This window comes from Amblyomma americanum, chromosome 1, assembly GCF_052857255.1.
Source record: "Amblyomma americanum isolate KBUSLIRL-KWMA chromosome 1, ASM5285725v1, whole genome shotgun sequence".
Taxonomy (NCBI): domain Eukaryota; kingdom Metazoa; phylum Arthropoda; class Arachnida; order Ixodida; family Ixodidae; genus Amblyomma; species Amblyomma americanum.
This window is the reverse complement of record NC_135497.1, coordinates 349,161,741-349,233,829: the sequence shown is the minus strand read 5'-3', so window position 1 is coordinate 349,233,829 and position 72,089 is coordinate 349,161,741. Positions and strand designations below refer to the sequence as shown.

At 48.1% G+C, this 72,089-nt stretch overlaps 2 pseudogenes; one reads left to right on the top strand and one right to left on the bottom strand.

Moving 5' to 3' along the window:
• Window positions 1-26,814: 26,814 nt before the first annotated feature.
• On the bottom strand, window positions 26,815-27,019 carry LOC144116658 (U2 spliceosomal RNA; annotated as a pseudogene).
• A 4,424-nt stretch (window positions 27,020-31,443) lies between these two features.
• LOC144121565 (uncharacterized) lies at window positions 31,444-46,613 on the top strand (annotated as a pseudogene).
• Window positions 46,614-72,089: the final 25,476 nt, after the last annotated feature.

Here is a 72,089-nt window from a genome sequence, read left to right as displayed (position 1 = left end):
TACACAATAAGCCATGACCATATCTTGACATTAGCCCCACGGGCTGGCGTACCCGAGTATGGCAATATATTCGGGCATTTCTTCAGGGACGCACGGCAGAACTCCACCTTGGGGATATTGCCGCCCTGCCTTTCCCCCTGCCTAACCGGGGTACCCCACAAGGGGCATTCCAATCACCTTTAATTCTTAACATTGCCCTTTTGCCACTGGCAAAGGCCCTTGCTTCTATGCCAAGGCTCCACACAGCCATTACGCCGATGATATATACCTCTGGACAACGGGAGGATCCTTTGAAACAGCCCAGGATATCGTGCAATCTACCACAGACATCACCACCACCCATTTAGCAAACACAGGCCTTGCAGCTGAATCCGCTCCCCAGTGACCCCCCCCCCCCCCCCCATTGAACTGCACGAGTACGGGAATCCAGTGCAGTGCCCATGTGTCTCAGGTGAAGATTCTCGGCCTTCTCATTAGCAACACACTCGAATCAACCGCCACCCTTATGCTCTTGCAAAGACAGACCAAACAGGTCGCTTCACTATTCAGGTGGGCGGCAGCACGCAATCATAGGCTCTTCTAACGCGAGACCCTCAATACGAAAAATGCATTAACCATTAGCCGCATTACAAACCACCACCCCATACCACATTCTCACTCAGAACCAAACACAAAAGGCAGACGCTCTAATACGCATGGCTGTCACCTCCGCCCTACGTATTCCACGGACGGAGAGCACGGAAGGTCTCCTGGCCACTGGTACCCACAATACCATGAGCGAATTAATATAGGTCAGTTAGTCCGCCTGACTTGCACGGAAACAGGACAACGCCTACTGCGACAGCTACGTCTCAATCCTCCCGTTCCCACCACAACAAGGCCTACACCTTACATGATTTCTCTGAGCACGCAGGATCACATATATCAAAAGTCCCGACCGCGCAATATGAGCGCTAGCCTCCATCAGAATAGATGGCCGGCTGGAGCGAGCTATTACAACAAAACATACAGCGACCGCTCCGATATCCTTTATGTCGACGTGGCAGAAAATTCTAAAGTAGGATGTTCACTGCAGCCGCAGCCTCTGAAGACGGCACAGTGAGGGCCGCTGCCACTATCCGAACTAATTCGCCTGCAGAGGCGGAAGGAGCCGCCATCGCACTTGCACTGGCCTACTCCAGCATTGACAAAAACGTAACTGAAATTTGCACAGATCCCCAGGCCGCATACCGCCACTACCTAAAGAGCGTGGCGACGCCGGCCACAACCGTATTCTTGCCACAGCGATCTCTCTCGACCGAATGAGCAGTCGCGGTCTGGTTCGAACCCAGGTACTCCGGATCAGTAGCTGCTGCTGCTGCTGCTGACAGGAAGAATGAACAGGAAAGTACACAGGCCTGCCCACTGGCTCAAGCCGAGCCACAATCACTACCCCGTGCAGAATGTAGGATAGTTGAAAAAGGGGAGAGCAAATAGTGAATCAATCAATCAATCAATCAATCAATCAATCAATCAATCAATCAATCAATCAATCAATCAATCAATCAGTATTTTATTTATTTCTCAGAAAAAGGTTAACGGAGGAGGAGGGCTCGAAGAAAAAAGTGGAAGTTTCCATTTGACGAGCTTCGAGCCCCCTAATTTCAAGGCATATACAGTGGAAGATTTAGAAATATACATCTTTAAACATTAGAAAGTGTAACAGTCAGTACGTATAATATGCAATACAAAATAATATACACTCATCCTCGAGCCACAATTAAAAGTCAATATATACAAGGCAGCCATTATATAACACCAATTTTACAATGGGAAGAGAATTTCTAAGTACATGAAACAATTTCATACACGCTCACTCTCGCGTTACAAAGAAGGACTTAAGTATATTCTTTTTAATGGTGCCTATGTTTATTCCCTGACAATAAAGGTTGTTTAGTAGGGTCGGTAGGTCATGACAGAGCATTTGCTCAGAAAGTTTTAAACGGGAGTAAGGAATTTTCCAAATTTGATTAGTGCGTGTATTGTACGGTCAGGTTTGAGGGGCAAGTTTGCAAGTGTACGGAGAATTTCATGCGAGTCATACTTATATCGCTTTGCAAGGTAGAATGAGTTCATATGATGGATGGAAAGAATGTCAAATTTAATGAAAAGTTCGGGCGTGTGTTCACGATAATGAACATTTGCTATGCTGCCGATCGCTCTTTTCTGTAGGACATGTATGCGATTTGAATTAGCAATTGTTGTTTGCCCCACACTAAGAGACAGTAGTGAACATGTGAAAGGAAAAGTGAATTGTAAATGTGTAATTTAACAGCCGTCGGTAAGTACGATTTATATTTAGTTATGACGCCAGCACCTTTTGCAATCTGTGTGGTCACGTGGTCAACGTGCGTGTCCCAGGACATATTTTTGTGAAAGTGGACAAGACATTTGACAGAATCTACGATTTCTATATCTGCGTCGCCTAAGGTGGACGTCATCTTTGGAGCGCTGGCTGCTTGTCTGGTAGTGAAAATATTTGCCTTTGTTTTATTAACATTAATCTGTAAAAATTTATTGCACTCCAGGTGGCCAGTTATTCAAGAGTGTTGTTTATTTGGGATTGAAGAGAATGATAGGAACGACTGCGAAAAATATTGTCGTGTCATCTGCATATGTTACGTATTCTGCGTTGCAACTAATACTCGTAATATCATTTATGTAAAAAAAATATTAGTGGGCCAAGTATGCTCCCTTGGGGGACACCTGCTTTTATTGGTTGGCAAGTGGATAAAATTTCCTGCATGGAAACAAACTGCATTCTGTTTTCGAGGTAAGACTACGAGTTCGAGAGTTATTTCACGTATTCCATATACTTCCAGTTTTTTTTTTAACAAAGTTACATAGTTTATGCTATCGAATGCCTTCGAGAAGTCTTTATAAACACTGTCACAAAGTTCATGCCTGCCCTGTCCAGCTTTGACTTTTGTTTCCCAGAAACATGTCGCGGAGCGGCGTCGACGACTTTTTCCCCATTCCTTAGGGCTGTTATAGACTTTAATCTATAGATAATCTATTGACTGAAAATAGACAAAGGAAAATTATCTCTGTTATGGACTTTAGTATATAGATGATCTATAGACAGTCTATGGACAAAAGGAAATAAGGCGGTTATAGACTTTAGTCTAAAGATAATCTATTGACCGTCAGTAGACAAAGGGAAATTATGTTTGTTATAGACATTAGTCTATAGCTAATCTATTGACCGTCTATAGACAAAAAGCTTTTGTCTGTTACAGACTAGTCTGCAGATATTCTATGAACCATCTATAGACAGAAGAAAATTAAGGCGGTTATAGACTTTAGTGTATAGATAGTCTATGGACCACCTATAGACGGAAAGAAATTAGGGCTGTTATAGACTTTAATCTATAGATAATCTATTGACTGAATATAGACAAAGGAAAATTATTTCTGTTATGGACTTTAGTATATAGATGATCTATAGACAGTCTATGGACAAAAAGAAATATGGCGGTTATAGACTTTAGTCTATAGATAATCTATTGACCGCCTGTAGACAAAGGAAAATTATGTGTTATAGACAATAGTCTATAGATAGTCTATGGACCATCTATAGAAAGAAGGAAATTGATGCGGTTATAGACTTCAGTCTATAGGTAGTCTATGGACCATCTATAGGCAAAAGGAAATTAGAGTGGTTATAAACTTTAGTCTACAGATTCTCTATAGACTGTTTATTGAAAAATTCATTCTAAAGGGCGTCTATAGAGTCTATAAAAAGTCTATAGACAGTCTATAGACCATTTTCATAAGGGTCGTGTGCGATCTCGATGAGATTCCGCAGACCACCCCCTAAGCTACCCATGTGTGCAGGGACCCATACAATAGAGTGAAGTAAAACTCTAGTTTGGGCGAGTTGGTTCATGTTGAAAGAAAAACTGGTAATGGCGCAAGAAACGGGGACACAGAAGGCACACAAAAGACAGGACTGACGCCAAATTACAACTGGGGTTTATTGCACCTAGCCTGCCTTTTATACCACAGCCAAGCCATATCAACAAATGCGTAAACGTTGTACATATCAAACGGCAATTCATGCGAACACTGGCAAAAAAGTAACGCTGATCACTACAGAATCTAATCTACACAGAGCTTGGGAAGCCAACTTCTTTTCTGGCCAGCAGAAATAATAACATCATCATCCAAGGGGCAAGACAAGTCCACACTATCAATTTATGAAACGCGTGAAGAAGGCAAAAAAGAGCACGAATTGAACGACAATGAGATAAAACCACGTGAAAAAAGATGACAATAATGAGGGATGAAGTCTGAAGATACAGCGCCTAGCGTCAAGTGATAAAAACTGAATATCATTCCTGTAAAAAACAGTCGTCTTAGCGTCTAAAAAACTAAAAATTCTAAAACACCGAAAGAAAGGACGAAACAAGAGCACAAAACCAAGGGAAATCTGCGAACTACAAAAAACCTTCTATAAAAGACGTTTCGGCACTGCTAAGAATAATGGAAGGCCTGCTAACGCATTTGCTTCCAGCTTTTTTGATGAAATATGCCTCAACAATCTCTCTTTCAGTTTTATCTTTTCTAATCTTCAAAAATCTAGTTTTGTCGAATTCGGGACGGCAATTAGAACAGCTATTGCAGTGGTCAACGAGGAAGCTCCTTTCGTTGTTGCGCAAGTTTCGGGAAAGTTCACTTCCACGCTCATTAAAACAACTACCTGTTTGCTCGATGTAAACGAGGCCACAGCTAAGCGGTATCTCATAAACCACTTGTGTCCTGCATTGCGTGAACTTTTTTGATGTTTTATAGTGCAAGCCGGCCGCTTTTCTCTGTTGGTCATGACACAAAGTCTTGAAAGCTTACAAGGCGCGGTGAATACAACCTGAACATTGTGTCTGCTCGCTATTTTCTTAATATTATGCGACACCTTGTGAATATACGGTATTACTTATTAAGGAACTTGGCAACGTCTCGTTAGCCGCTACCTCCAGACAAACCTTGGCACCCTGGTAACCGATGACCCTTTCCTTGTGCGCAGTTCATCGGACGTTATTAAGCATTTAGAGGCTTTGCCCGCCCACAAGTACACCGCGTTCTCCATTGACATAGAGGAACTGTACTACTCGGTTCCTCACCAAGGACTCCTAAGAGCGGTCAGGGATAAAACCCTATCTACAGAAGTTCGATTCCAAAATGCCGCTGGAATAAGCACTGATAATTTCATTACGCTATTAGAATTCTACTTAAAATCCACCGAATTTCCTACGAGGGAAAGTTCTACGTCCAGAAGAAAGGAATCTGCATCGGCTCTTCTGTTGCACCCATCCTTTGCGACATCTTCCTTTCAGTGGTAGGAGCGGACATCAGCAGACATATCAGTGACCCTCATGTAGTTTCCATACACAGGTATGTCGACGATTTCTTGGTCATTATGAAGGACAATCCGGAACAGGATTTAGACGCTGCCGTCACGAGGATTGTGTCCGTTTTCTCAAGCAACGGCCAGGGTCTCACGTCTAACAAGGAGGTCCCTACGGACGGCCAACTCCAGTTTTTAGATATCAAGTTATTGTTTCCGGAAAAAGGTCTCTGTTGGATGTACAACCCGCGTTCTAAGAAAGGCTTGCTACCATTTGACAGCGCTCATTCAAAGCTTGTGAAACGCGCAATTGTTTCTAACTCCCTGCAATCTTCCTTAAACAAATACTGCCCCCACAAGTTGTCAACAAGCTTTCGCACTCAAGTTGAAAGGCAAAAACAGGCAGGTTAACCGCTTTGTTTAATTTCGGCGGTTTGCGAAATGCTTTTGCAGAAACTTAAGCAACTCACTCGCATCAGTGAGCCGGTTTCGCATTCATCAGTAACAGTAATACCGTATATTCAAAAGGTGTCGCATAATATTAAGAAAATGGCGAGCAGACACAATGTTCAGGTTGTATTCTCCGCGCCTTGTAAGCTTTCAAGACTTTATGCCATGACCAACAGAGAAAAGCGGCCGGCTTGCAGTATAAAATACCAAAAAAAGTTCACGCAATGCAGGACACAAGTGGTTTATGAGATACCGCTTAGCTGTGGCCTCGTTTACATCGGGCAAACAGGTCGTTGTTTTAATGAGCGTGCAAGTGAACATTCCCGAAACTTGCGCAACAACGAAAGGAGCTTCCTCGTTGACCACTGCAATAGCTGTTCTAAGTGCCGTCCCGAATTCGACAAAACTAGATTTTTGAAGAGTGGAAAAGATAAAACTGAGAGAGAGATTGTTGAGGCATATTTCATCAAAAAAGCTGGAAACAAATGCGTTAGCAGGCCTTCCATTATTCTTAGCAGTGCCGAGACGTCTTTTATAGAATGTTTTTTGTAGTTCGCAGATTTCCCTTGGTTTTGTGCTCTTGTTTCGTCCTTTCCTTCGGTGTTTCACAATTTTTAGTTTTTTAGACACTAAGACGACTGTTTTTTACAGGAATGATATTCAGTTTGTATCACTTGACGCTAGGCGCTGTATCTTCAGACTTCATCCCTCATTATTGTCATCTTTTTCACGTGGTTTTATCTCATTGTCGTTCAATTCGTGCTCTTTTTTGCCTTCTTCACGCGTTTCATAAATTGATAGTGTGGACTTGTCTTGCCCCTTGGATGATGTTGTTATTATTTCTGCTGGCCAGAAAAGAAGTTGGCTTCCCAAGCTCTGTGTAGATTAGATTCTGTAGTGATCAGCGTTACTTTGTTGACAGTGTTCGCATGAATTGCCGTTTGATATGTACAACGTTTACGCATTTGTTGATATGGCCTGGTTGTGGTATAAAAGGCAGGCTAGGTGCAATAAACCCCAGTTGTAAGTTGGCGTCAGTCCTGTCTTTTGTGTGCCTTCTGTGTCCCCGTTTCTTGCGCCATTACCAGTTTTTCTTTCAACATGAACCAACTAGCCCAAACAAGAGTTTTACTTGACCATATTTCTCCTACAATGGGCCCTTTCCTCTTTCGAAGCTTCCGCACCGAACCTGCCATTACGTGTCTCAACCTGATTGCCGTCTCAACGTGCCAGTCTCGAGTGGTCTCCTACTGCTTGAAACGCAAAAAAGGTTCCTTTGGAGGTTCAGTTATTATTCGGTGTTCTGCAGCCATCTTGGGGGCACGTCAGGCGCGTCTGCAAGATACTCAAGTCTGAGTATTGGAGGCAAGTACGAATGTACCAAGACTGGCTTCGTGTCCTCGTCGTGTTAGGAAGTAAACCTGCCAAGGAAAACCGGCGTTTTCAAGAGATGAAGTGTAGGGCGGCAAGTTCTACAGAGTTTCTCTGGCAGCGTGCTCTTTTGAGCCTTATTCCCCGTGAAAAGAGGCAGCCTGCTGAAAGCCCCATGCAGCTAACCATGCTAGGAAATGCAGTTCTGCCTGAAAAAGTCCAACGGATTTTGGAAAAAGGCCCAATGTTCAGCCTGGCTCCTTGTGCTCAGCGTCAAGAGCTACTTGCCATGGTAAGAAGGGTGGCTAACAATGCCCCAGACCAGGAAAAAGGAAGAATCATAAGCGACTGCGTTGCTTGCCTGAAGGCCACAGCACATGGCTGTCGTTCGAAAAAGCCGCCATTGCAGAAGCTTTCAACTGCACTAAAGGAGAATGATCTCGTACCGCTACAGGCTGATAAGGAGGGTTGCTTTGCTCTCCTGTCCGCTGGTGTATTCCGTAAAAAGGCATTGGCTGCAATTCACAAAAACTTCAAACAGGTCCCGTTTAAAGTTCGAAAACAAAAAGGAGAAGCTCTTCAAATCCTAGAAGAGTTGCATCTAGAAGGCATTAAGGAATTGGCAAAGGGTGAAAAGGGAGGATTTCTTGAAGTGTTCTTCACTGTAAAGACCCACAAGCCTGGATTTTCGCTGCGCACCATCGTGTCAGAAAAAGCAACTTGGCAACGTCTCGTTAGCCGCTACCTCCAGACAAACCTTGGCACCCTGGTAACCGATGACCCTTTCCTTGTGCGCAGTTCATCGGACGTTATTAAGCATTTAGAGGCTTTGCCCGCCCACAAGTACACCGCGTTCTCTATTGACATAGAGGAACTGTACTATTCGGTTCCTCACCAAGGACTCCTAAGAGCGGTCCGGGATAAAACCCTATCTACAGGAGAAGTTCGCTTCCAAAATGCCGCTGGAATGAGCACTGATAATTTCATTACGCTATTAGAATTCTACTTTAAATCCACCGCAATTTCCTACGAGGGAAAGTTCTACGTCCAGAAGAAAGGAATCTGCATCGGCTCTTCTGTTGCACCCGTCCTTTGCGACATCTTCCTTTCAGTGGTAGGAGCGGACATCAGCAGACATATCAGTGACCCTCATGTATTCCATACACCGGTATGTCGACGATTTCTTGGTCATTATGAAGGACAATCCGGAACAAGATTTAGACGCTGCCGTCACGAGGATTGTGTCCGTTTTCTCAAGCAACGGCCAGGGTCTCACGTTTACCAAGGAGGTCCCTACGGACGGCCAACTCCAGTTTTTAGATATCAAGTTATTGTTTCCGAAAAAAGGTCTCTGTTGGATGTACAACCCGCGTTCTAAGAAAGGCTTGCTACCATTTGACAGCGCTCATTCAAAGCTTGTGAAACGCGCGATTGTTTCTAACTCCCTGCAATCTTCCTTAAACAAATCCTGCCCCCATATGCTGTTGTGAACAAGCTTTCGCACTCAAGTTGAAAGGCAAAAACAGGCAGGTTATCCGCTTTGTCTAATTTCAGCGGTTTGCGAAATGCTTTTGCAGATACTTAAGCAACTCACTCGCATCAGGGAGCCGGTTTCGCATTCATCAGTAACAGTAATACCGTATATTCACAAGGTGTCGTATAATAAGAAAATAGCGAGCGGACACAATGTTCAGGTTGTATTCACCGCGCCTTGTAAGCTTTCAAGACTTTGTGCCATGACCAACAGTGAAAAGCGGCCGGCTTGCACTATAAAACACCAAAAAAAGTTCACGCAATGCAGGACACAAGTGGTTTATGAGATACCGCTTAGCTGTGGCCTCGTTTACATCGGGCAAACAGGTCGTTGTTTTAATGAGCGTGCAAGTGAACATTCCCGAAACTTGCGCAACAACGAAAGGAGCTTCCTCGTTGACCACTGCAATAACTGTTCTAAGTGCCGTCCCGAATTCGACAAAACTAGATTTTTGAAGAGTGGAAAAGATAAAACTGAGAGATTGTTGAGGCATATTTCATCAAAAAAGCTGGAAACAAATGCGTTAGCAGGCCTTCAATTATTCTTAGCAGTGCCGAGAAGTCTTTTATAGAAGGTTTTTTGTAGTTCCCAGATTTCCCTTGGTTTTGTGCTCTTGTTTCGTCCTTTCTTTCGGTGTTTTACAATTTTTAGTTTTTTAGACGCTAAGACGACTGTTTTTTACAGGAATGATATTCAGTTTTTATCACTTGATGCTAGGCGCTGTATCTTCAGACTTCATCTCTCATTATTGTCACCTTTTTTCACGTGGTTTTATCTCTTTGTCGTTCAATTCGTGCTCTTTTTCGCCTTCTTCACGCGTTTCATAAATTGATAGAGTGGACTTGTCTTGCCCCTTGGATGATGTTGTTATTATTTCTGCTGGTCAGAAAAGAAGTTCGCTTCCCAAGCTCTCTGTAGATTAGATTCCGTAGTGATCAGCGTTCCTTTGTTGCCAGTGTTCGCATGAATTGCCGTTTGATATGTACAACGTTTACGCATTTGTTGATATGGCCTGGTTGTGGTATAAAAGGCAGGCTAGGTGCAATAAACCCCAGTTGTAAGTTGGCGTCAGTCCTGTCTTTTGTGTGCCTTCTGTGTCCCCGTTCCTTGCGCCATTACCAGTTTATCTTTCAACAATAGAGTGATCGGTGATGTTACTTCCGCCTAAGATTCGTAGCGTCGTCTTCTCTATTCCGCCCTTCGCGAAAGTTTGTGTGGCTGCTCTAGAGTTGCTGTACACTGTTGTGAAGCTCGAGTCTGAGAGCTAGTGCTATCGCTGCTTGTTCGGCTACCTCTGGCTTCTTGGTGTAAAACGCGAGTTGCGCGTTCGCCCGTGCCCATCGATTACTGCTACCGAGTAGGCATGCTTTCCCGGTATGTAGGCTGCATCCTCGAAAGCTGTCTATTCGGGAAACCTTCCAGGATCCACAGCGAGGGCTTTGGCACGGGCAAGTCTTCACCCTTGATTGTGGACCGGGTGTACATTTCTTGGGAAGGGGAGCACTTTAATTGCTTCTCACATGACTTAGCGAACTGCAGGACGTTGTCCTTTTCTGTTATGGTGTTCAGGCCGAGCTTGACGAGAATCTCTCGGCCCGCTTTTATGCTTGATAACCGTGTGATTTGTGCCGTGTGCTGAGCCTCGATGAATTCGTGAAGGGTATTGTGGACTCCTAGCTGTAAGAGTAGATCAGTGGAGGCATTATCGGGGATCCCCAGCTCTGTCTTGAAATTTCGGCGTATGTGTACTTCGAGCCTTTTACGATACTCTTTTTTTCCAGTTAAGCATCGCAGCCACGTATGTGATATGACAGAGTGCAAAAGCGTGGACCATTCTAATCGCGTTGTCCTCGCTCATTCCCCTGTTTCTATTCATGATGCGCCCAAACATTCGGATAGCGTTCGCAATCTTCGTCGTGATGCTGTCCAGCATCGCCCAGTTGGAGCCATTCCATTGGATGGTTAGTCCTAGAATTCGTATTTTGTCAATCGTAGGTATGCGATTTCCGTCCATGTCGTGTAACTCTATGCACGGAGTGTGGTGTTTGCGCCAGTCGTTGGACGGGCGCCCTGGTCATGAGGCGTGGTAGATGAGCAGCTCGGATCTTCTAGAAGAGCTGCGAAGTCCCATTGGGGTGAGATGGGCCTCGGTAACTGAGTTGGCTTCTTGCATGCGTGCTTCCAATTCCGCATCGCTGCCACCGGTGCTCCAGATGGTGACATCGTCTGCGTATATGGTGTGCTCCACATCGGCGATTTCACCCAGTGCGCAAGAGAGCTTTGTCATCGCCAAGTTAAATTATAATGGCGAAAGCACGGAGCCTTGTGGTGTTCCCTTATCGCCCAGATAAAAGCTCTCCGAGACGTGCTCGCCTATCCGGAGAGTGGCCGCTCGATCGTCCAGAAAAGTCTTGACATAGTGGTAGAAGCATGTTCCAAGATTGTGGTCAGATATGGCTTTGAGAATGATTTGATGGTGGATGTTGTCAAAATCATGCTCCTCCTCGAGTCCGAGTATCGTCTTGGTGTCTAGTGCGGGGCGATCCAGCAGACTTTTCTTGATTCGTAGCATAGCGTCTTGCGTAGAGAGGCCCGGCCTAAAGCCGATCATATTGTAGGGGAAGTACTCCTTTTCTTCTACGTATTCTGATAGTCTATTCAGGATGACGGGTTCCGCTAGCTTTTCTAGGCAGGACGTTAGTGAGATTGGCTTTAAGTTTGGTAGGCCCTGCGGCTTGCCCGGTTTTGGGATGATGACCATGTTGGCATGTTTCCACTCTGCAGGTAAATGGCCAGTTTTCCAGCCTTCGTTGATTTTTTTTTGCGTTAGGAATGTTACCGAGTTGTCCTCTAAATTTCGGAGAGCCCGATTTGTGACACCATCGGGGCCTGCCGCAGAGTTACTGTTGAGATCGTGAATTGCGAAGCGTACTTCGCTGTCTGTGAACTCCTTGTCTAGCTCTTAGTTTGGGGCACCGTCATAGTTCGTCTTTTGTAAGTTACTAGGTTGCCCCAATTTATGCGGTAAGTACCGTTTCGCAAGGTCATCCGGAAGTGCTTCGGCAGTACTGCTTTGAATCGCACGGTGCACTTATTTCCTTAGCCTGATCCGTTGCATAGTCTTGGACTTTGTTCCGTTTTCATGGAGGAGGAGTTTTATGAGCACCTACCTACTCCCTCTGCGTATTTGCCCGTTGAGGGAGTTACACACTTCGTCCCATTATTGTCGGTTGAGAATCACGCAGTATTCTTCAATGGTCTTGTTTAGTTCGCCAAGTTATCTTCGTAGTCTTGTTCTAAAACGTTGACCCTTCCACCTGGCTGGAATGGAATGTTTGGTTTCGAGAAGATTCGCTAGCCGACTGTCCATTCTCTCTACCTTAACATCCGTAGCAATCGTTCGTTCCGAGGCTATGATGTCTGCTTTGAGCTACTGGGTCCAGCTCGTTATCGTGTGCTTTGTGTTTGCCCCTGATGAGTAGGATGGCTGCGTCCGTATTGAACGAAATTTGTCCCAGTCGATGAGTTTGTACTCCCTTTGCTTCTTTCCCGGTATCTGTATCAATTCGGAGAATATAGCGGTCACTGCCAAGGTCTATGCCCGAATTGTGCCAGGCACATTTCTCAAGGCCTCGGACGAATGTGAGGTCTGGTGTGGTGTCTCGACATGTGGAAGTTCCACATCTAGTTGGAGTTTCCGGGTCTGTGATCAGCGTGAAGTTGAGATCAGAGGTTGTCGTTTGAAGACGATCGCCCTTACTTGAGGGATACGCGTAGCCTCATGCCTGGTGTGGGGCGTTAAAATCTCCACCTACAATCAGCGGACTATCTTTGGCGATGTGCGCAATCTTGCCCAGAATGCCTCTGAACCCTTGCCTGGTATCCTTAGGGCTACTGTACAGATTTGTGAGGAAGATGCTTTGTTGTTCCCCACGTGGTTGTTCGGTCTGATCTCGATCATGAGGTGTTCTAGATAGGAGGCGGTGTGGCGGATGTCATGCCGAATGTACGGGATCTTCTTTCCAATCAGTAACGCGACGCCTCTGCCTTGCTCGTTTCTGTGGCCTTCGGCCTTATAGCCCGGAGGGGCCAGCTCGGTTGTGAGTGTTTCTTGTAGCATAATGACGTGTGGCTTCTCGGTTTCTGGTTTGACGAGCTGCAGGAGAACCGCCTTTTTTGAGGAGATCCCACTGCAGTTCCATTGCCAGACGCGGAGATTTCGTGTCTTATTTGTCACTGCATGTTGACTATTGTAGCCCCCTTCGCTTGCAGTGAGACCGTCGCGAGGTGGGCCTTGCGCAGCGATGTGTTGTGAAAAAATCCTCTCCATTGCCGGTACTAATGTGTTGTTTAGATACATTTCCATTTTCTGTACTCGTGTGCTCAATATGTCCAACTTCTCTTTCATGCGCGCCATGTTCTCGTGCATTAGCCTCATATTATGCCAATGAGTGATTTCTCCATCATTACGCGGTAACGTATGCAGCTCGTTCGGAAGAAAAGCCGTCGGCGTATTAATAATAGTTGACACCGCTTCGCGGAAATAATCCTAGGCTGCGTAAAAAAAAATCGCGTCATGATAATTTGTGGTGTGATGGATGACTGACTGATATGTGATAGGGGATGACGAGTTAGTAGAATTATTTAATATTTGATTCACTGAATATTTCGAGAAATGTAACACATAAAAATTTGAAATAAAGGGGGTTCAAAAGTGTCCAAATTCTCGGAATGAAAAGCCGTTGCTTAATGACACTAACGAGGAATATATATAGCGTGTATTTGATCAACTCAACAATTGAAACGATTAAAAAATGTGTTATAACGTGTCGAACTGCTTAGTATGGAAAGCTGATCTCATCATGCTATCGCGCAATGCCCTTAAGATCGAGCCTAAGTGTCCGCTCCAAATTTTAACGCTACAGCGATAAGGAGCTCGTGTCGCAGAAAAGCCGGGGCCGTCGGCGTCGGCGGCGTTGGCCGTTAGCGAGAAATGGCGCATCTCGGTGGACACCTGAACCTGCACCGAAAGGGAAGAGATTTTCCTTCCCTTAAGGTGCAGTACGGGTGTACAGCGATAATTGTGTGACATTTGTCCTTTCCTTAAATTGTCCAACAAGCCACGTGTCGCGGCGAACGGGCGATGGCGTTCCGTGCATTCCTTGGCAACGCTTCAACACGCTTTCCCGTCTCACTCTTACAGACGAAGCTTAAGCGTCTTCCAAATTTTTTTATCAGTCCGTTCCCTTAGCTGCGTGCTGTGCTGTTTTGTGTGCTACACACCAGAGTCAGCGGAATGTGCAGAATTAACTGTGCTTTGCGGATTGTTTTGCGGACGCCTGTTTATCACGGACACGTTAAGCGTTGAAGGCGCTGAAAAATTATAACCCTACCGCGGCGGCTGTGTTTCGATGCAGACGAAACGCCAATGCGCCCGTGCGCTGTGGGGTGTCAGTGCTATCATGCGATTTATATCCAAACCAGGAAAAACTCTCACCCTTCAAAATGTTCGCCCCATCGCCTTAACGAACTGTGTCGGCAAGCTCTTCGAGCATGTCATTCTCGATCGCCTGCAACCGTTCCTAGAAACAACAGGCTTTCTCTACAACGTTCAATTTGGTTTCCGTTCAAAACATACTAGCCATACTGGCCGTGGATATTCATAAGACTTTCTACACAATAAGCCATGACAATATCTTGACATTAGCCCCACGGGCTGGCGCACCCGCGTATGGCAATATATTCGGGCCTTTCTTCAGGGACGCACGGCAGAACTCCACCTTGGGGATATTGCCGCCCTGCCTTTCCCCCTGCCTAACCGGGGTACCCCACAAGTGGCATTCCAATCACCTTTAATTCTTAACATTGCCCTTTTGCCACTGGCAAAGGCCCTTGCTGCTATCCCAAGCCTCCACACAGCCATTACGCCGTAGATATAAACCTCTGGACAACGGGAGGATCCTTTGAAACAACCCAGGATATCGTGCAATCTACCACAGACATCACCAACACCCATTTAGCAAACACAGGCCTCATTTTCTCTCCAAATAAATCGAAACTCTTGCAGCTGAATCCGCTCCCCCCCCCCCCCCCTCATTGAACTGCACATGTACGGGAATCCAGTGCCCATGTGTCTCAGGTGAGGATTCTCGGCCTTCTCATTAGCAACACACTCGATTCAACCGCCACCCTTATTTTCTTGCAAAGACAGACCAAACAGGTCGCTTCACTAATCAGGTGGGTGGCAGCACGCAATCATAGGCTGCCATAACGCGAGACCCTCAATATGTAAAATGCACTAACCATTAGCCGCAGTACATACCACCACCCCATACCACATTCTCACTCAGAACCAAACACAAAAGGCAGACGCTCTAATACGCATGGCTGTTACCTCCGCCCTACGTATTCCACGGACGGTGAGCACAGAACGTCTCCTGGCCACTGGTACCCACAATATCATGAGCGAATTAATATAGGTCAGTTTGTGCGCCTGACTTGCACGGAAACAGGACAACGCCTACTGCGACAGCTACGTCTCAATCCTCCCGTTCCCACCACAACAAGTCCTACACCTTACATGATTTCTCTGCGCACGCAGAATCACATATATCAAAAGTCCCGACCGCGCAATATGAGCGCTAGCCTCCATCAGAATAGACGGCCGGCTGGAGCGAGCTATTACGACAAAACATACAGCGACCGCTCGGATATCCTTTGTCGACGTGGCAGAAAATTCTAAAGTAGGATTTTCAGTGCAGCCGCAGCCTCTGAAGACGGCACAGTGAGGGCCGCTGCCACTATACGAACTAATTCGCCTGCAGAGGCGGAAGGAGCCGCCATCGCACTTGCGTTGGCCTACTCCACCATTGACAAAAACGTAACTGAAATTTGCACAGATTCCCAGGCTCCATACCGCCACTACCTAAAGTGCGTGGCGACGCCGGCCACACACCGTATTCTTGCCACAGCGACCTCTCTCGACCGAATGAGCCGCCGCGGTCTGGTTCGAACCAAGGTACTCCGGATCAGTAGCTGGTGCTGCTGCTGTTGCTGACAGGAAGAATGAAGAGGAAAGTACACAGGCCTGCCCACTGGCTGAAGCCGAGCCACACTCGCTACCCCGTGCAGAATGTAGAATAGTTGAAAAAGGGGAGAGCAAAGAGTGAATCAATCAATCAATCAATCAATCAATCAATCAATCAATCAATCAATCAATCAATCAATCAATCAATCAATCAATCAATCGATCAATCAATCAATCAATCAATATTTTACTTCTTTCTCAGAAAAAGGTTAACGGAGGACGAGGGCTCGAAGAAAAAAGTGGAAGTTTCCACTTGACGAGCTTCGAGCCCCCTATTTACAAGGCATATACAGTGGAAGATTTAGAAATATACATCTTTAAACATTAGAAAGTGTAACAGTCAGTACGTATAATATGCAATACTAAATAATATACACTCATCCTCGAGCCACAATTAAAGGTCAATATATACAAGGCAGCCATTGTGAGTAAGGAATTTTCCAAATTTGATTAGTGCGTGTATTGTACGGTCATGTTTGAGGGGCAAGTTTGCAAGTGTACGGAGAATTTCATGCGAGTCATACTTATATCGCTTTGCAAGGTAGAATGAGTACATATGATGGATGGAAAGAATGTCAAATTTAATGAAACGTTCGGGCGTGTGTTCACGATAATGAACATTTGCTATGCTGCCGATCGCTCTTTTCTGTAGGACATGTATGCGATTTAAATTAGCAATTTTTGTTTGCCCCACACTAAGAGGCAGTAGTGAACATGTGAAAGGAAAAGTGAATTGTAAATGTGTAATTTAACAGCCGTCGGTAAGTACGATTTATATTTAGTTATGACTCCAGCACCTTTTGCAATCTGTGTGGTCACGTGGTAAACGTGCGTGTCCCAGGACATTTTTGTGAAAGTGGACAACAAGACATTTGACAGAATCTACGCTTTCTATATCTGCGTCGCCTAAGGTGGACGTCATCTCTGGAGCGCTGGCTGCTTGTCTGGTAGTGAAAATAATTGCCTTTGTTTTATTAACATTAATCTGTAAAAATTTATTGCACTCCAGGTGGCCAGTTTTCAAGAGTGTTGTTTATTTGGGATTGAAGAGAATGATAGGAGCGACTGCGAAAAATATTCTCGTGTCGTCTGCATATGTTATGTATTCTGCGTTGCAACTAATACTCGTAATATCATTTATGTAAAAATTAAATAATAGTGGGCCAAGTATGCTCCCGTGGGGGACACCTGCTTTTATTGGTTGGCAAGTGGATAAAATTTCCTGCATGGAAACAAACTGCATTCTGTTTTCGAGGTAAGACTACGAGTTCGAGAGGTATTCCACGTATTCCATATACTTCCAGTTTTTTTTAACAAAGTAACATGGTTTATGCTATCGAATGCCTTCGAGAAGTCTATATAAACACTGTCGCAAAGTTCATGCCTGCCCTGTCCAGCTTTGTCCTTTGTTTCCCCGAAACATGTCGCGGAGCGGTGCCGACTTTTTCCCCCTTCCCCTCGGGGAACGGCATTCTCACCATAGCGTTGGAGGGGTCACTCAAAACTACTCCCACCCGCCCTCCTAGCATTGTTTTTATACAGGTGGCAAGCGATTGCACATGTTGGGAACAGCAGAAGCGGATTGATGTCCCGCACTGCTCGCGGCCCCAAGGACTCCTCGTGGGATTAAGGCATTGTGCAAGAATTCTTTCGACATTTTTTCGTGTGTTCTTTTTTTTCTTTTTGCGAGCTGCATTCCTGTGTGCGTGGCTCCTGAAGAGTCTTTTTTTCCCTGTGTTTTTTTTCTCATTCATTTCCATGCGAAGCGGGCGACGGGAACGCCGCGCGCTGGCAGTTGTTCTGGAGATTTCGGTGCGTGCAGTCGTGAGTGAGGTCAGCCAGGGAAGTGGTCGGCAAGGAGCCTAGGCGGATATCTGACGCGTAGCGCGCGCGACGGTGGTCCCGATGACGCGAGGCCCAAGTTCGCCCGTATTCGCAAGCCCCCATCAGTCCCGCGACGAGCCACCGCAGCTCGACGCTCCCTGCGACCGGACCTTGCCACTCCGCAGCTAAGCCATCGTTTCTCACCACTCACTTCAACTCTTATCTTTGTATTTTTGCTTTCTGTGTTTCTCGTTGTAATCCTTGTTACTGTATTTCCGTATCGTAACATTTTTGTATAGCAATGACCCTGATGTTTCTTTCTTTGTGTTAATTGTTGTGTTAACGTGTTCAATTGGTGCTTGTGTTATTTGCGTCACGTCAGTGTACGGTGCTACCTTGTCGGGCATATCGTAATACTTGGTTGTTGTTTGCCTAATTAAATTAATTCGCTACGGAACTTGCCTACGCCTCATGCCTCCGGTCAACGACTTATTAGGCGTGGCCCCTAACGCCGGTCAGCAGTCGAATCACAATCTTTCGCACGCGAGGTGGAGAAGTTTGTCGCTCCTCCCCCTCCGACCTTACGGAGAGTGCAGTGGTGGGCAGGTTGGCCCGATTAATTGTAACTTCGGCGCCAACCAACACCACAGCCGCCCACGATATCTTGACTAACTGGCGTCCGCGACAGGACTTGGTGACCACGATTGGCCGTGACCGCGAGGCATAGCGTTCAAGTAATATCTCACGTACTGTCAGAACTGAGAACAAAGAACCGTTGGTGCAATGGCAGAGTTAGAAAAAATAATTGCGCTCGGGAAGCAGCTAGGCTTCGATGGGGTCACCCTCCAGGAATTCCTCAGAGATGAGAGTGCGAAACAGCGCGAGCGCTTTAAAGAAGAAGAGCAGCGGCTGCTCGAGGAGGAAGAAAGGGACAAGGCGCGCTCCGCTCGTCGAATGCTCGAGCTGAGCGCTGAACTACAAATTCTCCACGCGAGAGGCGAGGGTGGCGGGAGCGCTGGTTCAGATTCCGCTTTGGTTCAAAGCGAACCTACATCGCGTTTCACGGTCGTCAGTCCATATGAGCTAATGGCGCCGTTTAACGATAAAACGGACGACTTGGACGCCTACCTGACACGGTTCGAATGAGTTGCACGGGCGTAGAAGTCGCCGCGAGACCAGTGGGCTACTGCCCTTAGCACGTGCCTTGCGGGAGAGGCGTTGAGCGTTTTTGGCCGCATGCCGGGAGCGGATGCGGTAGACTATGGCAAGGTCAAGCGAGCTCTTCTGCTTCGTTTCCGCTTGACGGAGGAGGGATTTCGACAGAAGTTCCGGACAGAAGTCCCCCACGAGCACAAAACCCCGTCCCAGTTCTTCTCCCGATTAGAGAATTACTGGGAGCGGTGGGTACAGCTCTCTTCGTGCGAGCAGACCTACGAGGGTTTCAAGAGCCTCCTTTTGAGGGAGCAGTTTCTAGAGAACTGCACGCCGTCGATGGCTACCTTCCTGAAGGAGAGAACGGCGGGCGATCAGAATGAGTTGCTACAAAGGGCAGACAACTATGTCACCGCTAGGGGGTCCACATACTTTGGCCGGCGTGAACTGAAACGTTAGGACCGGCCCGTAGACAATTCCTCCGACGCTGGCCGCAAGGGCCACCAGGGAAAACCGCCACCCGCGGCAGTATCAACCACACCAAGCTGCTACATTTGCGCGCGACCGGGGCACGTAGCGGCGCATTGCAAGGAGAGCCGGAGAAATCCTGAGCAGGGCAACCGGGCACGCCCTGGAGCAAAAGACGTGTCGGCCTGCATTCAAAACGGCTATCTAGAGCTGAAAGATGGCCAGTTCCTGCCAGTGGTGAACCTCGGCAGGGCCCAAGAGTCCGGGGTCCTTCGCGTCGTTGAAGGCCTCATTGCTGGGCTGAGGATAAAGGTGTTGAGAGATACGGGGTGTAACATTGTTATTGTCAACCGAGACCTTGTAACAAAGTCCCAACTTACTGGCCGACACCGAGCCGTTTACCTGGTGGACCGCTCGGTCAAAACGCTACCCTAGGCGCGAATTCAAGTTGACACACCTTACTATAGGGGAGAGGTGCTGGCCGGCTGTATGGAATCGCCACTGTTCGACCTAATTCTCGGGAATATCGACGGCGCCAGGCATCCGCCCGAGCCCGACGCGACTTAGAGGGGAATAGCCCTGAGTATCGAAGGGACCGAAGCGGGTGCATCGGATCCCGTACAGGGACAGCCAAGTACCACGGACGAGCCCGCACCCACGGCGGCCGTGACCACCCGTCAACAGTCCAGGCAGCAATTGTCGGAGACGTTCCGCAAGTTACGAGTACCAACCGCGATGACAGAAGTCACCCCGACGCAGATTAGCCGAGCCAAACAAGCGGACGAGACCCTCCGGCGTTGTTTTCAGATGAAGAAGGAAGAGGGAAAGGTCCGGTGCAAGGGAGGGGGCTCGTACACCTTTCTGCTAAGAGATGACATGCTCTATCGCCAGTTCCTACCAGAGTCAGGCTCGGGTACTTTACAGCTGGTTGTCCCCTTTCAGCACCGAAACAAGGTTCTCCGCCTCGCGCACTGCGGACTGATGGCAGGTCATTTGGGGCACAAAAAGACTTGTGACCGCATTCTGGCTAATTTATTCTGGCCCGGCGTGCATGGTGACGCTAGTCGGGTTGTGGCGCCGTGCGACAGCTGCCAGAAGACAGCCTCACGGGAATCAGTCAAAAAGGTGCCCCTTGAGAAAATGCCTCTGGATGACACGCCGTTTCGCCGGGTGGCTATAGATATTATTGGGCCCCTCAAGCCCACAACTCGGAAGGGGACCCTTGGCCCGATGGAATCAACACTGGGCAGGTTCCGCCAAGCCCTACGACCGATAGCCAAACGCCAAATCCGAGCCTTTTTGGGCCTAGCGGGATACTATCGTGAATTCATCCCGAGTTACGCAACTGTTACCGCACCTCTGACAGACCTGACCAAAAAACTCGCACCAAATAGCGTTAGGTGGGGGATAACGAAGAACAAGCCTTTGACAGCCTGAAACAACTGCTCTCAGAGGCCCCCATCCTACAGGTTGCGGATTTCAGCAAGCCATTTGTGCTTCGTACCGACGCCTAAGATCAAGGGGTTGGGGCAGTACTGTTGCAGGAAAAAGACGAACTTCTGCATCCCGTCGCGTACGCGAGTCGCAAGCTACTTCCCAGAGAGAAGGCGTACGCAGCAGTTTAGAAGGAGTGCTTGGCCATTGTATAGGAGGTATTCACTGAGGCCGCGCTACCAGACGGCGAAAGCGTCGCCGCGGCAAACGCGCATGTTTGTGGTCGTTTCGCGAAAGATCGCGCAGTGTCACGGTGCGCCGTGAGGTATCCGGCCTGAATTGTTGGTGATCCGTAACACCTTTGCACGTTGTTAAATGCGACAACGTTCAATTTTCTTTTTAGAATGCTTATTGTGCATAAAGTTTGCAGCGGAATTCTGTGCCGTGATTTAACTGAGCTGCGTGCCGCAACTCGGCAGCAAAACTGGCCGGCTGCATTGCACGCAAGAATGTAAACGACTTGCAGCTTTTAATATCAGTTCATAACTGTCAGCTACTCATGCAGCACACATAGTGGATAACACAGCACATGATTAATTACCCATATTCCTAAGCGGACGCTGCTGAAACTCATATTTCCAGCGGCTGTAGTCCGCGAACCGCCGAATACTCATTGTTTCAGCAAAAAAGCATATTGTGTCATAGCTGCTTTGTTTACGCGACAAAATGGTCGAGCAAATACTGTCATGCACTCGCAGCACGAATGGCAGACAGCAAGAATGTTTTGCAGGTTTGAAGAAACGTAACGTTGCTTCCAGTACACAAGACCTGGAATCTGTAGGCCGGTTCGCAGCAACGCGATGTGCAGCAATTCCGCTACATTCAGTAGTAACACGTCACTTTCAGCAGACAGAGATGACAAGTTAAGCTAGGTAAACGAACATACACGTTTAACTACTCACCTAGGTGAAAAACGGCACTTCGGCCGTCGGCACCCTCAGCACGGATGTTCGGCTCGACCGCTTGTCAAGCAATTGCCCCCTCTCATAGATTTGCATACTTTAATTCATCGGCCTGTCGGCAAACTTACGCCGTGCACAAGGCGGACCTCAATATCGATGAATTCAACGCACGGCAGCCGTCTTGTAGTACGTCGCACACCACGCCGGCACCTGCACATTCCTACGAGTCGACGTTTTCACAAAATGTAACATTTTCAGCGTGCCTGCTATTTCTGCATCGCGCAGTTCACGGCGTATCCACTTAGTCACACGGTGTTACGGGTCGGACAGAAATGATCTGCGGCGAGACGCTAAATACAGTCACATTTCACACATCACAAGCCAGGTAAATGCTGCTGCTGCCGCGCGCGACCACCAACATGGCGAATGCCGCGCCGGCCACTAGCGCCCCTTGCGGATGACGTCATGTGAATACCTCCTATAGGCTATCAAGCGCTTCAATTTCTTCCTCTGCGGCAAACGATTCATCGTCCAGACAGATCATCAGCCACTGAAATATCTGAACGAGGCTCAGTTTATGAATTCACTGCTACTTCGCTGGGCGCTGCTCCTACAGGAGTACGACTTCGGGGTCGAGAGCATTAAGGGAAAAGACAACGTCGGCGCAGAATACCTCAGCCGGGTGTGAATAGCCATGGGGTGAACTAAACGCGTTGCGACGGGCCAGTTTCACCCTTAGCTAGAAATTTCTTTTTGTTGTTATATTGTGCATTGTTGGTAGTGTTTTGAAATGTTATGCAACGCAAAATGTTCGCGTGTGGTCGTGTTTCAGTGTTGGACTGTTACGACAGAATGTGCAGTGTCGAACTGTTTTGACTAACTAGGACTTGACTGCGTGAGGTGTGGGAGTGCGTGAGGCGAGTGTCGGTGCGCTATCCTGCGAGCCTTCGTGGAAAACTGGTGATACGACGAGATGGTGCGCGCTGGTGACAGTGATGTGCGCGTCTTTCATCTGAGGTGGCTTGTCCGCCAGGCGCGTGTGTGCATGCACGAAATTTGTGTTTTGTTTGTGAATGTTATTGAGAACATCATTCTTTTCGTGTGGGTTGTGCCACAAAGTTCATGCCTGCCCCGTCCAGCTTTGACCTTTGTTTCCCAGAAACATGTCGCGGAGCGGCGTCGACTTTTTCCCCCTCCCCCGCGGGGGAACGGCATTCTCACAATAGAGCTGGAGGGGTCACTCAAAACTACTCCCCCCCCCCCCTCCTAGCATTGTTCCCATACAGGTGGCAAGCGGTTGCATGTGTTGGGAACAGAAGAAGCGGATTGAATGCCCCGGCACTGTTCGCGGCCCCAAGGATTCCTAGTCGGATTAAGACATTGTGCCGAATTCTTTCGACATTCCTTCATGTGATCTTTTTTTTCTTTTTGGGAGCTGCATTCCTGTGTGCGTGGCTCCTGAAGGGTCTTTTTTTCCCTGTGTTGTTTTTTTCTCATTCTTTGCCATGCGAAGGGGGCGACGGGAACGCCGCGCGCTGGCAGTTGGTCTGGAGATTTCGGTGCGTGCGGTCGTGAGTGAGGTCAGCCAGGAGCCAGGTCAGCCAGGTCGGCAAGGAGCCTAGGCGGATATCTGACGCGTAGCGCGCGCGACGGTGGTCCCGAAGACGCGAGGCCCAAGTTCGCCCGTATCCGCAAGCCCCCATCAGTCCCGCGACGAGCCACCGCAGCCCGACGCTCCCTGCGACCGGACCTTGCCACTCCGCAGCTAAGCCATCGTGTCTCACCATTCACTTCAACTCTTATCTTTGTATTTTTGCTTTCTGTGTTTCTCGTTGTAATCCTTTGTACTGTATTTCCGTCTCGTAACATTTTTGTATAGCAATCGCCCTGATGTTTCTTTCTTTGTGTTAATTGTTGTGTTAACGTGTTCAATTGGTGCTTGTGTTATTTGCGTCACGTCAGTGTGCGGCGCTACCTTGTCGGGCATATTGTAATACTTGGTTGTTGTTTTCCTAATTAAATTAATTCGCTACCGAACTTGCCTACGCCTCATGCCTCCGGTCAGCGACTAATCAGGCGTGGCCCCTATCGCCGGTCAGCAGTCGAATCAAAATCTTTCGCACGCGGGGTGGAGAAGTTTGCCGCTCCTTCCCCTCCGAGCTTACAGAGAGTGCAGTGGTGGGAAGGTTGGCCCGATTAATTGTAACTTCGGCGCCAACCAACACCACAGACGCTCACAATATCTTGATAAACACCTGCAATTACTTATTTTTCTTCGATTGCTTTCAAAATAATTTCTTTTTGAGCCAAAAGAGCATATTCTGTGGACATTCCTTTTCTAAAGCCAAACTGAGTGGGAATAATTTAGTTGCAAACTTGGCAATTCGTGTGTGAATGAGTTTTTCTAGCCATTTCGAGAAAACTGGCCAGATAGAAATTGGCCGATAGTTTGTCAAATAATTTCTGTCCCCTTTTTTAAATATAGTGACTACCTTAGCGATTTGCATCTTCCTGGGGAAAGTGCCTGTTGAGAGGGAAATATTGTATAAGTATGTGAGCGGCGACAAAATGAGGTCTAGTGCATATTTTACCGGTCTCATTTGGATATTATCAATATCACAAGCAAAGCTGTTTTTCAGTGAATGGTACACGGCACAGACCTCAGTCTCGCTTGTAGGGTCAATGTAAAGTCTTTGTGGATTTCTAATCATTCCATTTGTTGCCTCCGAGGAATGTGTGCTGGTGACCAAGTTTACAGAAAAGGTATTAAATTTCTCTGCTAGCAGAGCTCCCTTAATGACTTTATTTTTCAATAAGATTTCATTAATAATTTCCTTCACAGGAGCTCTATTTAGCAGCACATTAATTTTTTTCCACATATGTTGAGGTGTTAGGGCACTACCAACTTCAAAGTAGTTGCATAAATAAACCTGTTTGGCCTTCCGCAGCCTGGCATTTGTTTTGTTTTTATGCCTTTTAAAAATTTCCCAGTCTTTCAGATTGCGAGTGTTCAAGAACCTAGTAAATTGCATTTTTTTTCTTATTAGTTGCAAACAATCGTTATCGATCCAAGGTTTTCGAACTTTTCTTCCTTTTTTGCAAGTTTTCATTGTAAATGAACTTGAGTAAGCATCAATGAACAATCTCTGAAATACTTCATAAGCGCCATCGGCGGTCGGGAGCTATACACTGGTTCCCAGTTTACTGCACAAAGGTTTCTGCGAAATGTGTTCAAAGTTTTTTCATTAATCTCTTGAAATGCTTTAATTATATCGGCTCTGTTCCTATGTTTCCTTAGCGTTTTTTTAGAGTAAGAAAATAGGCAAGTGGCCACTTATGGCGGACGTGATAACGCCACCAAAAACTTCGTGTTCAGGTATGTTTGTGACAAAGACGTCCAATAAGGTACACGACGTTGTTGTTATGCGTGTAGCGTCTTTGATAACTTTGTGACAGGAGTATTATAGGAGTGTGGTTACTAAGCACTGCTGAGTGTTAGATTTACTCATCAGGTCAATATTGAAATCACCACCCAAAAACAAGTTGAGGTTGTTCTTGCTTGCATAATTAAGGATGCCTTCAAAGTGACTAAGAAAAGAGTCAACTACTGCATTAGGAGGACGATACATGGCAGCTATAAGATACCTTTGACTTATGGCAGTAAGGCACTCTACATCATCGGAAACAATAGAAAACTGATCAAGCACATCACACTCTATACATTTTTTGACGTGTAACAGCCGACCGCCACCACCTTTCCGAGTTCAATTCAGACAAAATGTATTGTACCTGTCATCAGTGATATTATCATACTCTGAATGAAGCCAAGTTTCTGTAAGCATTATTACCTCAAAATCAAAGTTAAATTTTTCTAGTAGAATATTAAGTAAATCTTGTTTATTGCACACTGATCTTATATTCAGGTGAAAGCACTTAATTTCATTTATGCTCTCAGAGACAGCAACGTGATTTACTTCATGAGGCTCCATCGCCATTCCTGATGACGGCAAAGATCTAGGCTGCATATTGATGCGGTCACACTATCTTTTCAACACCTTGCTCATTTCTGATGTGGATTACTGCTGACGCTTCTTCTTGGCGAGCGAAAATCTTTCCGTCCCTTGCGCACACAAATTTCCAACCACAGGCTTTCTATTTTTCCACAGCTTTAAACAAAAGCTTCTTCAGCGTCGGGCAAAGATGTTCGTTTAGATATATAGGGTTTGCATCTGACCACCCAATGTCAGTAGTGGAAAGCCTAACCTTTCTTGCACTCTGGAGCACTGAGTAACGTTTTGATCGGTGCTTGAATTGCACAATTATGTTAGCAACTGCATTTTCATTTCGAGTTTTAACCCTGCGGCAGACTTCAATGTCATTTGCAGTCACGGACTCATTCAAAGCAGTGCCAATGTGACTTAGTATTGCGACAATATTCTCATCTTTTTCTTCCTTAATCCCTTTAATTTCTAAGTTGCGGTTTCGAGAGTACTGTTCACTTGTGAGGATTCTGGTCTCATGGTCATGAAGTTGTTTCTTTGCATTTCGCTACTCACTTTTCAAAGCATCGTTTTCTTTCTTCAGTGCTTTATTTTCCTTCTCTGGAAGCTCATTTTGGTTTTTCGACTCCTGATACTGTTCGTTTAAAAATGGAAGGCTCTCTTCCACTTCTTTCAGCTCCGTTTTCAGCTGCTGCTCAATCTGTTTTTTTGAATTTTTTTTCGTTTTTTTCTCTAGCTGCTCTTTGAAATCGCGTAGCTCGCTCATGTTATCAAGCTCTCACGCACAAACACACAGAACACTCAATATTTGCAGCAGCAAGACAGCAAAAAAAATTACAAATAAAAAACAGTTTCCGACCTGTGGCAACAAGAAAGGTGCGTCAAGAGGTGCGTTCTTCGCTGTCCCCTGCTGTCAAGTGGCCTTGCCCGTGAGAACGTCCGGTATTTGTATGCCGAGCCCCTGGTGGTGTTGCAGTGCCGTGACGTCAGCGAAGGCTGATATCACGATTCCGGGCGCAGCCACGTGGAGCCGTGCACAGATGCAGATCAGCTAGATTCCGGGGCCTTTATCTTTGGCAACAAGAAAGGTGCGTCAAGAGGTGCGTTCTTCGCTGTCCCCTGCTGCCAAAGAAAAGACGCGCGCTATAATGCCCCAGGCCGATCCCGGAGGCAGTGCAATACCGGGCCAACCTGAGGCGGAAGTGAAGCAAGCTTCAAGCACTCCGCTACATTTTCAAAAATAAGTTTAATATCTTGAGTCCAAATGGGACCCGTAGCAGATATTAAACCAGGTAGCAGGATCAGTAGCCGTGCGCCCTAACCACTGAGCCACCGCGGCGGGGGCAAAACAAAATAAAAAGTGGATCGTGAGGAAGGAATAAAGTAGCGAGTAGAAAAAGAAAGGAAGAAACAACTGCCGCCGTCCCATCGGCTTTGTGCAGCAATACCCTCATAACAAATGGCGTCATGCGGTACATTCCGCCACAATTGGTTGTCTGGAATGGAAGTGACTTGAAAATTGGCTGGCGGCTTTTTCATTAAAAGCAGTTGCTGGGCGAGTGGTATTTAACGCTTTCATTCACATAGTGCAAAGAAAACACGTAGAAAGCGAAAGCAGCGGAAGCTGTGTTCTCGGTGTTCGATAGAAGAAATGAGGTACGCTTGGAGCCTGTAAAAAGTGCGGCAAAAAGATTATGCAGCGCCATGAATTTGGATAAGTTTGTTAAGTCTATAGACAAGGCGGAAAAGGTCGACTTGGAACGTTTCTTCGCAGCAAAAACTCATAAAATGGACTGCCCTCTGCGGGTAATTATCTCTGATAATTAACATGACAGAAGTCGCTTGCAAGGTTTCTGCAGTAAAATTTAAATGGTCTTACTATTGACGACCATTTCAAGGTGAAGAACTCTGACGAGGAAACCCGATCTATTAAGGAAAGGCCCAAGGCGATCCTGTCGGCTTTCTCAGTCGACATTAAAGATCATTATTATTCTCTTCCGCAGGACAATGTTTTGATCAGTATTAAGAACTGCAGAGACGGACACGGGATGATTTCGTTTCAGAACAATAGTGGTTTATCCGTCGATAACTTTCTGGAATTGCTTTCAACTTACCTGAAGTCTACATTCGCAGATTGCGAAGGTACCTTCGTCGCTCATAAAAACGGAATACGCATTAGCTCCTGCGTTGCTCCTGTTTTGAGCGACATTTTTCTATCGGAGCGGTACCGAGAGCTGAAACGCAGAAGTGGTGGGTCCGGTTTTGCAGGCATTTTGAGATATGTTGATGATTTTCTCGTTTTTACCAACACACAAGTTATGTCCGATCAGGCAAATATGTTCAATATCTTGTCGATGTTTTCAGAACGCCTTCAACCACTTATATTGACGCATGAAGTGGCTGTGACATATTCACCACATTTCTTGACCTAGGTATTTATTTTTCCGCTGACCATGTGTGTCGGGCTTATGAACCGCGAGGAAGCAAACCTGTACTTCCTTTTGGTTCAGCCCACTCAAAACTAGTTAAACGAGCAATTGTAAAGTCTTGCTTTTGCAGTGCTCTCGCGAAATCGTGTGAACATCGACTGGATCGTGCGTCCTCTAGCCAGTTGACCTGGTTGAGCTGCTCTGGCTGCCCATGTACACTCTTGTTCTCGGTTACCGAAAACATGCTCAAAGAAAGTAGGAAAGTGGTTCCAAACAATGGCCGGGCTGACACAGGTTGGATAAAAAATGTGACGGTATTACCTTACATGCACACGTTCGCCCACCAGCTCAAGAAAATAGGGAGAGGAGAAGGTGTACATGTGGTGTTTTCCGCACCAGAGAAGCTATCAAAACTGTGCAAGAAGGTGAATTACACCGTCACTGTGAGCAATTCCTGCACTGTTAGGAACAGGCAGCCAACAGCAGAGCGCGAGAAAGACGTAGTATACTCGACACATTTGCCCTGTGGCCGAGCATACATTGATCAAACGCACAGATGTCTTAAAAGAGGCTCATGGAACATAGCAAAAGCGTCATCGGCGCTTCTCGTCATCTCGCCATTCACTGCTGTGATTGTCAACAGTGTAAAGAACGTGTTTTCTTATTGGGAAGAACCACAATCCTTCATAAGTATGTCAGCAAAACAGCCAGGGAGATAGCTGAGGCTGGTGAGATCGCGGAGAAAGGATATTACTATGTCAGCACTCCATCGGTGTTGTTTAATGAGAAGGAGCGTCGTGTGTCTTGGAATTTCGAACTAGAGTAATATATTTTTGTTATTGTTTGCGTCCGGGATTTTAGGTTCTACCTTTATGATTTCTTCCTTGCATCGATGATAATGTGTTTCAGGCGGTTTGGCGCTGCTAACAGTCTTAACATGACTTTCCTTTTCATTGCTGCGCATGCCCGCTGCACTCTATATGTATTCGCTGCGCACAGCAATAAACGTTGTTGAAGTTGGCGCTTTGTGATGTCTTCCCTCTTGTCCGTGTTCGTCTTTTGCGCTGTTTGAATGAAGTCTTTTCATTGCTTTTCAAGAAATATTGTACGAAAGCACGGTGAAGGGCCCAGATGTCGGGGCCACGCAAATTTGTGGTGTGGCCCACACATTTTGTAGTGTCCCAGGTCGGTTCCAAACATGGGTCAACTCAATTTTAAAATATTGCAGGGTAGGTCAGCCAATTTTTGGAGGTAGAAGTATTCCATTTTTAGGCTAGGCCAAGGTTGTCTTCCACCCGAGAGCACTCAGAATCGCCGGCAATCAAAATCGGTCAAACTCATTCCAATAACAAATTTCAGGTTTCCTCATATTTGGAACGCGCTTCAGGTGCCAAACCTTGTGTTGTCATCCTTATTCTGCAGGGCCATCTCCAAATTGGGCTTTGCTTGGTATGTCACACGTCCTTAAATAGGTCAAGATCATTTCTTGCCGAATATCGGGCGCTCCTAACCAGGGTTCGGACAACCCGGCTTCTAAGGAACCGTACCGAGCCGGTTTGTGACTTGTTTCTGCTACACTTTTTTTGCAACCAGGAATACATTTTTGTTTCTTTCAGACAAAATTAAAGTGCTAGCCTGCAGATTTATACACCGAAAGAAGTTTTCGTGATTCAACGCAAAAATGGCACAAGGCCTATGCGAGAACAAAGTTGTGGGGTGTCTCGTTTCAGGAAGACATTTAATTGGCGCTTCTGTAATCTGCTTTCGGCAGTTGTAAAGCATTGTACACTAGATTGATGTAAAATTTAAAGTATTTTAGAGTTTCCACTTTTGCACGTTTGCGACTGGTTTTAATCGAATTGTTCGCACTGCTCTAATAATATAGGACTGAGTGCGAGTAGATTCCCTTTCTTTGGGCGATGTACCGTAAATAAGTGAGGCTTAGGCGCAATGACCTAACGACGTTCTCCAAAATTTACTTTCCGAGGCATTCGTTGTCAGAGAGCAAATAGCGAAGAACACCGCTCACGATGGCTCAGTGGCGGTGGCGCTCGGCTGCTCACCACAAGGTCGCGGGGGCCGCATTTATATTGCAGGGAAATGCAGAAACCTGCTTGTGCTGAGTGCTGTCAGCCCACGTTGTAGCACACCAGCTGGTCTAGTTTAATCTGGAGAACTCCACTACAGCGCAACTGATAGACCCTCTGAATCTTCGACATGTTAAACCCCAGATATTACTATCAATATTAAAAATTACAGGTGTATAAATTGGCGCAGTGTTTTTCCAGAAAATCCGGAGTAGGCGTGGGCGTTGTGAATGAAAAATCATGAGAATGACTGGCAAGTGGAGCCCAGAGAGCAACATGGGAGGTTGTTGAGCTCTCTAGGTCACGTGGCCTTGCAGTGTCGTCACAACCTGCCTACCGGATGATGAGCGGAATACCCACTCTGGCAGGTGGCAGCTAAAATAATGATTTATCGCTCGAGAACTGCAACCTGGCTCGCACAAGGCCCACCGCTGGGAGCACCGCTTATTGGAGGGCAGTGCTTTATCCATTCGCCGCTTCACCGCTGCGCTAGGAGGCGCATGAGGACTCGCAGGGACCTATCAATGTAAAGTAGAGAATGAGCTTTTGCATATATGAAAATTAACCCAAAACGCTATTGCGTCATACCCTTAAGGAGTAGGTTCATAGTTCCCTCCAATTTTTTTTGCGTCAGGATTCTAAAATTCTTTGCTGCATGCGACAGAAATAAACAAGGCGGGCTTGTGAGAGTGATACAGATGCTTAAGGGAAAAATAAGTAGCGATTAAACAAAGGGTAATGCGGAAATGCAGTCGCTCTCAGGCATGCGATAATCATTATGCTCGGAAAGACTCCACTGTAATAAAACGCAACTGCGATAAAATGATTTTGGTTTATGCGGATGCGCTGAAATTATTCTGCTTGTAAAGAAATTAGCTGTCAATCTCTAGTGGGTAGCTTTGCTAAGCTGTTCTTGGACTGCTGGATCTTTAATTCTCGGTCCGGTGATATATCTGCCTGGCGCTGTTGCACTTCTGGTTATTGTTATCTGAGATGAGAGGCTTATGCTTGTTGGCCTTCATATGTAGAACGCTTGGCCGAAGGCGTACATGCAGCATTCACAGATCTCAGCCTCGGCTGCATCTGCTGTAGGTGGGCGTGAGTGGGGTGAAGCTGAGCGAAGATGATTTTTACAGTGTGGGCATCATGAAGACTGCATGCATACACACGCACACAGGCCACTGTTTCTTTTGGGAAAGAAGAGGAAGAGGAGAAAGAGTTTAGTAAATAAAGGAGAGGTCTGCCTGGTTGTTAGACTAGCATGCTGCTCCAGGTGAGGCTGAAAGAAGAAAAGACTAGAGCAGCAGAAGAGGGTGAAGAGAGTGTAAAAGGGAAAAAAGAAAGCGAGAAGGGTGAAACCAAGCATACTCAGCACTCACGCACACACATGATTATCAAAGGGTGTCCATCAAATATGTGTCTCTAAGCAAGGCTAATCATGCTTTCGTCCCTCACACAGCCGAACAGACATCACACGGGGGTCCATAGACATGCTCCAGGTGCACGGGGCCGTCCTGACGGAGTCCTAATGCACTTAACAGTGCCTAGCGATAGATATTAAATGTTTGCAGCGGCAAATCAAGTATTAAAGATCCTCGCCCACACATCATGTCGGGCACAGAGGGCTACTCGATACATCAATTTTATGAAGTTAGAATTTAGCGAATGCAACGCATTGTCGAATTCGGTGGAGGCAGTTACGATCATGTCTATCTAAATTGCGTGGCATGCAGAAGTTACAAGTGGGGTCGATACGAAGAAGGGGTGTATATTGACGCTGTGGATCGCACCACAAACAGCGTTGCTTCTGCGAGGATTTAGTGGCCAGAAGCCTCGTGCCATCACTACGTGAAAATAGTGCGAATAGGAGCAGCAAGAGCGCGCCGCCATGCACCGGCCTCTCTGCACCGTAAGCGTGATCGTTTGCCTGCGAGGCCGCAGCGAGCGGGTAACACCTGCAGCACAACGCGGTGGCGTATCTCACATCTCTCTGCGTTATCTGCACAAGTCGTCGACGCTCTGCTCCTGGAAGCTGCCTGATGACTTTATAGATTATAGTGAAGTGTGACAGTCACTGAAGATAACCAGCGCTGTTGGCGGTTGTTGCAGAATGTAAGTAAATGCTGTTCGCAGAGCAGCCAGCTCAATAACAGTAGTTGAGGTGCGGTGACTGAGTTTCGCCGAAATTGTGGTGCGCTCGGATCCAATCCAGACGCCACTCGCAGATGAAGTGGAGGTGATAGAGCAATCAATGTAGTTGTGGTGGTGTGCATTGTAACATCCATAAAGGTAGTCAAGAGCTAAGTATTTAGATTCAGGACCGGCGGTGTTTGTTTTTTTTTTTAATATCAGGGACTGTTGTCTTGATTTTCCACGATACGTACCTCAAGACGAGGAGGAGGTTGTGATAGCTCGAGACGAACGTCAGAAACTTCCTATATGCAGTATTCTGCGAGTGGATGGTAAGGGAGCCAGGAACCTCACTTGGGCACGAAGCACCTCTTATGTTAGCAGTACTGATACAAATAGGCCGAGGCACATTCTCAAGGCTTTAGCTTGCATAGATTCAGAGAGTTTGATATTTGTTTGCGAAGTACCCTGAAGAGTTGGAATACTGTAGCGCAGAAGGCCTTGTCAGAGCGCTCCATAGAGCAGTACTAATGAGGGTGTAGAGCGGATTCTTCTGGTGGACGAGCGCATGAGAAAGATAGAGGCGTAAGTACAAAGCTTGATTTTCAGCTGTTGCGCATGTGGGGACCATGACAGTGACCTGTAGAATGCGAACCTTGTCTCCCCAAATGTCACCCAGGGTATTTGGGCACCAGCAACTTTCAGCACGCAGCACGAAAGATCGCGGATCAAAAATGCAAATCTTGAGCATTTATCTGGTGATATGACAAGACCGCGCTTACTTAAAAATGATTCGATGAAGCCCATTGCCTTCTGTAGACGGGTATTCACAATGCGCCTGTTGCGTCTGGAATACCATACACATATGTCATCTGCGTAGAAGATTTAAACTGAAGGTGACAAGTATTTTTCCAAGCCAACAAGTGCGATATTTAAAAGGGTATGACTTAAAATCTTCTCCTGAGGAACTCCGCTATACATCTCATGCAGTACTGTATCACCTTCACTTGTTGACCTGAAAATGTTCCTTTCGTGCGGATTGTCACACAGCCCGTATTCATCAATCAAACAATAAATCAATAAATCAATCAACACATTTGATTTTCACCAAAGAAGGGATGCATGGATTTATCCACGAATGCCAAGTATTGTAAGGCTGAAATTATTGCTTCATGTGTGTGTTATCAAAGGCTCCCTTCACGTCAAGAAAGGCAGCAATGGTCATAGACCGCTGTGCTTTCCTGCGTTTGACACAATTGGTAAGGGCAATAACGTTGTCAACGCTGCTGCGTCCTTTTCAGAAACCAGAAATGGTCGGAGGGTAAACTCTCCTGTTCGTCAGGTCTCAGGTAAGGAGGGTGTGTACCATTTTCGCCATCAGTTTTCTGACGCAGAGAGAAGTGTAGCGGGACGGTAGGCGTTTATGTCAGTTGATGGTTTTCCAAGCTTGAGGGCACATATATGACAAACGCACGCTTCCAACACGTTTCAACGCAGCTGGTCTTCCAGGAGGTGTTATAAACTTCCAGCAGCTGAACCCTGGTCCTACTACTCACGTCTTTGGTCCTGGGTATATGGAGTTCTTCCATATATAGTAAACAGTTCGTCAAGGAGGGCAGTATTAGGTAAAGGGGAAACACTTGGAGAGGCAGTGGCACTGATATAGCTGTTAAACGAGCAATGACCTTAGAACATAAAGCTTCCGCTGCGTCGAGACGAGAAATATTCGCATTTACAGCTGACCACTCGAAGGGATATAGTGGTGCGGGCTGACTACTGACGATAAGTATGTTGCTCGAAACCTTAAATAGAGGCTTTCTGTCATCAAGCTTCGCGCAAATGGATCACCGTTCGTGTCTTTCCAGCTTGTCCAAACGAAGCTGAACATGTTTCTGTGAGTGCCTAGCAACGCTAATATATTCGCTATAATTCTCCTGTGCGCTCGTCTCTCCGCTCTGCGGCAAATTGCTCTGCTGCACATATTCAGCATCTGCAGCTCAGTAAACTTTTGGTAGTCATAATCAGATTGCTCGACGTTTTAGCACGTGCTACAGCATCAATGAAATTTTCATATTCGAGGCTTGAGAGCTACAGAATTTCCACTATGCCAGCGAAAACTTCCCAACTCTTGTAGCGTGTCTCACGCCGCTGGGAACTTAAAAAAACACCACCAACCTCAATGTACTTAGGCCGATGATTGCTGCGTTGAAATTCTGTGTCCGCATTCCAGAGAGAAGAGGATAAGGACGTTAATGGAACAGGAGAGGTCTACCTGGTTGTCTGCCTGGCATGCTACTCCAGGTGAGGATGAAAGAAGAGAAGAGTAGAGATGACAATGGTGAAAAAACAGGAAAAGAGAAATAGATAGGGTGAATGGTGAAATGAAGCCGACTCACGCACTCACAACACACACACAAATACATAATTGTCAAAGAATGTCCACCAAACCCTTGTCTCCTAAAAACACTAAAAATGATTTTGTCCCGCGCAAAGCCGAAGCCGCGTCCCTCCAGGGTACAAGTGCATGCTCCAGCTGCACGGGGCCATCTTGTCGGAGTCCTAAAGCACTTAAAAGTGCCTTGCGATGAGTGTTGAAGAGTTGGCAGCGGGCGATCAAATGCAGAAGATTCTCGCGCACATCACATGTGCGCCACAGAGGGGTACTTAATGCAACAATTTTATGTAAATAGGATTTAGTTAAGGCAACGTCCAGGCGAATTCGGTGGATGCCATTTTGATCACGTCTAGTTGTATTGCGCGGCATGCAGAAGCCACCAGTGGAGTCGATGCGCAGAAGGGGTCTATATTGATGCTGCGGATGACACCACAAAGAGCGTTGCATCTGTCAGGATTTTGTAGTTAGAACCCTCGCGCCATCATCGCGAGAAAATGGTATAGGTAGGAGCAAGGTGGTGTCGCCATGCGCCGACCTCGCTGCACCGACAGCGTAATCTTTGCCTGCAATGCCAGAGTGAGTGGGTAACCACTGCAGAACAACACAGTGGCCGAGCTCACAGGCGTCGGAGTGGAATCTGTTTAAGTCATCGACGATCGGCTCCTGAATGTTTCCTGATGACTGTATAGAACTTAATGCAGCCCGAGAATCACTGAAAATAACCCACGCTGTTGGCGGTTTTCGGAGAATGTAAGTAAATGGTGCTTGCAGAGCAGCCATCTCGGTAGCTGTAGTCGATGTGCGGTGTACTGAGGAACGTATAATTTGTGGTGCTCGTTGCCGGAACCCAGACACCAATCGCGGATGAGATGGATGCGATAGAGCCATCAAAGTAGATTTGATGGTGCGCACTGTAGCATCCATAAATGTGTTCAATAGCAAAATATTTAAGTGCAGGACGGGGGGTATTTGTATTTCTTTTAATCCCTGGAACTGTTGTCTTGATTTGCCATGCTGTGTAACTCCAAGGTGGAGAGGAGGCCCTGACAGGGCACTGGTTGTGTGGTGGGAGAAGGTCGGAAACTTGCTCTATGTGGTGCGCAGCGAGTGGATGGTGAGGTACATGAGCCACAAACCGCATCTGGGCACGAAGCAACTCCTGGGTTAGCAGTACTGATGCAGATAGACGCCCGCTCTGTGCTAGAGTACCCACTGTGGAGATGGTCTTGGGAAGGCCGACGCAGATTCTCAAGGCATTAGCTTGCATAGATTCAAGGAGTTTGATGTTTGTGAGATACCCTGAAAAACTGGGAGACTGTAGCGTAAGAGGCCTTCACAGAGAGCACCACACAGCCATAGTAATGAAGGTGTAGAGCAGCCTTTTCTGGTAGTGTAGAGCATACGAAAGATATAGGCGTAAGAGCAGAGCTTACTTTTAAGCTGTTCTACATGTCGGATCCATGACAGTGACCTGTCAAATGTCAACCCTAGGAATTTTTGGATTGTGACGTATGGTATTGGGGTACCAGCCACTTTCAGCACGTAGTGTGAAAGATAGCGCCTCAAAAATGCAATTGCTGAGCTTTTATCTGGCGACATGACGAGACCGCGCTTACTTCAAAACGATTCGATGCAGCCTATTGCGCTCTGTAATCGGGTAAGCACAATACGCCTGTCGCGTCTGGAACATCATTATACAGAGGTCGTAAAGGCAGATTTCAACTCTAGGGGACAAGCACTTTTCCAAGCCAACAAGTGAGATGTTGAAAATGGTGGGACTTAAAATCCCTCCCTGGGGCATTCCGCGAGATATTTGGTGCAGAGCTGTGTCACCTTCACTTGTTGACATGAAAATCGAACTTTCGTGCAGATAATTGCACAGCCAGTTATACATCTGTCCAACAATGCCGATCGATTGCAAGGCTGAGTGAATTGCTTTATGTGTGACGTTGTCAAATGCTCCTTTCACGTCAAGAAAAATAGCAATCATCATAGACCGCTGTGTTTTGCTGCGTTTGACACTATTTGTAAAGGAAATAACATTGTCAATGCTGCTGCGTCCTTTTCGTAAACCAGACATGGCTTAAGGGTAAATTTTCCAGTTCGTCCGGTCACAGGTAAGGCAGGAGTGTACCATTTTCGCCATCAGATTTCCGACGCAGCTTAACAGCGCAATGGGACGGTAAGCATTTATGTCAATTCATAGTTTTTCATGCTTGGGGATAGCTATCACACCCGCACGCTTTCCCAAACCTTTCAAGGCTGGCAGTCTTCCAGGAAGTGGTATAAATTGCGAGCAGCAAAACCTTGGCCTTTTTTCTCAGGTGAGAAAGGGCAGTGTAGCTTACACCTTCCGGACATGGGCACGATTTTTTATTGGTAGCTGCCAAAGCCGCGCGAAGTTCTTCTATAGTGAAAGGTTCATGAAGGAGAGCAGTATTAGGTGAAGGGTTAAACCATTGGAGAGGCAATGGCACCGCTATGGCCGTTAATCGAGCAGTGGTCTTAGAACAAAAAGCCTCCGCTGCATCGAGACAAGAAATATTCGCAGTTACAGCTACGCAGTACAAATTATTTTGTGCGGCGGGCAGACTACTGAGGCCGCGTACGTTAATTGCTCCATACCTTAGAAAGAGGCTTCCTGGGATCAAGCTTCGCACAAAAAGATCGCCATTCTCGACATACCAGCTGGTCCAAATGACGTTGAACATGTTTCTGTGCGCGCCTAGAAGCCCTGATGTCTTGTCTATAATATGTTCTGCATGCTCGTCTCTCTGCTTTGCGGCCAATTGCTCGAAGTCGCTCATATTCAGCATTTGCAGCTGCGTGCACTTTTGATAGAGTGGCAACCTTAGTGCTGGACGTTTTAGCACGTGCTACAGCAGCGATGAAGCTTTCATAGTTGAGGTTTTAGAGGTCCACTTTTTCAACTGTGTCAGCGAAAACTTCCCAGTACGTGTAGCGTACCACACGCCGCTGTGAACTTAAGAAAACACCGCCAACCTCTATGGATGTAGGTAGATGAACGCGGCCATGAGATTCTATGTCAACACTCCAGGTTGTCGAAGGCCACAGATGACTAGAAATGATCGAAATGTAAAGGGCACTGGATCTTGTACCTTGATAAAAAATTGCCTGGCCATAGTTGAGGAAAGTGAAATAGTTGCGCTGTGCGAAATCAAATAACTCTCGTCGTCTGGCTTTGTATCTGATACCTCCCCAAGCAGGATAATGTGCGTTTAAATCTCCAGTTATGATGTGCGACTGATGGGTACTCCGTACGATATCCTGAAGGCGGTCGACGTCAAAGTTGACACGCGGGGGTATGCACCCGACGATCATTGTGAAGGACAGGTTCATGATCTTGACGGTGCGTGGAACATATTCATTCCGTGAGTCGACAAATATGAGTTGTCGAATGAAGGTGACGTCTTTCTTAACAGCTAAAAGAACTTTGCAGATGTCAGCAACTGTCATCGATTTCAGAAAGGTATAGCCTGAAGGACGGACAGTAGTACGCAGATGTGATTCTGAGATGGCAATGATCGGTAAACGGTGCTGCGAAACAAACTGTCGGATATCAGACAGTCGTAGATGAAGCATCTTGATACCGTGCAAAAAAGACAAGGGACGAGGAAGAAACCAAAAGGACAGAGCGCGTAGTTTTGGCGAGAAGATAATTCGTACGGGTATTTCAAGGTCGCCGTTTGGCTGCCGTGGACTGTTCACTTTTGTACTCGCTACGGGATGTGGCTCAACATTTTGGCGCGGGAGAAGAGGAGGAAACTCAACCACGTCCTCAATGCGCAAGTGACTGGCTTTATATTTGTCCGGCGATTGGGGAGCTTTTTCCCCGGCGATTAATTTTCCTGCGGCGACTTCCCCGGATTTTGTTTTGCTCAAGTAGAGCAGTTTTGCTGACTTATAGTCTGTATTGTTTGAGTTCTTGTATTTGTAGATGGTTTTCTCCTTTTGGTAGGGAGTGCAGCGGAAAAAACGTCACCTCATGCTCCTTACCGCAGTTGGGACAAAGGGGGTTTTCGTTTTCACATTCATTTCGGTCATGGCTGCCACCTCAACGAGGGCAGCGCAAATGAAGTTGGCAAGCGCTAGTCACATTGGAGAAGCGTTCAGATCTGGTGCATTGCCGTGCTGTTTGAATGTACTCGTACACACAGTACCATGTATATCGGAGAATAATGTATTGCGGAGCAGATTCTGTCGCAAATACAATGCGGATATTTGGTGAGTTTCCAAGCCGGCGGACAGATTTAATCGGAGCTCTCTGTAGCAGCCCGGAGTAGATAACTGATTGAGAAAGTTCCAGGGGGACACCCTTAATGCCAACCACATCGCAGTCGCTGGGGCGAGGCTCGTAGGCTTGAACTACCACTCCAGCTATGCTTGTTATTTGCAAGAGGCGTTCAGTTGCGTGCTCTGTACGGGCGTCACCTGCCAGAAGGTTTAGGCGCTCGTTGGGACGAACTTCAACAACGCCGTCTGGATCCACAGATTCTAAACCTTGTCTCAATGTCAGTGGATTAAAGCAGGTAATGCGCTGCCCGGAATTAAGTGGATTGATGACAACCTTAATGGTGTGCTTAGGAGTTTGAGATACGTTCGGAGTATCTGCACTCATTAGTGACCGCTTTGAGCTGCGTCGGCGCTTTGAAGCCGCATGATTAAATCTCCCAAACCCTTCTCCTGACTTCGCAGTAGTGTCCATATATATGACAGTAGAAGAACGTTTCGAATCAGAAAAATAATGTTGACCTGAAGGTAGTGGCAGATCATGGGTTGAGTTGTAAGCATCAGGGGTGCGTTGTCCATGAGGCTCTAGAAATCCTAGTCCTGATGCAGCTGGAGCAGAAGTGCGAGTGCAAGACACCAGGTTTGAGGCAGCAGGTAGGGCTTGTACATCAGGTCTGGCCTGCTGAGTTAGGCCTGACGAAATGTCAGGAGAAGAGTCAGGTGTTGAACCAGGGTGCGGCACCGGCGGAGCCGCACAGACCGCAGGAATCATACCAGGTTATAGCAGTGCAGCTTATCTGAGCATATATGCTCAGCACCGATGAGAAATGCTTCACAAAGACTGGCACAGATGAGCGGGCCCAGCCCGACAGCTGTCTGACTTCTTTGTCTTCCCCGCACTCCATGTTGTTGAATGTATGTGCACTGTCATGTTTGCACGTGCCCTTACTGTACGAAGTGCGCATCCTCATGTTTGCGTTTTCCTTATATAGGCAGTCCCTTGTCTGATAATACTTTTTGTTCCATGCCCCCGACTGTTCACATGGTGTCAGAAGTGGCGTGACGGCGGGTTTCGCAAACCGCGTTCACCACTGATCTTCCCCGCCTCCTCGTCCAGCTGTACCCCTAATACACTCCAGAGAAAGAAGTACAGCATTGCACGATTCTTCCAGTGCCAAACCCACTGGAAACTACGGGTGACGTTTACCAGAACTGGGTCATGTGGAAGAGTGAGGTTACTCTGTTTTCTGCGGCGACCGGACTAAGGAAGCAGCCTAAAGAAGTTTAGGCAGCAACACTTCTTATGGCAATTGGTGGTGAAGAAAGGCGGGAGTTCTATACCTTCAACTTCGCAAATGAGGACGAAAAGCAAGACATCGATAACCTGATTGAAAAATTCGAGGCCCACTACAAACCAGCGAAGATTTTAACGTTCAACGAGTTTCGTTTCGGCTCCTGAGATCAACGTGAGGGCGAATCTCTTAACGGGCGGCTAATCGATATCCGAACCCTTGCTCGCTTGTGCGAATTCGGAGAGCTAGAGGACAGACTACTGCTCAGTCGAATAATTCTAGGAGTTGGAGACAAGGACCTGCAGCAGAAATTTCTGTCTGAAAATCCGTCGTATGCCAAATCAATGCAAATATGTCGAGCAAGGGAACAAGCGAATGAGCACTTTAACGAGATCAGGGAGGCAGAATTAAGCGCAACAGATGAGGCCACCGTATATGCTGTGAACTGGAAAGTTTAGCCTCGAAATTTGCCCAAACTGTTGTTTCACGGAACACGGAAAAACAAAGTGCTCTGCGCAAGGCAAGCGCTGTAACAAGTGTGGCGGCCGAAACCACTTCGCGCGTGGGTGTCATCAACCACAAGGGAGATCGAGGTGCCAAGCATGCAAGATAAAGCAGGTCAAAATGGCAGAGGACGTGGGCTATTTCCTTCAAATCCTGGAAGTCAATGCAATTGTTGGCCACTACTGCTGTTGAGCGACTGTCGACGTCGCAGGTTCCGCCATACGCTGCAAAATTGATACCGGAGCCAACTTTTGCGTAATGCCCGAAGCGACGCTCAGAAACATGACTTCGAAGCCCGCACAAGACTGCTGCACTATGCTACAGTCGTTTTTCGGGCACATAGAAAAGCGACGAAGAAGATTGAGTTTCAGGTCGCCAGTACAGTGTTCTACCACGGCGTTATTTTTATTGTGAAATAAGCAGTTCCTGTTACATTGAGTGGCACGGTGCCTGAACGCTTAGGGCTGATTGGCCGCACAAACACCCTGGACGCCTTGGAAACTAAGAAAATAGTATAAAGATTTGGAGATGTTTTCAGGGGGCTGGGAGAAATCAAAGATGTAACCTACCACATGGAGTTGAATCCTAAAGCTCGAGGCATCGTCAAGACAGCGCGATGAACCGCATCGCCCCTTTAGGAGCTCGTCCGAGCTGAGCTGGACCGGATGGAGCAAAACGGCGCCCTTGCTAAGGTAACAGAACCGACTTCTTGGTTTAGTCACATGGTTCTAGTAGTAAAAAAAGAAAACGTACACATATGCTTAAACCCATCTGATTTAACCAAGCCGCCGCGGTGGCCGAGTGGTTATGGCGCTCGGCTGCTGGCTCGAAAGACGCGGGTTCGATCCCGGCCGTGGCGGTCGAATTTCGATGGAGGCGAAATTCTAGAGGCCCGTGTGCTGTGCGATGTCAGTGCACGTTAAAGAACCCCAGGCGGTCGAAATTTCCGGAGCCCTTCACTACGGCGTCCCTCATAGCCTGAGTCGCTTTGAGACGTTAAACCCCCATAGGCCATCTGATTTACCCAGGGAACGGAGCAGCGCAAAAACAAGCAATTACACAAGAAAGACAAGAGACGACACGAGCGCTGACTGACATCTGAATTTTATTGAGCGGAGGCATGCCTTAAATAAGGCGAGCAACATGGGTGACAAAGGAGGAGAGCGGACAATCAATAAGGATATCAGCAAGCACTCAAACGTTAGCTGCTTCCAAAAAGACTATTTCAGCTACAAAATGCGATAACGAGGGAGTGCTGATGCAAGTGTCTGCATATTTCTTAATATAGTAGGCTTCCAGGCTAACACGCGCAGTCTTGTCTGCACTCTTGCCTAGAATCCTAGTCTCAGCACCTGAGCTGATAGCGGTGAACAGAAAAATAGCCTTGAAAGCAAGAAATGAAGAGGATCGAAACCGTTGTCTTCTAGAAGGCGTGGACTGTCTGAGGAAGTGCTCTGCAAATGATAGGGGCGCGCTGAACACCGAAAGACACCTAAATGACGTTGTATCTTTGTTTAAGAAAAATAACCACATGCTTGTCCAAGCAGACAAACAGACGGGGTTTGTTGTTCTGCCGAAGGGAATGGATAATGAGAAAGCGCAGTCGGCAATCAATAAGAACTCTGTTCCTGTGAAAAAAAGTGCCGTTAGAGTGAAGACAATGTTCGTTAACTTCTGTAAAGATTTAAATCTTGGCTCACTTGCCAGAGATATACTGAATAGCAGAGGAAACAGCCTAAATGCTTTCTTTACTGCTAAGACGCATAAGCCAGAAATCCCATTTCGTACAATTGTTAGCGAGGAAGGATCGTGGCAGAGAAACGTTAGCCAGCTTTTGCAAAATCAACTAAAATTGCTCGCCTTGAATGACCATTCCTCACGAAAAAATCTGCTGATGTTACGCATTTTCTCGCCAGCACAGATGATACTGGCTTTGGGTTCTCTGTAGATGTGCAAGACCTGTTTTATGCGGTCCCTCAAGATCAGCTTGTGTTGGCTGTGAAAGAATGCATTGAAGAAAACGGCGACGTGACTTTTCAGAACTCATCAGGCGTGTCTGTAGAGAATTTCGTCTCTTTATTGCAGTTTTACTTGAGATCTACTTTTTTCGTGTTGACAACCTGCCTTTTTTGCAGCGCAATGGAATTTGTATTGGGTCATGCGTGGCTCCAATTTTGTGCGAAATATTTTTAGCAAAAGTAGATCAGCAGTTAGATAGGTAACCTAATGGGAGGGGGGTGGTTTTAAAGGTTTTTAGATATGTAGGCGATTTTTTAGTGCTTTTAAAAAGGCAGACGACCTTCGCCTACCCCTCTACAGTTGGCGATGTTATGGACGCTTTTAAGAAACATGGACTCGGGCTAAAATTCGCCCACGAACTACCTTACTCAGCTGTTTTACAGTTTTTAAATCTGAAACTAACGTTCTCTGAAAGACACGTCTGCTGGGCCTATTACCCTCGTGCAAAAAAAGGATTTGCTGCCTTATGATTCGGCACACTCGAAGACAGTTAAAAGAGCCATTGCTTCGCACTGTTTGGAATCGTGTCAAAAAATCGTGCCCGCATCAGATGCAATGAAGTTTTCAGAATCAGATTAGCCGACTTTTGGCGGCGGGTTTCCCCTCTTCGGTCCAGACTGCTGTTCTGAAACCCTGCTTCAGAAATTGAAGACTGGTACAAGAAGACTGAATGATGAACGTCGGAAGGCTGATAAGCCTGTGGTTTCGCCATACCTGCACAAGACTTCGCACAATATCAAGAAAGTTTCCAACAGGCATAGGGTGTCCGTTGTATTTTCGGCACCCAACAAGCTGGGAAAGTTGTGCCCACGCATTTATGGTTCCAAGAAAGCCACACAGTTTGTCAAGTGCTCAACAGGCGTAATCTGTGCAATTCCCATGACGTGTGGAAAGATCTATGTAGGCGAAACTGGCCGTTACATCAATGAACGATTGGAGAAACATGCCCGAAATTTAGGTCAATTAAAAGATATGTACGCACGTTTGGTTGCGCACGTAATTAAGTGTAGAGGATGCGTGGCTCGTTTGGCTGAGACTAGAATTCTAGGCAAGAGTGCCGACAAGACTGCGCGTGTTAGCCTGGAAGCCTACTATATCAAGAAATATGCAGACACTTGCATTAGCACTCCCTCGTTATCGCTTTTTGTAGCTGAAATAGACTTTTTGAAACCAGCTAACGTTTGAGTGCTTCCTGATATCCTTATTGATGGTCCGCTCTGCTCCTTTTGTCACCTATGTTGCTCGCCTTATTTAAGGCATGCCTCCGCTCAATAAAATTGAGATGTCAGTCAGCGCTCGTGTCGTGTCTTGTCCATCTTGTGTGATTGCTTGCTTCTGCGCTGCTCCGTTCCCTTGGTTAAAAATGCACCAACTAGCCCAAACAGAAGTTTTACTGAACCATCTGATTAGATAAGGCACTTCTGAGAGAGCCCTGCCACATGCCGAATTTAGAAGATATCCTACCGCGGCTGCACGGAGCGAAATTATTTTCTACTCTGGATGCATCGTCAGGATTCTTGGAGATTAAGTTGGATGAGCCGAGCTCCCGCTTATGAGATATGAGCACGCCCTACGGGCGATCCTCATTCCTGCGCATGCCGTTCGGCATCGCTTCCGCGACAGAATATTTTCAGCGGGTGATGCACCAGGTGCTAGAAGGCTTAGCGGCGTTTCCTTCGTTATGGAGGACATTGGTTCGGGGACAGTGGGGAGAGCAACACGAAAGAAATTTAGTAGCTCTGCTGTCCCGGTGTAGACAACACAACTTGAAGGTCAATGAAGAACAAGTACAATATCTTCCAGCTCAGAGTCCGATAAATGGGCCACATTCTGTTTCCAGAGGGGCTGTGCCTGGACGCGAGCAGAGCCGAAGACATCATGGAAGTTCCGCCGCCACAAAGCGGCAAGGAACTGCGAGTTTTTCAAGGCATAATTAATTTCGTGGCGCGGTTTGTCCCTAACATATCCGTGTTGTCAGCGCCGCTTCACGAGCTGTCGAAAAAGGATGCCGCGTGGGTCTGGACAGACCAGCAAGATAGCAGCTTTTCTCAGCTTCGAGCGATCCTGACAAAGGCACCAGTCCTTGCCTATTTTATCCAAGAAAAGCCATTGACCTTGTTAGTAGACGCCAGTCAGCATGGAGTAGGAGCCGTTCTTCTACAGGATGGGCAGCCGGCTGCCTCTTCATCCCGTTCACTGAAGGAAGCACAGCAGCGCTACTCGCAGATCGAAAAGGAACCATTGGCAATTGTTCATTGTTGCACAAAATTTCAAGATTATATCTCCAGGAATTCAAAGGTTACCGCCGAGTCGGATCACATGCCTCTGGAATCTATATTCAAAAAGCCACTTTGTCAATACCGGCTACGATTGCAGCGCATGAAGCTTGTTTTGCAAAAATTCCCAATCAAGGTGACGTTCAAACCAGGAAAGGAGTTGTTTCAAGCTGATGCGTTTTCTCGCTTCCCGAGTGCTACGCAACTAACCGTCGAGACAGAACAATTTCAAGTCAGCGTTATTTGTCCGCTTCCTGTGTCAGACCAGCCCCTCGAGAGTATTCGGCAAGAAACTAGCAGAGACGCTCGTATGGCTGAACTACGCCGTTACTCGAGCACAGAGTGGCCGGAAACGAAGGACCATGTGCTGCATGCCCTCCGTTCATAGTGGTGTTACCGCAACGAGCTGCACGTTGAAAAAGGCCTGCTACTCAGAACCAACAAAATAGTCATTCCTCCTACCATGCGACCGGAAATTCTGTGCTTGCTGCACACCGCCCATGGAGGCGAAGAAAAATGAAGATGAGAGCCAGCGAAGTAACGTTCTGGCCCGGTATGAACGCAGATATCTCAGCTCTAGCTAAGTCATGTGCAGCGGGCGTAAATTACAAGCGCAAGAACACTAGACTGCCTAAGCTGAGCCCCGAGATACGAGGCCGCCTGCCATGGCAAGTAGTAGGGCTTGATATTTTCCATCACGTGACCACTGCTACCTAATCCTCGTAGATTTCTACTCGTTCTTTTTCGAGGTTCAAAAGCTACGTCAGACAACAGCGAGAGCGGTAAACAATGCGTGCATTCTTGTCTTCGCAACTCATGAAATCCCGACAAAGCTGTGCAGCGATAACGCTCCACTTTTCAACAGTGCGTGCTTCCGCTCATTTGCTGCGCAGCTCGGAATTGCCCACGTAACTTCAAGCCCGTACTATCCTCGTGGTAAAGGCATGGTGGAGTGTGCAGTGGAGGAGGCGAAAAAACTGCTAACGAAGTGTCCTTTCGCAACCCTGGAATTTTATAGCACCCTGATGGAGTTCCGAAACATGCCAAGGGACGAGCAACTGAAGTAACCTGTTCAAAGATTGATGGGCCGTCAAACAGGGACGCAGTTGGCGGTTCTCCCCCAGCACCTTTAACCGCAGACTGTGCCACCACAATCCGTTCGCAATCGCCTTCATAAAATAAGAGAAAAGCAGCGGAACTTTACAACCGGACGGCCAGGCGTCTACCACATCTTCGCTGCGGGTCTCCGATATCAGTGTACGACACCACACGCAGAACCTGGTCACCAGCAGTGGTTGTAGGCTCCGCAGGCACACCTAGGTCGTACGCCCTACTTACAGACAGCGGAGAAGTGCTGCGGCGCACCAGGGAACATCTCAGTTCCAAAGTAATGCAACCTACGTCACACCCTGAAGCAACTGTTTCTACGGAGTCTGTATCCCAGCCTGACCAGACGGCGGAGCTACAACCTGAGGACATCCTTCGTAGAAGTCAACGTCTGCATGGACCGCCACAACGTTACACCCTTTCAGAGAGACCGCAGCATTACGCCCCTGACATGTGAATTTGTACACTTTTTCCCCTTTTTTTCTCTTCGAAAAGAAGGAAGATTTAAGTATGCACACTGTCATGTTAACACGTGCCATGACGGTACGAAGTGCGCATGGGTATGTTTGTACCTGTCCTTTATATAAGCAGCTTCTTTTCTGGTAATAAACACTTTTTGTTCCCTGCCTCCCGACCTTTCACAGTTGAAGACAACAGATGCGCAGAAATCACAGAAATGTCAAGGGCACTGGATAGGGCACGTTTATAAAAATTTACCTGGCCGTAGTTGAGGAAGGTTTAACTGTTGTACTGTGTAAAACGAAATAACTGCTGTCCTCTTGTTGCTAATATGACTCCTCCCCAAGCAGGATGGTGTGCGTTGAAGTCTCCCGTTATAATGTGCGGCACAGCATGGCCAGGATTGTGGTTCATGCTCCGCTAGTTCACAAAGCCGCCGCCACGCGCCGCATGAAGTTGAGCGCCTCCTCCATCTCCTAAATTCTCCCTCCCTGGTTTGGGAGAGAGACGCCGATTAGCTTCGCGCACTGTCCACTTCGTGTGTCCTCTTCTCGCGCCCAGCTTTTAGGGGAGGAGGGCGGCTTTGGTTTTCTGTTTCTTTTTTCTTTTCTCACCCAGGGCGTTCAAGGGAGAGAGACCGTGTTGCTCCCCGAATCATTTCTTTGGCTGGGTTGCAAGAAAACGAAAAAAGTCGGGACGCAGCTAAGGCCACATTCTCGGAGGCGATTTTTCGCTTCGTCCTTCACCTCCGTCGCCACCGGAGCCGACGGAGGGGGATGAATTTGGACCGCTTTCCCCCCAAATCGGGCGGCCGGTGGCGCTGTGCCCTGCTCTACGTTTCCGTCGAGTGGCGGCGACGGAGCCCCGCCCCACAAAAAACGTGCCAGTCACAGCGCGCGCTGGCCTCACGTGACCCAAGGCTTGCTTGCTGCGAGCGAGAGATGGCGCTGGAGAGCGTCGCGGCTTCGGCGGCGGCGATGCGTGGGTACGCGGGCTGCCAGTACCCGGCCAAGCAAGCCATCGCCACAGTCTGGGCTGCCAGCGTCATGAGCCTCCGGGACATGAACGTTTGAGTGCAGTGGGGCCGTGCGGGTGCCCAAGGACCTGCGCGTCCTAAACTCCCCTGTGTCTAATAAAGCTTCCACCACCACCACCGGGGACAAGAAAAGAAGCCCCCCTCTCTTTTTTTCTTTTCTCCGTCGTTAATGCACGTGTCTTGCGCCCCGAAAAGCGCCCGCTGCCAAGGAACAGAGCGGATGACGGTTTTATTTCATTTGGCAATATACGAGGCGTTCCAGTTAAACGAGTCTCCGATGAGTTTAGTGTTTGCATTGGGCGCGGGATATACGATAAGCGAATTTGCATCTGTTGCGCTGAAGTAGCACCACTGTCGTGTATTTGGATGTCTCCCGCTACCGGCCAACGCGCAGGCGAGCGTTGACCGGCCAAGACAGAGGCAGAGCTGGAGGTAAGAAGGGGAGACGTTTTTCCCGAAACCCCACAGATGTCTCCACCTAGGTCTGAGGGGTCCTAACCGCCGGGCGAGACGGGTCTGGACGCTCGCGCGATGCTGAGAGCAAATAAGCTTCGCGTACTGTCAGGTGCGGGCGCGGCGAGCAGACGCCGCGGCGGCGCCGAAGCCCGAGGATGGGACACACCAACGGCTCTCGAGAAGTGGGTCGGGTTAACGAAACGTAGGCGTACTTGCAAAAGGGATGCTGAAGCACGTTTAGAGGCAGCAACGACAAGCTGGCGCCGCTTTCCAGACTTTGGTGGGACGCCTGTCAACAGTCGGCACGAAGACGATTAGTTTGTTACTTGCGGCTGTAGCGGCTCGGTTGAGATCGATAATTGCCGTAATGCTGGAAGCCGCCAGGTCACGGGTTCTCAGGAAGGCGGCGACACGTGAGAGTGTCTTTGATGTATTTTCATATGTTTCTCATTTTCCTTGGTAAGGAAGAGAGTTTGAGTGATACTGTGGAAGTATGGAGTGTGGCACGTAAACCTAGAGGGCCAATCATTAAGAGCGCCCGTTCCCGGAATGCCATTTTTTAAAAGCATTTTTGATGTTCTTATCGCGCTGAGTATATTAGGGAGAGGGGTTTGAACCTTGCGGAACCTGGAAGACATGCCATGCAGTTTGTATACAAAGTATGTGTTTGTTTGTTGTGATTGTGTGGTGCCAAATGTGGGACAGGCTCCTAGGTTTCAAAACCGGGCTTCGGAGCCTAGAAAATTGTTCTGAGCTAGATTTCGATCCCTTGCACCTTCGGCGATGCCAAGGAGGGAAGATTATTCCTCAGCCAGTTCCACGTAATCACTCGCTGTTTATTCTGTTGTAAATATGTGAATTCCTGTATAAAGATTCAGTTTGCCTGCCTTCAGTCATTTGTTGCCTGATCTGGTCTGTTATACCGCCTCGGACGGTGGGGCACCTGTTGTAGAGCCCGTAGAACTATACCTAACTTAGACAAAACCTAAAAAAAAAACACGGCACGTGAACTATGGCGAACAGAGGGAGTTCTTGACAGTAACGAAGTAGGGGACGGAAAGCCTGTTACCAGGTGTAAACTCTAGAGAAGAGGATGGCTGATGAAAAGAACAACCATTAGGTGAAGAAGACAAAAAGGAGGATAGAGGTGACGGGGCAGATAAGATAAAGAGCAGAAAAACAGACTCAAATAAAAATAAAGCAATGACAGTAAAGAGGATCAAGAAACCCGAGATGAAAACAACGGAGTAATAAAAAAGCGTACCATAGGAATATCATTGGAAGAAGATGTACGGAAATCTGAGCAAGTTGGTTACTACTATCTATGGTAAAACAGCGCGCAAAAACACGAGGACGGAACAAACAGGACGACACGAGCGCTGTGTCGAAGGCCTCCGCCACCCCGCCGAAGTGACGGCTTTTAGCCGCTTCCTGCGAAGAAAGCTGTGTTGAAACCCCGTTTACTTCTTGCTAGCTTTTAGGGCCTCATTGCTTCAATTAGCCTATACTGGTAAAATATTCTCCAAACTGTTTTGCTAGCCTCATTCTCGAACGTTAGTATAAAGAACAATCTAGCAAGCCCAGACAAACCATTCCTGTATTGATAGCAGAGTTCATTACCGCCTACATATGTCCGATTTCGGTCGCATTGGCCAGAATAATGTGACTGCAGTGCGCACAGCGCTTTAATAGTAGCTCGCTATATTCGTATAAATATGTTTTGGTGCTGTACGCGTGCTGTTTCGCTGTAAAAATGTGGAACTGCGCAAAGTTATTCAACTGACTTCTAACTTTTGCCACCGCTTGCGAGATCGCATGTTGTTCTGCGATAATTGTCAAGCAAAGCAACGCGCAAGCAGACGACAGACGACATTCAACGCACCTTCGGCATCTCATTCGGACTCCGCCACTGCCGTTTTTTTTCACGCGGGAGAAACATGGGAAGAGCGAGCACCCGCCCTAACTGGTTTGCCGGTCTGCGGCGCCTATTTCGATTAGAACACCGCGCCGCTCCGTTGCTGCCGCGGTTTTCTGCTCCGTCGTCGCCGCGCCGTAGAGGAGGGCGGCTGTGAGAATGTGGCCGAACTCGGCGTACCCGCGCCGGCTTTGTCGGACGTTGAGCGGTCATCTGTCAAAAAAGATTCCGGCCCGTCACTGTCTGGAAGACGTTGAAGTAACGAGCGTTAAGTGCCAACTCCAAGGGCCCTTCCTGGGCGTACGCGTCCAGCGTAGGCGCTCTTGGTGTACGCGGGAACGGGCGTCAAAAATGGGCATACATATCCATGTTCCTGGCGTTGACTCGCTTCCCTTTTCGAGCCGAGGGAGAGAATTTCAAGCTGTGAAGAGAAGGGGTTGAGGGGCGATGAAAGGACAACTTAAACCGCGAAGAAAAATTCGGGGAACCTGGAAGAGCTTCAAGCCATGAAGAAAAGAGTCACCGAGATCCCCGCGATCCTCCCATTGTTATAAACCCAACCCCTCTTCCGACGCGTACGCGAGCGCCAGTGCGCTGACGCCGATATCTAGCACGGACAGACATCGGCGCCTCACCGAGGCTCGCTGGCGTCTTCTGCAGTGCGCATGCGCAGACCGGCTTTGGCGTACGCCGAGCGCCGACGCTGAGTGCGTACCCCAAAGAAGGGCGCTTGGAGTTGGCGGTTTAGCTGTGTGGTTTACTAGAATTGATATGAATGAGAGTATATGAGCGGACACAAATGGAAATACAAATTTGACATCTTGCATTTATAATTGACGTAACCAATCAATCACATATTCGATATACTCATGATGTTGCCAGTCAATCCCAAAATGGGTTGCAAAATCGATTTACTAAGGAGGGTGCCATCTTGAATTCCTTGGACTTAGAAAATTTCCCAAGAAATCGAGAAACACTATGAGTAAGAGCTAACACTCTTAAATCTACTGCAAGTATGCACGTCACACAAGAAATAGTCAGCTTCTCGCCTTTTTTTTACGGCTACATAAAAGCTGCTGTGGGTGACAAAGACGAGTCTTGCTTCATCGTTAATCACTCGTACGCTTTCACTGCACGACCCCTGCGAACCAGAGAACGGAGCGATGAAAGATGACGATGACGACGATATAGGTAACTCCAACCAAGAAGCAACTATCATGGCGCAGAATGCCACGGCTGTGGCTCAGTGGTATGAAGCGTACAGAAACAAATAATGCACATTTTTGGCAGCGTCGGTCACAATCCCTCTCTGCGCTCTTTGTTGCAAAGTTAGCTTTTTTTAGTACCGTCAAACGAATTTCGGAATGTTTCGCTTCATTCTGCTGAATGTGGGAGCTAGATGATTTTCTGCGCTAAAACTGTATTCGGAAGCTCATTACGGTCATTGTTAAAAAAATAATGAAATATCGGGACGCTGTATGACTGGGACACTTTTTTCGACAAAATTTGCGAGGCAGAGAGCGCCACGCCACGTCGACGCTCAGCTGGAGGTACATAAAGCAAAAAAGGGATTTGCGGTATCGCTGAATGCTAAAGCTAAATGTCATCAACGAGGGGCAAGCACTGCTAAGCGAGAAGGCCTGCGAAAGCAGCGACGGTGATCCTTCTGGTAAAGTGGCAAAAGTTGATTTCAGGGCCGCCGCACTAAATGTATAGATGCGGGTATAGTTATCTAAAAGAATTAGCGGGTTCGATTGACCGAATCCGGCCTAAATTGGGTTGCCCGCCCAGCCGCAAACACCACCAGGGACGCGGTTTTCCTCCGACGCCGACACCTTGAGGAAACAGGACCATTTCGATCCGATATTAGGTCATGTCCTTATAAAAAAAGAGTCATTTTATGCTTGATGAATCGCTTATCTTCAAGAAAGTCTCGCTTCCGTGCACGGCGACACACTTCCTATTTTGTTAGCCAGGAAGCTTCTCTGTTACACACCTGTACATGAGAATGAGTCGACCTGTGTACACACACGTGACGCGGCCAATCCTTTCCTTTAATGTTTTTAAACGCCGCATTTTCTTGCATAAATCCTAACCTAACAAGATAACAAGCCTGTATCCTTGTTCAAACATTGCTAAGCGCGGTTCCGAGTGCACATGTGCTTTCAGGAAGACCTTCCTCCGATCTAAACAACGCGACGTCAAGGGAATGCAACTGAATGTGCAAAAGTGCTTTCTCCGCGGAGCCGGTTAGGAAACACTCCTCCACCACCTCTGTTCTCCCGTTTAAAGGTACCTCGTTATGCATTGCAGCCTTTCTTCTTTTGCTATGCGAAATTCACAGAGCAAGAATGCCAGCAATCTCGAGGGTACGCTGTTGAGACGTCACAAACGCTTCCTGCCTCCACGACAAGTCAGCTCGGGGACGCAGTCAGCGCAGGGAAACAAAGCGATGTGCTCTCACCTCTCGGCGATGTTAGCGTGGTTTTATAAGTTGTTAACACTTCTCTCAGTATAGTTCCATGCACATGTTCGTGCGCCCCAGCCAACGATTCTTATTTTCTTAGAATGAAAAAAAGATTGGAAAATTGCCTCCCTTCTACTGGTGCAGACACCATAGCTGCGCCTTCGACGTGATTTCCAGGAAGATGTTTAGGATCACCGAATAATTTTTTTTGTGGGTTCACTAAACAAGCCCAGACAACCAAGTAAGACTTAGGTTCAAGTTTTAAGTCTGTGGTTTGAACCCCAACAGAACTCTTCCTAAATTACCACCTGCCCTCAAAGAGTTTTAGAACACATGCTAGATTTTTATCTTCACATGCTATAGCTTCGTCATGGTAGAGAGACATGCTTCAGTGAAGACTATAGACAACACACAAGCAGCGCCAACTTCCTTTATTGCAAGACTGCCGTATACACCACAAGCTTTTTCATAAAACACGTAGAAGTCAGGGGCTATTAACAAAAAACAGCATCTCAGCCGATACGAATAAACATGAGCACAAGCTCTCGGTCAAAATTATGCACAGATGAAAAGGCCCCTAACCGTCACAGAGAAGTGCACTTAACAGTTGAAAACACAACATTAAGAAGACAAAAATAAATTGCTACAAACGATAAACAACGCAATCGAGGCATGCTCCATGCAAACGCCCGGGAGAATTCCCGACGCGTCAAGAAAAGGGTGGTGATAAAGTAGGAGCCTAGAGGCAGAGCCGTGCCAGAAAACTAGGAGAAACGCCCAGTAACAGTGACAAAAGAGAAAACAAATACCACGCCCATATAATATATAAAATAGAACCGAAGCGGAAAACGTGAGAAGATTAAAACGTTATTGGTTACATGTCTTTCAGGTCAGTGCTTACGGTTTACAATGTGCTTAGATTCCTACTAAATCTGAAAAGCGAAAACCGGTTTATTTTTACTGGTTTCCTTTCCAGTACCCTCCAGCCATCAAAACGGTTGCTATGAATTTTTTCAATATTTTTGATGGTTTGCTTGTTGCTGCCAACTGGAGATGTAGATCTTCACCGAGGGCCTACCACCCGCTCCGTGTATTCACAGATGAAACCATTTCATCTGCAACTATCAATTTTGGTCGGCTCTTGATCAAATGGATGTCACATCTTGGTAACAGTTTTTTTTTACTCTCTGAGTCATAGCAATCCTGCAAGAAAGTGAAATATACTGAAACCTGTAATTATTTGTCTTCCCTTTTTCCGACGAACACATTCAGGTTGGCAGGGCTCAGACGCAAACGCGTCGTAATAAACTACGCTCATTAGTAGCTAAATTATACAAGTTTAAAATAAAAAGAACTGTTATGGCTACATCAGCAGTTTGTTTCGATTACATCATATGTGACAAGTTTTTCGTGCATCGATCAACTCGAAAAGAAACTAGTTATCTTCTCTGGCAGTCAACCACAGGTGCCTTGTTTTCAGCCTCGTTACAACAAGACTTTATCAACAAGGAATGCAGCATTTATAACTCTATCGCCCATAAGGAGCAGGGAATTAAGGTACTTTGTTACAAATGCATGCTCAGTTCGAGCTGTCCTTTGGGCTGTCTAAAATTATTCTGTCGGCATGTATAAGTGCAAAAGCACTAATCCGGACGTTCAGAGCCTAGAAATACCGTCTCTTTCCGATATTTGTCCGCTCTTTCCCAAAAATAGAAAAAATGGGAAGAAAAGGAAACAAAAACTATCTAAGAATAGGAATAGAGCCCGAGGAGACGCGAACTAAGGCAGCTGCGCAAGAATACGTGGATATCGATCACCGCTTTTTTTTCATCATGGCACATACTTCACGAGGTTATGCATGTATAGAAAGGGGCTATATACAGATAATTTACTAAGCACTCAGCTAGTGGCTGCACAGCACTAGTTCAATAAAAGGCAACACAACAAAAGGGCGGCAAAGATAGATACGGCCTCAAGAGCTGAAACCAGTCCGGTAGAAAGCCTGTTCTGCCATAAACGTCCTAAGTTGTAGCCTGTGATGCTACAACTAAAATATCGCCACAGCTGAACACGCCTCGTATTAAACTCCACCGCACTCTTGCTCTGTGCATTGCAGAGCGTCGTCTTCGCCAACTTCTATCCGCTCCGTCCCGCTGCACTTCCCGCTCATTGTCGTCTTTTGCGTAGCACAAATTCTTTCTTTCGCAATGATGGGGATGTAAAAAATCTCTGCAGATTTTTCTTGTCAGCTGTAGCCTGGACATCGCCAGGCGTTTCCAATTAATGCTTAGCATAAAATAGTTTCCAACCGTTTGCTATGTTTTGCTGACTTTTGAAAGGATCTTCATGTCAATATTAACGAAATCGTTTGGCGGCTTTCTTCATCTCCTGTGTATTTGTTCGATGAATTTCGTTAATCTGACGTTATCTGCAATACTGAGCCAGCTTTATTTGATCCTTTTCTCTATCGAGCACGACAGCTTCTATGCCTGAGTTCCACATTCACATTCTCACAGCTAACCAGCTACTAGAATTCACACCTGCCTCAGGCAGAAAAAGTAATATAACTTTTCCTAAACCATAGCTTATACATAGCGCTTCGTGATTGCAAGGCATACGTGACCGCTTGGTACTTAACCTGGACAAATGGCGTTTGCTTTCGTTTCTTTAAAAGAATTTGCTTGGTTCGGTGAAGTGGCTGGTGATATGCACAACACCGTTATTGTGGTGCGTCTCGAAAATCCAAATTAGACTTAACGCTGTACAAAATGTGTTGTCTTGATGGACCTCACCTGTCACCTGATGTGTGAGGTCGCGTGCGACGTGCCGCCACAGGGGTATGTGTCATGTCTGGGTGCAGTCACGCCTGACAGAATTTGTCGACACTCATTCAATGCTAGGATTCCCAGAAATAGCGCTAGCTATGCAACAAGTACCTTTTCAAATAAATTTTACCTTTAAATTTTTTGGAAACATGTAGTTTCATCCCTCTGAGGCTATGACAACTGGCAGCACATTGAGCCGCTGTCAGTGGATAGATAACAGGCCAGAGAAAGTGAATGTCGGAAGTGGCAGATATTGAAGTTGGGAGGTGCATCAGCAAAAAAGAAATAAGGCATTGTAGTTGCGCCGTTTGCTTTTTCACTTTTGTCGCAGGCGCGGAGGTGGTTGATTATAAATAGGGGTCGTGGGGGAGCTTAGAGGGAATGGTTCTGTTCGCGTTGCAACGGCAATTTTGTTCTCTTTGTTTTCAGAGGCATGTTTTTGCATTTTGTCGGGCTGTTCAGGTAGCACCATTTGACTTCGCTCCGCCAGTAAGAAATTATTTCAGCACCTTACAATGCTTTCTCAACATTCAGTCCGTAATAGTAGCTCAGCGTTCAGTGAGCTTTGTGATGTAGGCATTATTTGAACGGGATGGTTTAAATTTTAAACTGAACCGAGTAATTTTATCCAACGAGTGGTTTTCATAGCACTGTCATAAATATTAAAGTTTATTGCTGCCATTACTCAAACCATCCCGGAGCCGCCGTGGTAGCTGTGTAGTTGTGGTGGTCGGCAGCTGGCCCGAAAAATGAGGCTTCGATCCCGGATGCGTTGGTCGCAATTCGATAGACACGAAATTCTTGAGGCCTGTGTACTGTGCGTCAGTGCACGTGAAAGAATCCCAGATACTCCAAAATATTCGGAGCTCTCCACTACGACGCCCCTCATAGCCTGAGTCGCTTTGGGACCTTAACCCCCTAAAACCAAGCGAGTGTATCCCCTACCACAAAAACGAGTGAAATAAAGTTATGGTCTGATACATATTTCCTTTCGTGGTTCTGTTGTGGGAAAACTTTTTTAAGACTGTCGATATTTTGTTCAATGAAAAGGGCTAAGTCGGGCTGGTTGGTGGATGTTGATGCCAACGACTGGACAGCGCCAACGGTACGGAAGAGAACACAGACACCAGCACATGTGTATATGTTCGTTTCTGCCCCATCTGTTAGTGCATTTCAGCCGTTACTAGCAACATGTATTTTTGTTTGCCTATATTCAAAATGGTTCGAAAATATTCAGTTCGCAAGCAAAAATTTGATACTCGGGCATTGTAAGGTACTTGCTCAAGAACAAAAGTCTCTCGCTTTTTTTGTAAGCCTCCTCTCTTAGTTTGCTCAATAGCCATTTATATTAAAGCGAATTCAGTCCATGCCTAGCCTCTCAGCCGCCAATACACACTGTGAAGGCCGGCCGAGACCACGTGTATCGAGTACTGGGCAGACCAGAACGGCATCAGAGGCATGTTTGGCAGTCCATGTTTTTGGTGCTGGCTGGCTCCCCTCTAGAGCAGATGGAGGAGGAGGAATAAACTTCATTGTGCACTAGTGCCTCTTTCTGCGGCAGAAAGAATTTCGAGCCGTCAAGAAAATAGCTTGGGGGAGCTGAAAGGACAACTTAAACCGCGAAGAAAAGTTCTGGGAACCTGGAGGAGCTTCAAGCCATGAAGAAAAGTCACCGAGAGTGCCGCTGTGCTCCTATTGTCGTAAACCGGACCCCGCTTTCAACATAACGGGAGCGCCCGTTAGCTGGCGCCGATGTTTAGCACGGACAGATATCGGCGCCTCGCCGAGTTTCGGCGGCGTCTCCAGCCGTGAGCATACGTAGACCGGTTCTGTCGTATGTTAAGAGCGCCGGCTTTAGGCGAGTGCGCCAAAAAAAAAACCGCCCTTGGAGCACACCTGCAGAATATCGAGCGTCCTCTACAGTTTCCCAACCGAAAGCCATCTCTCCTCATGCTAACTAACCCCTTCAGTCAGCAGAGCAGGAAGTGAAAACGAGGTTTGCAAACGTGGGTTGCTGGTTGGAAGCAACCTCCCTGTAGTCGCTAATTCTACAAGTTGTCCATCCACTTCTGAGAAAATGAATGCTGCACGTCGGGAGTACCCTGTCGGTAGATCTTTGTGTTTGGTTGCCTTAGGGTGCAGTGACGCGAGGCAGATGAGATCATGCGTCTTTGAAAAAGCGTTGTCCGCATTCTCAGTCCACGCGCTCACGTTTCCCCGTTGAGAGGTATACGAGCACAGTGACATCACGACTAAAAGAATAAAAGAATAGTGATGGCATGCGTACTCAAAGCAATATGAAAATAAATGGCAATAAAGAATAAGATATCTGGCGATCTGCAGTGGTAAGCGAGTCTCATAATAAACTGCACATCTCCAACCAAAAATCTTTAATTTTAACCGAACGTTTCAAAGCCGACTCGGCTCCTCCATCAGGGGTGACTGAGGGCAGTAGCTAGCGTCTCTAAGTATGGAAGGGAGGAAGGGCTCAAAGGAACGAAAGCTGTGATGCGAAAGGCGAGGGAGAGGGGAAGGAAGGGGGAGGGGGTTAAAGCTGTTAGTCACGTTGTCGCACTGTGGGGAGGCTGTCAATGGCGACTTTTTTTCGTTGAAGTCCCTGGGCATACACTGGGAGCAGGTTTCCTTTTGTGCGGTTGATGTTGTTCGGGTTGGTTTGTATGTGGCAGGATTCCAGAAGGAGCCTTTTGTGGTAATTTGTTTCGGTTACTAGGATGCTGATGTTTTCGAAGTTGATTCTGTGGTCTGAGTCTTCGGAATGTTCGACTACAGGATTGCAATCTCTTGCGAAGTTGCGGATGTTGTTTTTATGTTGCCGAAGTCTTTATTTGAGGTTTTTGGTTTCGGCGCTGTAGCTTGCGTCGCAGTCCGCGCAACGAATTTTGTAGACAATGGCTTGGGCTCCTTCTCTCCGCTGCCGGTCTTTATGGACAGGCAGGCAAAGCGCAACAGCGTTTGTAGGCTTGTGCGCAACCTGGAGACTCCCCCTTTTCAGGAATAGAGTGATGGTTTCCCTGACACCTCCGACATCAGGTAGAGTGACGTATTTTGGTGGTGGCGTTGGTCTTTGTGCGTTGATTTCTTGGTGCATTTGTCGTGTTTTATACGTTGAATGGTTTTTTGAATAAAGTTTCTCGGGTAGCCGATCATGATGTGTTCTTTGAATATCGTGCGTTGTTCTTTTTTCTGTCAAGTTCTGTGCTTGTTGTGCAGATAAGACTGAGATGTGCAGTTTATTATCTCTTCAAACCCAAACAGACAGGCAAATCTGTCAAAATTTTTAGTTTTTTTTAACCGAGACTCCTGATTTTTGTGCTCTCCTTAGCAGTGTTCATTTGTCTTTGATATAGATAGATAAAGAGGAGGAGGGAAAGACAGGGATGTTAACCAGAAAGGGGTTCCGGTTGGCTACCCTACACTGGGGAAGAGGGATTAGGGGGCTAAAAGGAGGAAGAGAGAAGGGGAAAATGACATAACACACACACGCACGCACAACGCTGTCACAATTTGTCACTCAATCCAGTCGCTCTCAAGTAGGCAAAGAGTGTCTTGTATGCTTTGAGGGCAGTCGGCTGCTGTGGCCATGGACCGAGGATCTTTTCCTCTGTTAATGGGCGAGGATCGAGGCGGTCCAGGGCACAACACAGTTTATGTCTTGCACTCGCAAATACAGGGCACTCACAGAGAAGATGAGCGATGGTCTCCTCACAACCGCAGCTTTCACAGGCACGACTGTCGGCCATTCCAATCCGGAAAGCATAGTGGTTGGTAAAAGCAACGCCGATCCATAAGCGGCATAACAATGTTGCGTCGCGACGTGCTAAGTTACGTGGAAGACGAAGGCGCAGTCCAGAGTCCAGTGCCTTGAGGCGGAGGTTGCAAAACTCTCCCGTGTTCCACGCTAAAAGTGTGAGCTCCAGCGCCAAAGGGCGAAGCCCACACGCTGCGTCAGGTCTTGATATTGGGATCCTCACTGAAAGTCCGTCGTTGTGAGCCGAACACGCAGCCGCATCGGCCTGGTGATTACCGTTAATACCACAGGGTCCTGGCAGCCATTGAAAAATGATGCCATGACCTTTGGAAACGGTGCCGTGGTACAGTAGACGGATCTCAGCAACAAGTTGCTCCTGCGACCCGCAGGGTAGCGCAGCTTGCAGGGCTTGAAGGGCTGCTTTAGAGTCGGTGAAAACTGTCCAGTCATGTGGAGGTTCCTGACTGATGAACTCTACCGCAGCCCGTAAGGCTGCGAGCTCCGCACCAGTTGAAGATGTTTGATAGGTTGTCTTGACTTTCATGAAGATGGATCTGGCCGGTAACACCACCGACCCCTCAGAACTGGTTGAGTGAACTGATCCATCTGTGTAAACATGTATGCGGCGACTGTGGTAGAATGCAGGTGATTCAATGTCAGTTGCTTGAGAGCGGGTAGTGATACACCAGCTTTCTTCGTAATTCCAGGAATATAGAGGTGAACCCGAGGTTGATGAAGACTCCATAAGGGTGAGCACGATCTTGACGCAGGGGTGAACTCCGATGGAAGATATGCGCGATGAGCTTCAAATGCTTTGGCGAATGCAGTACGCGGACTAATTATTGGTAGTGTTGCGAGGTGATGACAGGGAACCCGTGTGAGGTGCCGAATATGTGTTCTCATGGTGTCAACAGCAATGTATGTAGTAACAGGATGTTCCCGGGCAACAAGAACAGTTGCTGCTGTTGATGCACATTTAGGCAGTCCAAGGCAGATATGGAGAGCTTGCGCTTGCACACTTTGAAGAGTCTTGATATTTGTCTTTCTAATGGAACTTAATATCGGAAGACTGTACCGCATGTAGCCCAGAAATAGGGAACGGTGCAGTTGCAGCATAGAGCGCACTGATGCGCCCCAGGACTTTCCCCCGAGAAAGGAGAGGACGTGGACAATCGCATTTAGTCTCTTTCTCATGTCGTAGACATGTGGACACCACGAGAGGTTCCTGTCGACGACAACACCAAGGAATCTGTGGCTTCTCTCATAGGGAATGGCTTCACCATTAATGCGAATAGTGTAGCGTGACATTATTTGGCGTGTGAACGCCACAAGTGAACACTTTTCGGTCGAAATGTTCAGGCTCCGCAAGTGAAGACAAGATGTCAATATCGATGCCGCCTTTTGAAATCTTGCACGAACTTGAGGACGGGTCACCCCTGATGCCCAAATACAGATGTCGTCTGCATATACCGAAATCTGAGCAGATTGTGGCAATACGTCGACCAGGCCGATGAGAGCAAGGTTGAAGAAAACTGGGCTCAGCACTCCACCCTGAGGGACTCCGCGCGAATTTCGGTATAAGGACGTTGGTCCGTCCGCAGTCAGGACAAAAAACGACCTCTCTGATAAATAGCTGCGTATCCAGCTCAACGTGCGGCCTCCGATTTCAGCAGCTTCAAATGCGTCCAAAATGGCTTGATGCGTTACGTTGTCGTACGCGCCCTTGATATCCAAAAACAATGCCACGGTCAATCTTTTCAAACTTTTGCTGTGGTGCACCGACGTTACAAGGTCAACCATGTTGTCGATAGAAGAGCGGCGCCGTGGGAACCCACACATGAAGGTTGGATAAATCTGATATCGCTCCAAGTACCCTTCCACGCGTGTGAGCAGCATTCTTTCCATGACTTTGCCGACGCAGCTGGCGAGTGCAATTGCACGGTATGATGAAAGGTCGAGCGGTGATTTCCCCGGCTTAAGAAGTGGAACCAGACGACTGGCCTTCCAATCATGAGGAGCTATGCCAGCAGTCCATGGCTTTTTATAAGTGTCCAAAAGAGCCCGTCGAGCTTCTTTGCCAAGGTTGGCAAGTGCGGAGTACGTCACACCATCGGGCCCTGGTGATGATGACCTTCTACAACAAGCCAGCGCAGCATCAAGTTCTTCCATGGAGAATAGTGCATCCATCCGAGAATCCCGTGAGGGTGGAACATTGTTGCAGTGCAGCGTTGCACCTGGATTCGGAGGGCCTGTTGTTCTTGCGCAGAAATCTTCAGTTACCTCAACCACACTGCGCCTTCTATGGAGCGCTACGCATTTGAACGGGTAGCGCTGTTGAGGGTACGTGCGAAGACCCCGAATTACACTCCAAACGCGTGACAAAGGCTTCCGTGGATCAAGTGTTTGGCAAAATTTCCTCCACCGTTGTGTTTGCAGTGCCTGAAATCTGCGCTGAATCTTCTTCTGTATGCGCCTAGCATCTCTTAGGTCTAGGCGCGACTTTCTGCGTCGGTATCTGCGCTCTGCCCTGCGCCGTTGTAATCGCAGTCGCTGCAATTCCAAGTCAAAATCGGTGTAGTTAGCGACAGAGTTAAAGGGGCAGATGGCGTGTTCCATGGCCTCCTTAATTTTTTGTTCAAGACCGGTAGAGAAGCCCTCTGCGCAAGCAGCCTCCATAAGTAATTTAAAAACTGTCCAGTCAATGCGCTGCCTACACGTGTCTGGGGAAAATGTGGAATGGCCGGTAATAATCATATAGGTTGGGATATGGTCGCTGCCATGGGTTTCTACATCCGAAAACTACCGGACGCTGTTGTTAAGGCACTTTGAAACGAAAGTCAAGTCCAAGCAGCTGCTGTAAATCACACCTCGTATATAGGTCGGGCTTCCGTCATTCAGGCACTGGAGGTCATGGTCAGAGGCGAAGGACACAAGCTGTCTTCCCCTAACGTCCATCCTAAAGCCTCCCCACATGGTGTGATGAGCATTGAAGTCACCCCTAATAACACACGGAGCAGGTGTAGCTGCCATAAAACCACTCAACCTTCTGGCGTCGAAACGACTTGATGGCGCCAAGTACAAGTACACCGCCAGTAGCGTAAACGTCCGGTCTCGGCTCTTCACTGTCAGGCAAACGTACTGATTGTCTTCGTTCGGAGGAACTGAATGTTGCACATATGTAAGTTCACGTCGAATGTAGACGATGGTATTGCTGGGTCTGTTTCGCGTGGGTGATGCAAATGCCTCATAACCGGATATTCGCAAAATTGCCGGGGTCTTCGGTTCACAAATCACAAGAATGGGGAAGTGATTCTCGCAGACGTAGTGCCGTAAATCGAAAATCTGGGACTGGAGCCCACGAGCCTTTCATTGGAAAATGAAAGCTTGCTTGACTTTCTTTTGAAAAGACAGGTGCGAATGAGCCATGATGCCGTCTACTGTAGAGCCGCAAGAACCGGATGTAGCGCGTCCAGCACTTGAAGTGCGCTATGTGCTGCTGGCGTGTGTAGGCTGGAAAGCAGAGCACGCATGGCATTCATTAGTGTCGTGAGCATTGCAATCACTTGCATATCTGGGCCATGGCCTTGATCGTGCCTGTTGGCTGGATCAGTCGTAGGCGCTGCACACTGCTGTGACATTCCTTGTGTGCTACGAGGTACATTCCTTGTGTGTGCTACGAGGTACATTCCTTGTGTGTGCTACGAGGTACATTCCTTGTGTGTGCTACGAGGTTCCACGTTCGACGGCGCGGCGTAGACGGAGACCCAGATGACAGGCATCATCAATTACCCAGCCATGCTCGTTGAGAGTGACAACCAGAACGAAGGGGTTTAAGCCCAACCGGACCCAACCGGACCCGCCGCCGCCGCCGCGGGGAAACAGGCTTTATCCTCCCCAATTGGCGTGGCGGTTCCAGGGGCGGCCCTCCCGAGCACATTCCAGGACAAGGGAACTGTCAGCGATCCAGAGCGCGCCTTACCTTGAGGAGCGAGTGTCAGTTGATGGATGAAGAATGAAGGCCGGTGACCCGCGGGAACTGTCAGCGGGCCAGAGCGCGCCGTACCACAGCCGACGCTATGCGCTACCGCGAAGACAACCTTCTTTCCCTCGGACTAAACACGTGTGGGGGGGCGAGACAATAAGTGCGGTGGTATGTTTGTGCGCCCAAGTGAAAGCCCTAGCCCCCCCCCCCCCCCTCCTTCCCCTCCGGCGTGGGCGTCCTCACCCTAGGGAGTGTGGAGAAGAGGATATAAAAATCGAGAAGCAGTACGGAAGAGGGACGCTCAGGACGACATCGTTCGCCAAGAGGGCCTTAAGCGCCGAAGCCCGACGGCGTGCAGCTTCTGCCAGCAACCGCTCGAGCCCAACTCCGGAGCCACTCCATCGCCCCCATAAAGTCGTCGGCACGTAAGCTGGGACGCCCCAGCCTCTGATGTATAATCTTAATCATGTGTAATTATTGAATATATCTGTTTGTTTAAACTGAGCCATACGGTGTCTCTTTGCCTCTCCGTCCCGTGTGGACCTGCGCATTATGGGGGTCATCACACTGGTGTCAGAAGTGGGGTCTCAAAAGCAAATGTCCTCTGAATGCTGTGACATTCATGACTTCAAAATTGTAATCAAAAGGGAATCACGGGACTGATTGTGGGACTTTTACCCCCATTTGAGAGGCTTGAGGCACTGGAGGGCTTGAGAAAAAAAAAATGTCTGTATCTGAGGGAGCTCCCACTCCACAGCCGTCGCTCGGAGCAAGCATGCTGGCATTAGGAAGCGTCATTCCGACGTTTACGGGAGATAAGACAGGGGTTCCAATCTGCGATTTCTTTTCCATGCTAGAAGAGATTGGGAAAATGGGGGAATGGTCCGATGCTCAAATGCTGGGAATGGCGAGGTGTAAGATGGCAGGAGCTGCTCATGATTTTGCATGGCGAGACGAAAAAGTAAAATCCACAAAATCATTTGCGGAATTTAAGAAGCTCGCGTTTGAGCATTTCGACACTGAACCACGTCACGTGCGGGTACAGAGGTTCCGTGACGCCGGACAGATGGTAGGGGAGGACGTGCGAACATTTGCGTCGCGGCTTCAGCGCCTAGCACGCTATACGTTAAGCAGGGAGGAGGAAGGAGACCAGCTAAGGAAGAAATACGCGGAGGATCTACTTAAAGAGGAAATGACCGCTTTGTTCGTGGCTGGTCTGCAAGACCCCGTGCGCCGGTTCGTGCTCTCGCGCAATCCGAGCAATTTCGACCAAGCCGTGGCGGCCGCATTGGATGAGGAACGAAATGAGGCGCTAACGACAGCCGCAGCGAGAGTACGCGTCATAGAGAGAGCGGTGCTCACCCCTGAGGTTGCTCTCTTGACAGAGCGGTTAGATCGCTTAGAAAAGCTGCTATCTCAGCAGGTGGAACGCCAGGTTGAAGCGCGCGCTCAACAGCGCCCATTCGCTGGAAACCGGAGACCGCCACAAAGCTACAGGCGCGGTATGCGAGATTTTGAAGAAATCGTATGCTTCGCTTGCCAGGGTCGCGGACACATCGCCAGGTTCTGCCAAAACGTGCGCCGTGGGGAGCCACAAGGAGAAGCAGGCGAGACACGCCCTAAGCAAGCCTACAGCGGGGCTCCAGATAACGAGACAAAAAACTAGATAGTCCTCCCCAGCCTGAGGAGCGTGGGGAGGGAGCAGTAGATGATGAGGTGGTGGTAGTTTGTGTGGCCGACGAGGCATGCCCTGTTGTGCGTTGCAAGTTAAATGGTTGTTGTATGGAATTGTTGATAGATACGGGGTCAAAGGTGACATTGCTTAAGGAGAGCAGTTTTAACACGCTTCGAAGGAAGGGGGACCGCGAGGTGTTGGAAGCGTCTGGTGGTATGACAACCAAATTTGTAGGCATAACGGGGGATCCTCTTGGCATAAGTGGACTCTACCGGTTACACTTCTCTCTCGGCGGAATTGCATTGGAGCACCCCTGCTACGTATGCCCGGACACGGTGTCTCTGCCAAACGGAGTGTCAGGTATATTAGGGCAGGATTTTTTGAGAAAAGGGAAGGTAGTAGTCTCATTCTCTGAGGAAGAGGTTAATGCGGGCGGATCAAAAGTTCCGTTTTTGAACAGGAGAGGGGCTGAGATTCGCATTACCGATATTGACACCCGTCAAACAGTGGGATCATTGGAGAAGGTATATTCGCGGGTTGCCGTCAGGCTGGTCGATGAGGCGGTCGTCCTTCCTTGGTCGGAGCACATTTCGTACGCGTTTGTGCCTTCAGATGTAGAGAGCGGCGCCGTGGGAGTGCTTGAGCCGGTCGACTCTCTCAGCAATGGCCTGAAGGCAGCCGCGTGCCTCGTGACAGTTAATGACGCCCACAGAGTGCCCCTACGGGTGGTTAACTGTAGCCAGCAGCCACTGAGCCTTCCCAAGAACAAAACATTGGCTTTCTTCACCTCTGCGATAGAGAAACGTGAGCCCACCGATACGGTACTCGCAACTGTAGAGCATGCTAGTCCTTCGGCTGCTCCAAAGGTGTCGTTCGATCTTTCTCACGTAAAATCCAGGGAGAGGGAGGCTCTGGCTGGTTTGCTGAACGACTACTCAGAGGTATTCGCCGCGTCCAACCTGGATTTGGGCTGCTGTGGCGTTATAAAGCACAGGATAGAAACCGGCACTTCATCGCCCGTTTACCAGCGTGCGTACAGGATTCCTTACTCCCAACGTGAGGAGATGGAGCGGCAGGTGCAGGACCTGATTGATCGCGGCATTGTCGAACACTCAAAGTCACCCTGGGGAGCACCAGCACTATTGGTGGAAAAGCCAGATGGCTCGTATCGATTGGTAGTGGACTACCGCAAACTAAATGCCGTAACTCGCATCGATCCATACCCCATCCCCAATATACAGGAGACGCTTTCTCAGCTGGGCTCTGCCAGGTACTTCACGGTAGTGGACATGGCGGCGGAATTCTGGCAGATAGCAATGGATCCGGCACATGCCGAGAAAACGGCATTCAACACGCCCTCAGGGCACTATGAATGGAAAAGAATGCCGATGGGTCTGGCCAACAGCCCTGCTGTCTGGCAGAGAACCGCTGATGTTATCCTGGCAGGTCTTCTGGGGAGGCTGTGCTTCGTGTATATGGATGACATTATCATATACAGTGACAGTTTTGAGAACCATTTGCGCGATATTGAGCAGGTTTTGGTGCGACTAAGAGGAGCGGGTCTCAAGCTGAAGCCCTCTAAGTGCCAATTCCTCAAAAACGAGGTGAAATACCTCGGGCACGTTGTTTCAGCTGACGGCGTGCGACCGGACCCTGAGAAACTAAGGTGTGTCTCAGATTTTCCATCCCCGACTAGCGTCCGCCAGGTCCGGCAGTTTCTCGGCCTGATCGGTTACTACCGAAGGCACATAGAGGAGTTCGCCAAGCTCGCTAAGCCGCTCACCGCCTTAACAGCCAAAAATGTCGCCTTTCGTTGGGACGAAAACGCGGAGAATGCTTTTGGGGCCCTGAAAAGGAAGCTAATGAGTGCACCGCTGTTGCGCCACCCGGATTTTAATTTGCCCTTCGTTATGGCCACAGATGCGTCAAAGTTCGCAGTTGGTGCCGTGCTATCTCAGGTTATCGAGGGCAAAGAACATCCCGTTGCTTTTGCTAGCCGACAGCTGAGCCCCGCAGAGCAAAAGTACGGAGCTACGGAAAGGGAGTGCCTCGCCGTTGTCTGGGCAGTAAAGCACTTCAGATGCTACCTTTACGGCCGCAAATTCAAGCTAGTCACAGACTGCCATCCTCTGAAATGGGTGATGAGTGTCAGGGACCCTAGCTCGCGACTCGTTAGATGGAATCTACACCTGCAGGAATAATGCTTTGTAGTTGAGCACAAGTCAGGAAAGACGCATCTGAATGCTGATGCACTCAGCCGCACAGCTGCCGTGGCAGCTATCGATGAGTTTGTCCCCGTAGTCGACCCCGCCGAATTACGCACAGAGCAGTGAAAAGATCCTGACCTGAAGCGAATAATCGAAAGCTTAGAGGGCGCACCGTCTCACCCCGAACAGCTAGGTTATTTCATTGGCAAAGACGGCACCCTGTGTCGGCGCACGAGGCCAACCAGGAAAGGGAGACCAGAGAAAACCGCTTGGGAGAGAGTCGTCATACCTCGGTCGTGGACAGAAAGGGTTCTTCGCGCGTTTCACGATGCGCCATGCGCCGGTCATTTTGGCGTAGCGAAGACACGCAGGCGTGTGGAGCGTTTGTACTTTTGGAGTGGCATGCGACAGGATGTTAGAGACTACTGTGCGAAGTGTCATTCCTGTCTCGAAAGAAAAACACCCAAGGGACGAAGACCAGCTCCAATTCAGCCGTTCCCTGAGGTTTCGGCTCCCTTCGAGCGGACAGGTATGGACATAATGGGCCCATTGCCCACGACCACTTCCGGAAACAAGTACATTTTAGTATTTGTCGATCACCTTTCAAAATACGCGGAAGCGGTAGCACTCCCAGATCAGAAGGCAGACACGGTTGCAAGAGCATTTGTCGAACAGATCGTGCTCCGACATGGACCCCCGAGGCAACTCTTGACAGATCGGGGAACGAACTTCGTGTCGCAGCTAATGAGGAGAGTTTGCGAGCTGCTTAAGATCGCTAAGAAGCAGACAACACCGTACCATCCGGCTTGCAACGGCGCGGTGGAGCGACTGAACCAAACCGTGGCCGGGTTCCTGTCGCATTTTGTTTCGCGCGACCAGCGGGACTGGGACTTGTGGCTCCCGTATGCAATGTTTGCCTACAATTCCGCAGCACACGAGAGCACGGGCGAATCGCCATTCTTTCTTCTCTACGGCCGAGACCCGGACCAGCCTAGTGAAGTGCCAGAGGGCCCCCGTCGTGTCCCATACGCTTCACTGGACGACTATAAGGTGGAGCTAGAATCGCGCTTGCAAGTGGCGAGGGACATCGCAAAGGAGGCCTTAAAGAAAGCGGCGAAGCGCGGGAAGGAGGTGCACGATCGCAGTGCTAGAGACGCGCCGTTTAATGTGGGGGACAGCGTGTACATTGAAAACTGCCAAAGGCAGATTGGGCTAGCTCGTAAGTTCCAGACGAAGTGGAGAGGACCGTGCGAGGTTGTCGAGAAGCTTTCTCCGGTAAACTTCAGAGTCCGAGACGTGAACCGGCGCTTGATAAGGATACACGCAAATCGCCTCAAGTCGGCACCGGTTCAGTATTCACGAAATGTGGAAAGGGAAAGCGCGGATTTTGATGGGGACAGAAGTGAAGCGGAGCGCGCAGATAGTTCGCAAGAAACGCCCTCTCCTGCATTTGTTCGGCAGGCGCCAGAGGTGACGGCCAGAATGCCACCGGATTTACTTCATGCATTGCTAGAAGAAGAAGCGCGCGAGGTTGCCGCGCAGATAACGCCAGGAGAGGCTCCTGCCACGAGCCCTCGCGAGTCCCAAATCAGACAAAGGGTCACAGACTTACTTAGTAGACTCATGAAGGCCGATATCCGCTGCGAAATCGGAAAGCTAAGTCGGACTAATTGTGTAAACAGAGCGGAGTTGTGAACTGGTCAGAATTGTGTAATGCCGCAGCTCATAACATTGCTATATGCGTATGTGTTAAGTTATCGGAGTTAGTAGTTAAACCTTTCTGTCATTAAGTAACACCTTCACAGGAGAGCATGCGGAGCGCATGCAGAACCTGCCCTACTTCCTTTCGTTATCTATATTTTTGTCTGTGCCGTGATCGTGCTAGAAGTGGGAGCTCCTTTGTAACTGTGGTAAATTTATTTCGTCCAGTTTGGACTAGAAAGGAGAGGCTTGGGTGCTGAGTTTCATGTTTATCTGTAAAAGAAGATCAGTGCTGCCCCTGGAGACGCCAGTCATGACAGCGGAGGCATATGGTGTTGTGCAGTGGTGTTGAGTGCAACGAAAAGTGTTTTGTCGGACGCACTGTGCGAGGCGATTCAGAAAGACAAGGGGAGCTGCAGGGACTCAAATGTTCGGAGAACATTCTTCTGGAGGGTGAGCGAGTGTGACATTCCTTGTGTGCTACGAGGTACATTCCTTGTGTGTGCTACGAGGTACATTCCTTGTGTGTGCTACGAGGTACATTCCTTGTGTGTGCTACGAGGTTCCACGTTCGACGGCGCGGCGTAGACGGAGACCCAGATGACAGGCATCATCAATTACCCAGCCATGCTCGTTGAGAGTGACAACCAGAACGAAGGGGTTTAAGCCCAACCGGACCCAACCGGACCCGCCGCCGCCGCCGCGGGGAAACAGGTTTTATCCTCCCCAATTGGCGTGGCGGTTCCAGGGGCGGCCCTCCCGAGCACATTCCAGGACAAGGGAACTGTCAGCGATCCAGAGCGCGCCTTACCTTGAGGAGCGAGTGTCAGTTGATGGATGAAGAATGGAGGCCGGTGACCCGCGGGAACTGTCAGCGGGCCAGAGCACGCCGTACCACAGCCGACGCTATGCGCTACCGCGAAGACAACCTTCTTTCCCTCGGACTAAACACGTGAGGGGGGGCGAGACAATAAGTGCGGTGGTATGTTTGTGCGCCCAAGTGAAAGCCCTAGCCCCCCCCTCCTTCCCCTCCGGCGTGGGCGTCCTCACCCTAGGGAGTGTGGAGAAGAGGATATAAAAATCGAGAAGCAGTACGGAAGAGGGACGCTCAGGACGACATCGTTCGCCAAGAGGGCCTTCAGCGCCGAAGCCCGACGGCGTGCAGCTTCTGCCAGCAACCGCTCGAGCCCAACTCCGGACCCACTCCATCGCCCCCATGAAGTCGTCGGCACGTAAGCTCGGACGCCCCAGCCTCTGATGTATAATCTTAATCATGTGTAATTATTGAATATATCTGTTTGTTTAAACTGAGCCATACGGTGTCTCTTTGCCTCTCCGTCCCGTGTGGACCTGCGCATTATGGGGGTCATCACACTGCCCTGAGTGCGCCAACATCCCTGACGCAGTAGGCGTAGAAGGCTTTGGCAGTGGTGGTCAAGTTGCATCTGAGGCAGCAGGTCCAGCCTCACCAAGCGCCGGGCTCCCTTGATTTGGTACGGTTTTTGGTGGAGGCAGACAAGCTGCAGTTGGGTTTGGGGCATTATTGTCAAATGTGACTGCTTTCTTTGACGACCTTCGGTGGCGCGAACGACGTCGTCGTACCTTTGCGGCGGCTTGTTTGTGCGTAGAATGGTCTCGCACCATTTGCTTCAGTACCGCCCGCTCGGTCTTTAGACGGGGCAGTCTTTCCAGGAAGAGTCATGAGGGTCGTCGCAGTTGGCGCACTTCAAGGTAGTCGCGCGGCAAACATCACCGCTGTGTGACTCGGAGCATCGCGGCACACGATGGAGTTGATGCAGACGCAGCTCACGTAACCGATCCTCATGCACTTCCTGCATTGAAGTGGCTTAGGCACAAAAGGTCGAACTGGATGACGAAAGTGCCCAACCTTCACGTACCATGGTATGCAGTCACCCTTGAAGGTCAGCTTGATGCATGAAGATCTGCCTAACCGCTGAACTTGAATGATGGAAATGACGTCGGTTGCCGGCTTGACGAACATGGGTAAATCTGCATCACAGATGGCGATATCGACGTGGTAGATTACGCCAACCGTAGTGCCGCTCTCCTGGAGAATAAGGCGGCGTACACTGATGTTGCCGAGTTTTGTGATTGCGGTTAAATTCTCTAGTGAACTTCGCTCCACCACATCAATGGCAATGACGTTTTTGAACGGGTTGATTCTGACATCTTTTATGCCTCCCGGTACAAGGCTCTCCAGATAAACTGAGATGGCTTGCCTGTTCAGTAGGTTCAAGTTGTCCGTTGAGTTCAATGGCACAAACAAGGCTGTATGCGCTGAGGAACTTCGCGCCGTGATGATCCTAGGCGTTCTTGATGAGGACACCGTTGACGTGCTCGATGAGGACGATTCGGCTTGTCTACGCAGTCTGCGCTTGGCCTTCTTGCCAACAACAGGTATGAAACCGTCGTCGGCCGAGGACGAGGAGTCTTCACTTGGCACCGAGTACACAACAGTGCCCTGGCTGCTCGAGTCACTCTGGCGGTGCATGCGCTTCCTCTCCACTTCCTCTCCAGCAGCCTCCACTTCCATCGCCGTGGCAAAAAGGGAGCGACGCCTCCCTGATTATAGCACAAATTACCAAAAAACTGCACAGACGTGAAGGCAGCGTTCTGATACAGAACATCTTCGTCTTCGTCTTCCTTGTCTTTGACATAGTGGCGTTGGAGACTCGATGCACCGTGCTCAACTACTTTCGTCGCCAAATGATCTCTGGTGAAATAAACAGTTTGCTCCATTCGACTGTTTTCTTGTCACACAAAGCGAAAACACGTGCTTTTTGAAGCTGTCACCAATTACGTGGCCGCAGAAGGGTCTCGCCCATTCACAATGGTCGGATTTATTTTGTACTGTACACAGGCCATAACAACTCAGTGCACTCATGTTGCATGACAAGGAACGAAATAAAGGCTCTGAGGGAAAGCCCTTCAACGTGCCGTCTTTTTCAGTCAGTGAGCAGATGAGAACTACGGCCACTCGATTATGCGGTTACATCGAGCGGCCGCATTGATACCAACCGCTGCCTCCTGACGCTAGTATAAAAACAGCGGGCTAACGGTGTCGCATTTTTATTGTGGCACTGAGGCTTCAATTTTGTATTTCGAAGTGGTGTGTTTGTATGTCTGAAATTTACTTGACCTCAAATAAAACAATCGGAAATGTTTTACGGCCACGAGAGAGTTTCGATCCTGGGGCGGCGAGAACACATCAGTTTTGCCGGTTACTGCATTAGACAACTGCAACATCACCACAGCCGAAAATTCTGCGTCCTAAAATACCGGTCTCTTGCGCTGTGTTTTGGATATAATCGTCTTCATCAACGTGCTCAACGAAACCGAACACCGAAACAGCACTGAAAACCGAAGTGCTAGCGCTCCTAATTGCATTTGGCGAAACCACGCTAAATCATCCGATATTTG